Source organism: Cantharellus anzutake (genome assembly GCF_015039405.1).
Source record: "Cantharellus anzutake strain C23 chromosome Unknown EI90scaffold_22, whole genome shotgun sequence".
Taxonomy (NCBI): Eukaryota; Fungi; Basidiomycota; class Agaricomycetes; order Cantharellales; family Hydnaceae; genus Cantharellus; species Cantharellus anzutake.
The window spans coordinates 321181-392406 of record NW_024066972.1 but is presented as its reverse complement, the minus strand read 5'-3'; the positions used below and the strand labels follow the sequence as shown (position 1 = coordinate 392406).

At 51.8% G+C, this 71226-nt stretch overlaps 4 protein-coding genes and 2 non-coding genes across 6 annotated transcripts; 4 read left to right on the top strand and 2 right to left on the bottom strand.

Moving 5' to 3' along the window:
* The first annotated feature begins 22661 nt into the window (after positions 1-22661).
* On the top strand, positions 22662-22735 carry EI90DRAFT_t126. Its single transcript has one exon. It is a non-coding gene; the product is annotated as a tRNA-Thr (tRNA).
* A 3335-nt stretch (positions 22736-26070) lies between these two features.
* Positions 26071-27104, top strand: EI90DRAFT_3196733 (uncharacterized protein; the record flags this gene model as incomplete). The annotated part of the gene is made up of 2 exons (XM_039066409.1): positions 26071-26826; positions 26864-27104. Exons 1-2 carry the CDS (start codon positions 26231-26233, stop codon positions 27102-27104), a joined length of 837 nt encoding a protein of 278 aa, XP_038916308.1. The 5' UTR covers positions 26071-26230.
* Positions 27105-31146: 4042 nt separating this feature from the next.
* Positions 31147-32680, bottom strand: EI90DRAFT_3056977 (uncharacterized protein). The gene is made up of 2 exons (XM_039060264.1): positions 32123-32680; positions 31147-32061 (listed from the first exon to the last, which is right to left on the bottom strand). Exons 1-2 carry the CDS (start codon positions 32430-32432, stop codon positions 31157-31159), a joined length of 1215 nt encoding a protein of 404 aa, XP_038916307.1. The 5' UTR covers positions 32433-32680; the 3' UTR covers positions 31147-31156.
* A 17230-nt stretch (positions 32681-49910) lies between these two features.
* On the top strand, positions 49911-50414 carry EI90DRAFT_3123282 (uncharacterized protein; the record flags this gene model as incomplete). The annotated part of the gene is made up of 1 exon (XM_039063600.1): positions 49911-50414. One exon carries the CDS (start codon positions 49911-49913, stop codon positions 50412-50414), a length of 504 nt encoding a protein of 167 aa, XP_038916306.1.
* A 1212-nt stretch (positions 50415-51626) lies between these two features.
* On the bottom strand, positions 51627-53136 carry EI90DRAFT_3123281 (uncharacterized protein; the record flags this gene model as incomplete). The annotated part of the gene is made up of 3 exons (XM_039063599.1): positions 51627-51890; positions 52909-53003; positions 53070-53136. 3 exons carry the CDS (start codon positions 53134-53136, stop codon positions 51627-51629), a joined length of 426 nt encoding a protein of 141 aa, XP_038916305.1.
* Positions 53137-54698: 1562 nt separating this feature from the next.
* EI90DRAFT_t127 lies at positions 54699-54771 on the top strand. Its single transcript has one exon. It is a non-coding gene; the product is annotated as a tRNA-Thr (tRNA).
* The last annotated feature ends 16455 nt before the right edge of the window (positions 54772-71226 follow it).

Here is a 71226-nt window from a genome sequence, read left to right as displayed (position 1 = left end):
GCTGACATACCGGCCGAAAGGCACTCTGGAAACGAGGTCACCCACCCGCTGCCAGCCTCGTAACTGCAGATGCAAGAACGATGACCCGCTAGAGACTACCCACCCGGTCCCCCACATTATCCCACCACTACCCAGACACCTCACTGAATGCGTTAGGGAGACAAAGCCACCCGACTGCTGCCAACGAACTGGCCGAAAAGCACTCTGGAAATGGGGTCACCCACCCGCTGCCAGCCTCGTAACCGCAGACGCCCAAGATAACCTGGATGAGACCACCCACCCCCGCTTTCACTTGCGACTGAGAGTCGCACGTGCACGCAAGCGCATTTTTTGGATTCATGACAGAGACTGAGCATGAGAGGGAATGGATGCCGCTGGTGAGGGTGCCCAGGATCCCTGCTATGGCCGCTTAGGCATGCGGCATAGAGGGAGGGTTGTGTATCCCAGCCTGCTGTGACCGCTTGGGAATGCGGCACAGAGGGAGGGTGGTGCTCAGCCCACATCAAGTAACCCCATGGTCCATGCACCTGGACTCCCCAGTGCGCAAGATGCACTTGGAGGAGAGTTGTTTCTCACACGTGACCCCGCATGGCCCGGTATCGGGCCCGATTATTATCTTTACCGCACACCCACTACCCACCCCGAAATTTTTTTCCCTTTCCATACTTTCCCCATCCACCCCTGAAGAGAAGCCCAGTGTCCTAGGCAATGGACCACCATGTGCAGAGGAGGGGGGAGAGGGGGTTTTCGAGGTTTAGCCACTTCGGGGTGAAGTGGCATTAGAGGGAGGGTGGGGAGCGGGGTGTAGACCCTGCCGGATCCCCTGGGACTCTCCCACTATTGCCGCTACCTCGGCGCTACCACACCCCCGACCCCGCATACCCGGAGGTCAGAGTGCAGGCATGCAGACGATGGCCCAGAGGTCAAGTGCTGCACTACCACCCTCCATACCCGAAGCGGGTGCAGCCCCGAGGCCGGACGCGATCACGGGGACAACACGACTGCAGCTGGGGCATCATGGGATGAGGGATGCAGGCTGGAGGCCGCCGAGTCGCAAGCAGACAATGGAGGGTGCTGAGGGACTGTCAGGGTCGCGTCCAGGGTCGAGGCGGTCCGGGTGTAGCGTCCGGTGCTAAGGACCTCACGGGGGGTAGATCGGGCATGCGTACTGGCAGGCCCGATGTGGGACAGCGATCCCTGGCCACTTAGACTGAAGTGGGAATGTTGAGTTATTATTAAAAGGGGAACTATGCTACTTGCCTGAAGTGGGAATGTTGAGAAGAAGGTTACTTCTTCGGTTCCCACCCCAGGTGTGTTTATATACATGCGGCTTGGGTCACATGAGGTCTGCCACATCACCCCGCATACAGCTGCAGTCACCCAGGTGTCCCCGTGGGGGATCCCGAGGGTGTATGCTGCATGCGCGTGCACTAGGTTGCACCCTAGAGCCATCCGGGGTCGTCCGGGGCTAGGCATGTCGTGTGCACATTGCAGGTGGGTCAATAATACATGGATATAAGGGAAAGGTCGTCCGTGTGAAATAGAAATAGAAATAGAAATAGAAATAGAAGTGGGAGAGGGATAGAGGGGGAAGGGGTATGGAGGGGTGCAGGGTGGGAGAAGGGGTACCGGGTGAGGTGGGCCTGGGTGGAGGCGGGTCAAGTGGGTGTGCCCTGACAGGGACCCGAATTTTTTTCAGGCAAGTCTTAGGGGAGCACCACATATGCGGCGATGGACAACTAGTTTAATTTTTTTCACTTAACTTTTATTTTTTCGCCGCTTTTTTTAACTTAGAATAGTTTTACATTTCCACCACCACATCATTTCCCCGCTCCCACTCCCGCTCCCACCTCCACCTTTTTTGTTTTGTTCTAACCACTTGAGGGATGGGTTACCTGGGGACTAGGGCCACTTCAGGGCGAAGTTGGCTTAGAGGGAGGGTGATGTCAGGGCACACACCCTGACTAGCCCAGACCCGGACCCGCATGTGCGCTCTGCCCCGCATGCTCCGTGTGCCGCATGCTCCGGGCCCAGTTCCCACTCTTCATGTGACTTCCGGGTATCCCCGGAAGTTTTCGCCATATTGGGCCACTGTGGGAAAGTGAGAAGTTAACCTTCTTCTCACTTTCTTACCCACAGTAGGCAAGTGTACATTACTTGCCTTTATCTTATTCACTTTCTTACCCACAGTAGGTTATGCCTTAGGATAGGCTGTTTACACACAGGGCTGTGGGCTATAGAGAGAGGGGTCATGGGGTCCTGTCAGGGCACACCCGCCTGACACCGGGTCCACCCGGACCCACCCGGCCACACCACACCCACTCCCCGCTGTCTATCCCCCTCCCCCCTCCTTCCTCCCTCTCCTTCCCCTTTCTTTATCTCTTTCTTTATTTCTTTCTTTTCATCTTCCTCTTCCTGTTTATTTCTTTCTATCTACATGGACCACCTTCCTTTGTATCGATGTACTATTGACCCATCCGGCCCACACACCCCAGACGGCTTCCCGCTGTGCCCAGCACATGCGCATGCAGCGGACGCTCTTGGGATCCCCCACGGGGACACCCGGATGCCTGCGGCTGCCTCCGAGGATGACGTGGCACTCGTCATGTGACTCAAGCTGCATGTACATAAATGTACCTGAAGTGGGAACCGAAGAAGTAACCTTCTTCTCACATTCTCCACTTCAGGTAAGTAGTATAGTTTTCCCTTTTAATAACAATAACACATTCTCCACTTCAGTCTAAGTGGCCAGGGACTGCTGTCCCTTCCCGGACCCGCCAGCACGCATGCCCGGTTTGCACCCCATGAGGGCCCTTCTGCCGGACGGTACATCCGGACCCCTTCTACCCTGGACGCGTCCCTGACAGCGGAAGAAGGTTTCAACCTCATCTCCCCCGCCTCCCCATCTCCCCTGTCTCCCCAGCCATGGTGTCAGAAGAACAGTATGAAGAACTGCTGGCTCGCTTCCAAGAGCTCCAGGCCATTGTGGAGAGCCAGGCCCGCAACCACCCCCCACTCGCACCTGCACCTGCACCCGCCCCCGCGCCTGCCCCCGCACCCGCACCTGCACCCAGACCCAAACCACCTAAGGTCGCCCCCCCCACTCCATTCTCAGGAGCTAGCGAGGACCTCGACCGTTTTAAGGCCGAGTGCGGGATTTATTTCCACGTTCGCACGGCTGAGTTCCCCACCGCCCTCTCCCAGATCCTTTTTGTGTTGTCTTACATGAAAGGAGGACCCGCAGGGGCATGGGCCACGCAATGCACAATCACGCTGCTGACGGCTGGCTCCCCCCCCCTCACCATGGACGAGTTCAACACAGAACTCAATGCCATGTTCCAGGACCCGAACCGGGAGGCCACAGCCAGACAGAAGCTGGCAGCCATCCGCCAGGGAAGCGACTCCATGGACAAAGTGATCCAGGAGTTTGAGATATTGGGACCTGCCTCAAGGCTGGGTGACATAGGACTAGTTGACCGCTTCGAGCAGGCGATTAACTCCTGCCTCCGGGAGAGCATATACCGGCTCCGCCCCATGCCCACTACCTGGGCCGAGTGGAAACGCGAAGCCACGCTCCTGGACAACCAGTGGCGATGGTTCCAGGCCACTCAACCGCGCGCGTTCCCACCCAAACCCACGCTCCCGCCAACTCGACCATTGTTGATCACGACCCCACCACAGGCACAACCCACGCCTGGACCCCCACAACTTGCACCACTGCCTCCACCCTCCACCCCAGTAGCCCGCCCCACGACAGGGACAGGCCCCCAACCGATGGACCTCGACCGCTCGAGGACTGACCAGAGACGGTGCTACAACTGTAACACCCAAGGGCACATCCTACAAGACTGCCCGCACCCCAGAGTCTGCCGGGTGCGACGTCTCCACCCCGAGGATCTTCGGGCGCTGATGGAAGGGCTGAAGAGGCAGTTAACTGAAGAGCCAGAGACGGAAGGGACAGAGCCAGAGGCGGAGGCTCAGGGGGATTTTTAGGAAGGCAGCCGGTGAGGGATGTGTCCTGGGCGCCTGTAGAAGATAGCTCGTGTAAATACTGCAGCGCACGTGAGTCAACGCCAATGCCAAAGCTTCACCAAGTTATTGCCAAGAAGAGGAGAAAAAACGCATCCTCGACCCGTGAGAGTAAGAGAACCATAGAGACGGCACCCGAAGTGGCGGTATCCCCGCCAGCCATCTATGTCCTCTCCAAGCAATCCCCCAGATCCCTCAACCTTATGGTGAAACTAACCGCCCTGACCTCCCTCGCGTCAGTGTTGGTATCAGCCCTCCTAGATTCAGGAGCCACTGGGAACTTCGTAAGCCCTGAGTTCGTCCGGAAGCACAAGCTCGAGACAACCCCTCTCCCGCAACCCATTCCCATCCGTAACGTTGACGGAACCCCAAACGAGAATGGAGCCATAACCGAAGAGTTGGAAGCCCTCCTGACGTTTGGGTGACACACGGAGCGCGCCCGCTTCGTGGTTGCAAACCTGGGACGACAGTCCCTCATCATAGGGCACTCGTGGCTGCTACACCACAACCCAGAGGTAGACTGGGCTCGACAGAAAGTCGTCATGTCCTGCTGCCCGTCCGCCTGTAGACAGCCATGAACACGAAATGACCAGGACCCTGTACTAGAGCCGGGGGATGGGATCTACGCTGCAATCATCCCCCCCGGCTGGGGACACGACCTAAGGGCCACCACGACCCCCTCTCAGCGGATGGCCCAGGAGGCCCGTGACCCGGACGCAGAGCCTGCATCGTTCGAGACGCTGGTGCCAGAGCACTACCAGGACTTCCGGGATGTGTTCTCAAAAGAGGCCTTCGACCAGTTGCCCCCCCGGAAGCCCTGGGATCACGCTATAGACCTGGTACCAGACACCAAACTGCCCAGAGGGAAGACCTTCCCCCTCTCGCGCCCGGAGCAGAAAGAACTGGACGAGTTCCTGCGCGAGAACCTGCAGAACGGGCGGATATGACCGTCTAAGTCTCCGATGGGTGCACCAGTCTTCTTTGTCAAGAAGAAGGACGGATCACTGCACCTGGTACAGGACTACCAGAAGCTGAACGAGATCACCGTGAAGAACTCGTACCCACTCCCACTCATCTCGGACGTCCTTGCCCGCCTCCGGAATGCCAAATACTTCTCTGCCCTGGACTTGTGCTGGGGGTTTAACAACGTCCGGATCAAAGATGGGGACGAGTGGAAGGCAGCATTTGCGACCAACCGAGGGCTGTTTGAGCCTATGGTAATGTTCTTTGGGCTGTGTAACTCCCCCGCGACTTTCCAAACTATGATGAATGACATCCTTAGGGATTTCATCGACCGGGAAGTCGTGTTCTGCTACATGGACGACATTCTCATCTTCACGGCCACCTGGAGGAGCACTGGAAGGTCGTCCGAGAAGTCCTGGAGACGCTGCGAAAGAGGAGGCTCTTCCTGAAGCCAGAGAAATGCAAGTTTGAGCGGACCCGGATCGAATACCTCGGCCTCGTCATCTCGGAGGGTAGCGTTGCCATGGACCCCGTAAAGGTCCGTGGAGTCCTTGACTGGCCAACCCCAACCAAAGTGAAGGAAGTGCAGTCCTTCCTGGGGTTTGTAAACTTCTATCGCCGGTTCATCAAAGACTTCTCTGAGAAGGCACACCTGCTCCACAAGCTGACCCGAAAGGCCCAAACCTGGAACTGGGGCACGGACGAAGACGATGCTTTCCATGCCCTCAAAGAAGCTGTCACCACTGCCCCAGTTCTCTCCTTCCCCTCCGACTCTGGCCGCTTCAAACTCGAATGCGATGCCTCCAACTTCGCAACCGGTGCGGTCCTCTCCCAACTCCAACCTGACGGGGAGTTCCACCTGGTGGCATTCATGTCCTAGAGCTTTACGGACGTGGAACGTAACTACGAAGTGTATGACAAAGAGATGCTCGCGATCGTCCGAGCCCTTGAGGAATGGCGACACTTCTTAGAGGGTGCTGAAGAGAAGGTCGAGGTCTACACCGATCACCGCAACCTGGGGTACTTCCGGATGGCCCAGAGGCTAAATCGCCACCAGGCCCGATGGTCCCTATTCCTCTCCCGCTTCCACTTCACCCTCGTCCATCGCCCTGGGAAGCTCATGGGAAAACCGGACGCGCTCTCCCGCCGTGCTGACCACCCGAAAGGGAAAGACGACAACGAAGGGTTGACCCTCCTCCAACCAGCCTGGTTTGAAGCCTGTGCAACAGAGGGATTCTCGTTGGAAGGTGAGGAGGTAGGCATCTTAGATCGGATATGCAGGGCAAAAGACCAGGATGAGAGGGTAGTAAAAGCCATGTGAGAACTGGGAGAGGGGACGCTAAGGTCAGATGAATGGGAAAGGCAAGGCGAATTGGTCTTGTACCGGGGAAGGGTATATGTCCCAAAAGACCCCCAACTCCACCACGACCTAGTGAGGCTACACCACGATGCGCGGGCGACAGGGCACCTGGGGCGGTGGAAAACCCTGGAACTTGTCTCCCGCGACTACTGGTGGCCCCGGATGGCGGAGTATGTTGGGCAGTATGTACGTGGGTGCGACACCTGTAACCATGTCAAATCCTTCCCCTCACGAAAGGTTGGGAAGCTTACCCCAAACAAAGTCCCTACCTGTCGTTGGCAGGTAATTTCAGTGGATATGGTGGGAGAGCTCCCAGAGTCCAAGGGGTATAATGCCATCCTGGTGGTAGTGGACCGCCTGTCCAAACGTATCCACGCGGTCCCCACTGTGACGACCATAGACTCGGAGGGCATCGCGCGACTCTTCCTAGAGCACGTCTGGAAGCATCACGGGCTCCCTGAGGAGATCATCAGCGACAGAGGAAGCGCTTTCGTCTCCCGCTTCTCGAGAGAGCTCGTGGATCTCCTAGGCATAAAGTTAACCCCCTCAACGCCCTACCACCCCCAGACAGATGGACAGACCGAGCGGGTCAACCAAGAGATTGAAGCCTACCTCCGGGTGTTCGTCAACCATCGACAAGATGACTGGGCAGATTGGCTCCCACTAGCGGAATTTTCCTACAACAACCGCATCCACTCATCCACCCACCGAACCCCTTTCGAACTCGACACCGGCCAGCACCCCAGAATGGGGATGGAACCCACACGTACGTCCGAAGTGGAAGCCGCTGATGCGTTTTCGTCAAGGATGATGAAAATGCAGGAGGAGGCGAAAGCCGCACTGGAACACGCAGCGGACGAGATGGCCCGTTACTACGATCGAGACCGTGAGGCAGCCCCAGAATATCGAGAAGGTGACCAAGTCTGGCTCAGTGCCCAGAACTACACGACCGACCATCCAACCAAAAAGCTGGACCACAAATGGCTTGGCCCCTTTAAGATTGTCAAAGTCGTCTCCCCAGCCGCCGTCAAACTCCAACTCACCACACGACAGAAGGGAGTTCACCCGGTCGTGTCCATAATGAACATCAGGCCGCACCGCCCGGACGATATCGCAGAACGACCCACTGACCCCCGCCCAGGCCCGGAACTTGTAGATGGAGAAGAAGAGTACGAGGTCGAGAAGGTATTGAACTCCAAGTGGCTACGCCGGAAACTCTGGTATCTGGTAAAATTTGTTGGCTGGCCGAGCTCAGAGAACCAGTGGCTCCAGCGGGACCACTTAGCCCATGCCCCCGACCGGATCGAGGAATTCCACAGGACGCATCCCCTAGCCCCAGGGAGAGAGAGAACCACCTGACCGCTTCAAGGCGAAGCGGCTTAAGGAGGGGGTGATGTCAGGGCACACCTGCCTGACCCGGGTCCACCCGGACCCACCCGGCCACACCACACCCGCTCCCTGCTGTCCAACCCTCTCCCTCCTCCTTCCTCTGTCCTCCCCTTTTCCTTTCTCTCTTTCTCCCCCTTTCTTTATCTCACTCCTCCCATCTTCCTTTTCTTGTTTATTTCCTTCTATCTACACGGACCACCTTCCTTTGTATCAATGTACTATTGACCCATCCGGCCCACACACCCTGGACAGCTCCCCACTGTGCCCAGCACGCGCACATGCAGCGGACACTCTCGGGATCCCCCGTGGGGATACCCGGATGCCTGCAGCTGTCTCCGAGGGTGACGTGGCACTCGTCATGTGACTCAAGCCGCATGTACATAAATGTACCTGAAGTGGGAACCGAAGAAGTAACCTTCTTCTCACATTCTCCACTTCAGTCTAAGTGGCCAGGGACTGCTGTCCCTTCCCGGACCTGCCAGCATGCACGCCCGGTTTGCACCCCGCAAGGGCCCTTCTGCCGGGCGGTACATCCGGACCCCTTCTACCCCGGATGCGTCCCTGACAAGGAACTACGGTACTTACCTGAAGTGGGAGATTGAGAAGAAGGCTGCTTCTTCTGTTCCCACCCCAGGTGCTATTATATACATGCGGTTAAGGTCATGTGGAGGGAGCCACATCATCTCCGCACACAGCCACACCTCTCTGGGTGCCTCTGTGGGGGATCCCAGAGGTGTGCTGCTGTGTGGGTGTCAGGGACAGCTCCGAAAGTGGTGAGGTCCTGGCATGAGGGACTCGATGGGACAGATGTCGGCTATGCATAGCAGTGGTCCCGTTGCGGGGTGAGCATCCCCAACCACTTAGTCTGAAGTGGGAAGTTGAGAAGGCTGCTTCTTCTGTTCCCACCCCAGGCGCTATTATATACATGCAGCTAGGGTCACGTGGAGGAAGCCACATCATCTCCACGCACAGCTGCACCTCCCTGGGTGTCTCCGTGGGAGATCCCGGAGGTGGCCGCTCAGTAGGTGGGAGTGTGCACAGCATGTGCAGCGATCAGGGGAGTGGGGTTAGGTATGTAGTGGTACATGGAGAAAAGGGAAATTGACCGTAGAATAGAAAGGGGGAAAATGGGAAAGGAGGGGGTGCGGTGCGGGGTCAGGCAGGTGTGCCCTGACAGTGGGTGGAGATGCACATGGCAGGTATGGCGATTGGGGAGTGGCATTAGGTGTGTAGTTGTCATACTGTACTGGCACGACCAACAACCAGTAACATGTAACACTGGCCTGCCGGTCCAGTTCAAATGTAAAATTGTAACACGTAACACAAGGCAGCCGGTTGGCTGTCCAGTGTAACACAGATTCATGGATGTTGTGATGGCTGTGCTAATGATAATTCAAATATTCCTTTTTTGTATTGTATATACATTCAAAAACAGAAAACGGCCATTTGCCTCTCCAAATTACGTGCCCACTTCACTCACATTCCATGGCCAAGGTCCTGTGCAAGACTGGATGAAGGGAGCAATGCCGTATCACCAAGGCCCTCAGCCTCAGCTTCTTCAGCGCAGGTTGAAGCGACCCAAAGGCCACCATGATCCACTTCCAGATCAGGATTGGTCCATCTGTTGATGTGCTGGAATACTTCATCAATATCAACATCAACATCGTCTTCTGGAGTAGGTGTGAATTCCTCTTCATGTCCAGTAGGTTTGGGAATGTCGCTGCCATCAATCAGGCACTTCCGTGGTGCCATTATCGCCTTACCAAGCTCCGGGTCATGAGCTGGAAGGTCATTGAGAATCAAGCGAAGTGGGCAGCTGGATAAGCTAGCTTGTGATAGATTGAACTTGTTCAAGCAACATAGCTCAAAGGCCTGTGAATAGTTATTGCACTTGTAAATTAGATTCCAATTAACGCACCTTTTGGACCCGATCGGGCTGATTCATAACATGGAAAGAATGGACCAATGTCCCAGGGACATGATCCCTGAGTGCGCTGAGTCTCCTATTGAGTATCACATCGCATGAGTCGACCCCATTCCATAGTTGTGAAGACACTTCCTGAATGGTGGCGGTTTGCTGTGACTGCCTGACAGCATGCTTGAGTGGACGCTGAATACCAACGTCACAAGGTTGCCAGAGACCGGTACACCCTGCAGGGACAGACTCGAGTATGATCCAGGGGTAATTCTCATACATCCAACATCGGAATTCGAGGGATGTGTGAACGGACCATACATCAAGCTGCCACAAACACTCTTGGAGGGGGTCCAGTGCAAGCTGCTGCTTCGCAGAATTGAAATAGGGGGCTAGAATCTTGTTCACGAAAGATTTCATTGTTGCTATACTTGCCCAGTATGTGTCATTGCCAGAGCACTCAAAAACGAAGCCAGGGTCCATAGCTTCCTTATATCCTGGAGCACTGGCCGATGGAAAACTTGTAGATGTTTTCCCCCGGAAGATTGCTTGAAATGGTAGAAGTGTGCCACTAGCGGAGATGGCGACATTGAGGGTGAAGGCACATTTCTCTTCATAGCCAACAGTAGACACCTGACGTGAGCCTTTTGTTTCATAAGTTGATACAGAGCTCTGCTGGTAGACTATCTGCATCTGGTCTGAATTAACTCGGAGATTGCTAGGGATTACATATTTGCGGATGGAATGAGCCTGGCGAAGGAGTGAGGCATGGATTCTTGTGGCAGCATCAGGCAGGATCTTTTGTGAGGCATGTGTTGCTTGTCACAATGTCCAATTCATCTCGTGTTCAAGAAACTTGCGAACCCACTTTGTGCTCACCATAAAAACGCTCCCATCTTTCTTGATGATGGTTTGGAGTATTTGAGGTTCACTGTGCTGAATTTGGGTAATGATAATGCCTCGGATTTGATGGATGTCCAACACTGCACCCTGCCGGATGCTCAACAACATTGTTTTGATTCCTGCAACCACATCCAGATGAGAAGCCTGGGCTTCATTGGTAAGTGAAATATCTTCTGGAATAATGCCCTAACTCACCAAAATCCCTTTCCTTGTCACATTTCCTCCTGGAAAGTTCTGCTGTGCGACTTTGGCCAGTGTCTCAGCTGACCAACATGGTTGCAATCTGGTGTGATCAATCCATTTACCGACAACATCGGCACGCAGGGAGTGGAATAGCTGCCAACTTCTTGCCTGACAACCTTTCACTATGTCAGTGGTGCTCATCCTGTGGCTCACAGTGGCTGCCACCTCTGCAATGATTGTCCAAAAAATCGGTTGGAACCAATTTGTTGCTTTTGCAGGCTTGCCAACCTTGTTCCTGGGAGGCTGGGATGTGTTGACTTGGGGGTGAGTTGTCTTCTGTTGCTTTCGTTCCTTCATCCACTCCTGAATGGCACACTTGGGTCGTGACATCTCTGCAACAGGAAGAGGTGTTGCGATTGTGACCGGCTGGAGTGGTGCCATGATATCAGTAATGCTGGTGTAAGGGGTTGGTGTAGGTTCCAACCCCAGTTCTCCTCAATCCTCAGGTCATCAATAAAGTTGAGCTGTATGGAGCTTTAATTATCAACAATGGGGAGGAAAAGGAGTTCCCTTCCTTTTCCCAAATTCCCACGCTATTGTATATACATTGTTTATACATGTTTATTATGAGACACATATAGAATGAAGATAGGAATTAAGGGGTGGGGTTACCACTCCTTATGTTTGAATAGATCAACATCACTGCCGCTAGGAGCCAGATCACATCCTCTATCATCTTTGTCATTGGACAGTATTCTAGAAGCTCAGTAACGTTGTTGTCAATCTTGCTCAAATTTGTGGAGTGTCTCTTTCCTTGATGTTGCCGCTTCTTGTGCAAAAATTCGGAGTTCTTCTTGTTTCTCTGCCATCCTTTCAAACTGTATAGCTGATTGGTGATCATATTCCTCATGACTTATAGGGCCAAAGAAACGTAGCAAGCCATAGCCTTTGTCTTCTTCCTGGATGGTGAGATTCAAGTGCAACTTTTCTCCCCTGCACTTGTTCACATCAAACTTGAATTTTGACATTGTGGTCACTGTTAGAACGGGGCGGAAACGGACGACTCCGGAGTGGAATCGGAGACTTAGCGTGGAGGGACCTTGGCCTCAGCGACTCAAGCGGAGCGCTGTGCCATTGCTGTTTGTCCATTTGGTCCTTAATTTCACAGTAGGTGAGCAGGAAGTCTCTTGGGGGCATTTCAGGTCGATTTCGGACTGAAACCAGACGAGTATGTACAAGCGCCGATATATATAAGGAAGGGGCAAAAGCACAAGGAGAACAAAGGGTGACCGAATTGGGACGAAGACGTCCGAACGGGAACAAAGGGTTAGAGGGAGCGGAGCGGTACCGAAGGTCATAGGGCAAGACCTGTGATACAACCGGAAGGAGGTAGAGTGGGCGAGGCCCAGAGGGGCAGGAGGATGAGGGAAAGTGGGGGTGATGACTAACTGGCTAGAATAGAAAGAAGCAGTAGTCCAAATAGGGATGAGGGGGAATTGCGAGAAATACATTACAAACGGCGAGAGTGCCGGAGGCGGTCCGTGAAGCTCAGGGGTTGCGGAGCTTACGGAGGTTACGGAGGTGGGGTTGGAAGTCCGAGGAATATTGGCAATGGTGTTTACGTAGTATGAGGTCACCAATGCAATGGACTAAGACCGAGGTGGAGTCAAAGTCTGAGGTATGGACTATGACGGAGGCTCGGAGTAAGGTACGAACGGCGTCCGAGTGTGAAGTACGGAGCAGTGGTGGATGGTCGTAACTTGGCGGAAGGGTGGCGGAGGAGTGACGGAAGAAGGAGAGAGGGGACAGGTAAGGAAGAGTAGTCAGGTCCGAAGGTGGATATCGGAACGGACAGAGAAAGAGTAGGGGATGACGGGAGGGTGGAGGTGTGGTGAGGGGGGAGCGGAGTTGTAGGAAGGGTGGCGAGTAGGGCGATGTTCGGTCCGAGATGAGTATTGGAACAGACGGAGAAGGGGTCGGAGAGGTAAGAGGAGGGGTGTGTTGCCAAGACCGAAGGTGAGTATCGGAAAGGCAGCGGTAGGTTATGACTCCGGAGGTGAAGAGGGTGGAGGTCCGGAAGTCGGGTCGGGGTCGGGTATGCACGGATATGACAGTCACTGCTGCCACCTCAGGATCCATGGGATCCACTGGGATCGCTGTTGTGGTTTCAGGGGCTGCTTTGGGTGTTGACACTTGGGTGATTGTTGCCTGGTGGTGGGTTAATGTTAATGGCTTCAATCATCAAAGGTGTGTTTGGTACACACATTTGCCATGTGATGTTCAAGGATTGATTCTAGAAACCCAACCTGCAGGCCTATCACACTGTCATTGTCGTCCATGCAGAGTGAGTATTCTTCAGGGAGAAGATGATGCATCAGGGCATTCAAAGCAAAGAAGCTGCATGATGAAGAATCCTTTTGGTGTGCTGTTGGAAGCCACACAGCCTGAAAGGGAGTTGAATGCTGATTTGATTCTAAATAGGAAGCATCTAGCCACCATTGAAGGATTTTGGGGGCCTCCTTTGCAGTGTGGGAGAAATTAATGTCCTCCATCCAGTGGTATAGAGAATCAGCAAGGTAAATTGTTGACTCTATAGATGAAATAAGGAACCCAATCCAGTGATTACCATTAACAAGCATAATTCCACCGAACTGGGATATGGAGCCTGATATGAGCTTGGACCCCAACTGGCGGAGGGCCAAGTAGGTGTGGTCATTTCTGTATCTTTCCAAACCATTCTTGCCCATTAGTCTAACACATTTGGATAGGTACTGAATATGAAGTGGGCTCAAAAGACATGCCCTCACATTTCCGCTCTCTAAGTTGTTGTGCAGAAGTTCAAGATGGAGGGTCACATCAGTTGTTGTAAGGCAGGATATAGAGAGGTGACACATCAAGCCCCCAATAATACTTGACACTGACTTTGAGAACCCTTGAACCCTAGTATTCCAGTGGCATGAAAGGAGTCTTTTTTGAGTTTCCATGATTACATGCCGCTGAGTTGGGTGGTGGTTTGCCATCTCTTTAACTTGCACTTGTGACTCCTTCCATGCCTGCTGTAGATTGTGTAGGCAGAATAGGGTTTCCCAAATTTGTAGGGTGTTGATGGGAATGTAGTGTGAACTGATACTGACTGAACAGGCTAGGTTGTCAAGGTCGGAGTCATATTGGGCAATGAGCTTCTTTATGGAGGAATGGGATGGAGGACACATGGTGCAGAGGTCACTCCCAGATAACTCGTTGCTGGAGGGTGGATGCTGCTAAGATTTGCAGCCAATGCATGAAGACTTGTTTGGAGGATGGGAAGCTTAAACTGGAGAAATTGGGTGATGGGCATGGCTTCCTTTGGGAAATGAGGGTGCTTGGGATACTATTGTATGAGACAATCTCCTCTGTGTATAATGTAATGTGCTGTGCAAGTGCAAAGCCATCCATAGGTGACGAACAGGTGCTTGGAAATTTGCAAGTGGGCACAGACTGAAAATTTTTTTCATTTGAATTTCATAATGCATTGCAAATGATGTGCCTTCCATTATCAGCACTAATATATAATATTAGCAATATGACAAATATACTTATTTGGGGGTGAATCACATGTGAATCCGGTCGGGTGTAACATGTAACACTGGGTTGCCGGTTGGTGGTTTTCCAAAACTTTTTCCCATGCCTCCACATGACCTGGTTGTTGGTCATGCCAGTACAGTATCCATACAATCCTGACCTCCGCTCCAGGCTCCCAGAACTCCAAGACTGACTCCGGAGCCCTACTTCCCTTCCATCACCTTCTTCTTGCCAACTCCCAAGAGGTTATCCCACCTCCGGCTCCAACACCACCTTCGGTCCGACTCCGGAACATTCCGGGTCCAACCACAACCTCGACACCCTCCAGATGAGCATGCAACACCTATGCTCCCAACTCTGGACCTCCGCTCTGGAATCCCGTTCACATCTCCGTCTCTGGAACCTCTGGTTTTAGCTCCGACCTTGGACTTTGACCCCACCTCTGCTTATACCCATTGTGTTAGCTCATTCCATTTAATTACATTTGCCAATATTCTGGAGTTTAACTTCCGAGTTCAGACTTTCCAGACTTACTTCAGACCTTGCAACTATTGCATTGTCCCATTCAATTCCGCTATACTCCCTCATTCCTATTTGGGCTGCTGCTTCCTTTCTATTCAGTCAGCTGGCCATTCCCCACTCCCATCCTCCTTCCTTCCTCCTTGGGCCTTGGGCCTTCACTCCTCCTTTGGGAAACACCATTGAGTCAAACCCTTGACCCTCAGTGTTGTTCCTCCTTCCAGTTCCCTTTGTCTGCTTTCAGAGTACCCTTGCTCCTTTTGATTCCGGACCCCTCCTTATATACAATGTACATAGTAACTTGTAACCTCAGTCTGAAATTGACTTGATTTCCCCCCAAGAGACTTCCCCTCTGCTAGATCCAAAATTAGGGACCCCTAGGACAACCAGCAATGGCGCAGTGCTCTGCATGAGTTGCTGAGGCCAAGGTCCTTCCACACTAAGTCTCTGACTCCACTCCAGAGTCATCCAAATCTGCCCAATCTAACAGTAGTGATACATAGAGAAAAGGGAAGTCAACCATAGAACAGAAATAGAGAGAAGGAAGGAAGAGGAAAGGAGGAGGGAATGGGGGGTGATAGCGGGGGGAGTGGAGTAGGGAAGGGTGGCGCAGGATGCAGTGTGGGGTCAGGCAGGGTATGCCCTGACATCACCCCCCCTAAGCCGCTTTGCCTTGAAGTGGCCAGGCAGTTCTCTCTTTCTCTCCCTGGGGCATGGGGGTGCATTTGATGGAACTCCTCAACTAAGTCAGAGGTGTGGGTCAGGTGGTCACACATGAGCCATTGGTTTTCCGAGTGCAGCCAGCCTGTATACTTTACCAGGTACCGGAGTTTTCGGCGTAGCCACTTAGAGTCCAGGATTTTCTCAACCTTGTACTCCTCTTCTCCATCTATGAGGTCTGGGCCTGGGTGGGGGTCAGTGGGGCATTCTGTGATTTCATCAGGGCAGTGTGGTCTGATGTTTGTCATGGATACAACTGGGTGGATCCCTCTTTGTCGGGCAGTGAGCTGGAGTTTGACAGTGGTGGGGGAAACTGTTAGAACTGGGCAAGGGTGGATGATTCTGGAGGGGAACCGGAGACTTAGCAAGGAGGGACCTTGGCCTCAGCGACTCATGCAGAGCGCTGTGCCATGCTGTTTGTCCATTTGGTCCTTAATTTCAGAAGCAGTGAGCAGGAAGTCTCTAGGGGGCAGTTGTGGTTGATTTTAGACTGAGGGCCTAAAACAAGTATGTACAAGTGTCTGTATATAGTGGAGAGATGAAAGCACAAGGAAATCAAAAGGGGTCCAAATCGGAACAAAGGCGTCCGAATGGAGACAAAGGGGTGACAGAAATGGAGCAGTACTGAAGGTCATGGGTTAGACTCTGTGGTACATCTGAAAGGAGATAGGGAGGGTGAAGCCCAGAGGGGCAGGAGGATGAGGTGAAGTGGGGATGATGACTAACTGGCTAAAATGGAAGGAAGCAGTGGTCCAAATAAGGATGAGGGGAGATTGCTGTCACGACCCGGCATTCCCTGGGGTCAGACGACCTCCTCCCCGACCTTCTCCCACACCCGAACACTCCCCACACACTCTGCTCACCACCCATCGCTGTCTAACCACTTCCTGCCACCTCTCCAGGACCCCTCTCCTAATTGTCGTTGAATGACCTAGCAGTGCAGAGCGCTGCAACTTTTTGTCCCATGTTTCGCCACACCTTGTTATCTCGCGGCAAAGGTCACGTTTGACCTTCGCTATCTTAAACACGTGCTTCTTGTTTGTCTTCCTTCTTCTTTTCTCCACCTGCAATCTCCATGAGATCTGGCGACTTATTCCCTATTCAGTTCCCTAGCGCTTATATACAGCTTGTAACTAATGCTTGTACTGTAGTGCGAAATCAACTAGGACTTCTCCCTAAGCTTACATCTGTTCCCCATAAGACCTCCGCCTTCTGAAGTATCAGGACCACATCGAGAACGAGGCACAACGCTCCTCCTCGAGTTGTTGAAGCTGAAATCCTGGCTCACTCACCTAAGTAGCCTCGGCCTCGAGATCAGTGAGGTTATTCCTTGCTGAAGCTCGGTCGTGTGTAGGACACCTGCATCACTAGCAGGCAATGTTCAGTCACCTACGGCTACCTTTGGTGAAGCTTCGCACATGTCAGGGCCCGGCCTCGGACTCGGAGGCTCCCTGACCTCAACCCCCATCTGGCCTGTCCTCACACTATGTGGGGCATGAGATGTATAGTAAAAGAAAGGGAATATATACACTTGCCTATGCGGGGCATGAGATGAGAAGAAGGGTAAAGGTCTCATCTCCCCGCATGGTTGCTATATAAAGGAATGGGTCACATGCCCACAACTATACAGCTCTTAGAGTTGTGTAGTGTGACCCGGAGGGAACATCCAGGTGGCAGTGCCAAGCGTGGGAACGTTCTGGGCGAGTTGCTCGCCCAGAACTGTGGCTGTGACCTGTGGGAACATTCTGGGTGAGCTGCTCGCTCAGAAAGTTCCCGCGCTATCCCGTGCGCGCATGTACACAACACACAAAGGCAACAACAAGGCAACAGTCAAAAGAATAAAAGGGGGTAAAGTAGGTGGGGAGTCCGGGGCACCCTAAGGCAGGGTGCTGAACCCTGACAGCACGGTTCTGACAGTATTTTGAACTCCCTATCGCTCTTGACACCCTTACGATGTCATGATGTATGACTCGCTCACAGGTCAGGAACACTGTGGCAGGACCTTCTACGACACCTTATAGAGACTACAGCTCTAGTACGCCATTTGAAAGAGGTAGGACAGAGGAGAGACAATTTGAGAGTTTTACAGCAGGTGATGAGTACTACCCACGCTCCTCAACCCCGAAGAGGTGATGCCAAGACGCTGGCAAAAGCGACTCTGACAATGACTTTGAGGATGGTAACAAGGGTGAGGAGACAGCTCAAGCTCCACCACCGCCGGTGACAGAGAGAAGGACATCAGGTGCTGCAGCTGAAGCAGCCGCTGCGGCTACCCAAGACAATGGTGAGGATGACATCAAGGAGATCAATCCCAAGGAAGTAGAGCCGAAGGATAAAGTTAACTTCATGCTCACCAGAGCAATCTCGGAACTAACCCGTACCACCTGCAGCATCTGCCTGATCATTCCTAAACCTCCAGCACCAGCACCACCTCCTCTGCCTCCATGCCATGAACCCCCCCATAAAAAGGTCCATGAACCCGACCAGTTCGACGGATCAGACCCTAAAAAACTCCACACGTTCTTCGTTCAATGCAAAGTAAATTTCAAAACTCGAGCCTACACCTTCCCCAACGAATCTGACAAGGTGTTGTATGCGGTGTCATACCTAAAGGGGCCGGCCCTCGACCTCCTCTGCAGTCATCGCCTAGGTCGAGAACCACAATGGATGAATGACTGGGCCCTCCTACAAGATACCTCAGACATATGAAATGAAGGACTAACTGAGACATAACGGAGGCACAGTGCTCCCTCCAAGTTGCTGAGGCCACATCCTTCTTAGAGCCTCTTGTAACACCCAGCAGACTTGGGCTTCCTGGAGAAGCTCCAGTTCACTACTGGAGCTCTTGGAACCCCTCTAGTTGAGCCCTGTCTGCACTCGGACTCTCACCTCCGGGGTTTTTGACAGCCAACACTTGTCCCACCAAGTCCCTCATGCCGGGACTTTGCCACTTTCGGAGCTGTCTGTCAGGGCACACACCCTGACTAGCCCGGACCCGGACCCGCGTCCGGACCCACTTCCACCTGCTGCGCTTCCCACATGCGCGCACGCTCCGCACGCTGCATGCTCCGGGCCCGGTTCCTACCCCTTCATGTGACTTCCAGGTATCCCCGGAAGTTTTCCTGATATGGTGGCCACTGTGGGAAGATGAGAAGTTAGCTTCCTTCTCATCTTCTTACCCACAGTAGGGTGTGCCCTGGATAGGGCTGGTTACACCAGTAGGCTGTGGACCATAGGGGAGGGTCATGGGGACCCAGGAGTCGTCCCCTGACACTGTCCCTGACATGCAGCTCACAAGAGCTGCAAGAAGTGTTTGATCCCCTTTAAGGGATCATATCTCATGGTTTTGAATAGTTTCATGGCAGGGACTGCTGCTGATCTCTTCACATATGTATGTCAACATCAGCTTCATCAGAAGCTGCAGAAAAGTGGGTGGAGAACCCATTTCAAAACCTTGCTTCACATCATGGAGCATGATTTGTTTTGGGTCCCCATCAGCCAAAGTGTCAACATGGAGCTCATTATACCCCACACCCTTCCAGCCATTTCCTGAGATTCAGGAGGTAAGCTCAATGAGCCAGTTCTTGAATTTCTCAAGATCATTTTCCCCAGCCCATTGAGTGGTCAGGAACAGAACTGTGTTCTTCTTCAACAGTTCCAGTCTTACATCAGCAGGAAGAGGAGTGAGAATCCTCAATGTGACTAGGTTCATAGTTTATGAACTAGATCACTCATAAACCCTTCAGGGTTGGGAGAGCTTGGAGTTGGGTCCTGTCAGGGATGGCTCAAGGGAGGTGGAGGTAGCAGCGTAATGCTCGGCGCTAGCAGCCCAGACAACAGCAGGGCAGTGAGACTGTACAGCGGGCAGCCCTCACTCAGGCTTATGGCTTCTTAGGCTGAAGCGGGAGATGTATTGTTATTAGAATGAAAAGCTAGACTAAACTAAGGTACTTGCCTGAAGTGGGAAATGAGAAGAAGGTTGCTTCTTTGGTCCTGCTTCAGCTTAGTGTCATGACCGACAAATCCCGGGGCTCCATCAGCAGCGAACCAATGCTGATAGGCAAATCCGCCGACCTGAAACCCATCCTAACCCCATGTCTGGCCCCCTGCCTTACTGTGTGAGACTTGGCCAGTAATCAGAACCTAGACCCTGCCGGTATTCCGACCTTACCTCCAGTTCCTGAGCCCTTGGCACTCCCGGCATTCAGTCATGCCTGCCTTGTCTCCATCTGAACCACACTCATTGCTTCCCGCTATGTGGTCACAGCCATGCCCCGCTTCCATGCATTCCACACCCTCTGCCCATCTCTGCACCCTCTGGCCACTTCTGGTTGCCCTTGACACCTCTGGTCAGGTCAACACTCCCACTCCCCTCTGTACCTCTGTTGGCCTTCATGCTGTCCTTGTGTGACAGTGCTGGCAGATCAACCTCTGTTCGCGGACTTGTGTCGGCACCGCACCGACCCCGCTTATTTGCGGACTTGTATCGGCACCGCGTGCTGACCTCCGCTTTTCCTCTGGCCATTTGTCACTTGGCAGCTTATCATTCATTCCTTGCTGAGTGCCATTTATTGTTTGCTTCCCTGCCAATATTGGCATTTGATCCCCTCTTTATTGGCACTAGGTTATTGATCTCATTCAGTTATTCATCAATAACCCTTGCCACTTATTGTTTATTGATCTGTTCCTCGTTTCCAGTTCCCGGGCTCTTGTCCTTATTTAGTTTGACAATCCCCGCTTATCTCCGCGCCGGACCGCGCCGGACTGACCGGCCTTTCTATATTCCCTCTTGCCTATTTATATACCTTGTAAATACTTTTGGGGACCTCAGTCTGAAATCAACTAGAGTACCCCCCTGTCTGGTCTGAGTCTCTCCTTCTGCAAGGGGGCTTCCCCCCTCTGAGTCCGTGCTCATGGAGTCCACGCTCCTCCTACAGGTCCGCTCCGCCTGCAAGTCTTGTTTGAAGTCCGCTGTAAATGTGAGTCCGTAAATAAGGGATCTCCCCCAAACGTCAAGCTCAGGGCACAGCGCTCCACTTGAGTCGCTGAGGCCGTGATCCCATTCTGCTAACTCTGAACAGCGCTTCCGGACGCGCCGCATAATTCCGCCTGCATATCCACGCGCACGCTCCAACAGACCTCTGCATCACCTCCGACCCGACTCAGACAGAAACCCATTCCATCTTCAGTCCGTCTTCTGACAGTCTGCCCGACTCTGACAATATTCCAGACTCTGACAGTACTTCCGACTCTGACAATAATCCCGTCTCTGACACTTAGTTTATATACATGTGAGAACAGGTCATGTGGAGGTGCCACATTGGCCCTGGGTGGAGCCAGGTTATTGCGGGTGGCTCCATGGTCGATCCCAAGTGTCAGAGAAGGGAAATACAAGTAGGAATGCATGGCATGTCTGGCGTCAGGGTGCCCATGTGGGGTGCTCAGCATCAGATGCATCCATGCTACAGGTGTAGGAGAAAAAGAGAGGTTGTCCATATAAAGATAGAGAAGAAGGGAAGAAAGAGAGAAAGAAAGAAAGGGTGCAAGAGAAGAAAAGGAGAAGGAGAAGGCAGCAGTGCAGTGCAGCACAGCATGCCCTGACAGGTCCTAGAGTAGGACCTAAGCATAGATTCTACATACCCAGCAGGCCCCATTGTGGTGCCTGGATCATTGGGTACAGACACTCTGGGAATCCCAGAGTCAAACTCCCTTTTTATTGGAGCAGTGGGAGGTGTTCCTGCAGTAGCGTCTGAAAGGATGTGAACCACTGGTGGGGGGGGGGGGGGGGAGAATTAAGATTCCCCAGCAATAACAGATGTAGATTTTGGGGCAGCCGCCTAACAGTGTCCCCATTTATGGCCCATATATTAGTGGGACAGGGATTAGGGTCCACCATATTTGTGAGGGGTGATAGCCCTTCATTGAATCGACAATATGTATCTAATCATCATGCCACTTCTCATGTGTGGGTACCTTTCCAAGGTACATGAACTCTGCATCCACATCCAACCGAGTTCTCACTGGGGGCTCACTGTTACAAAAATGGGGCCGGAAGCGCCCATTTTCGTCTGTTCTGGCGTAGGAATAGGGAAGGGGGTTGGACATAATGGTTTACAGGTGGTTTCACAGATGGTTTGACATGTGGTGTAAAAGATGTTAGCACAGCGGGTTTTTGGTTAATTATTGATTAATGATTGGTTAAACTTAATTACTATACAAATCATGTGATACAGAACCCATAAGAGTCTAAAATGGGAAATTCCCATTTCCATAACACTCACAAGGCAAATAGGTGTTTTTGCCTCCTCTTTAATTCACCAATTGGATTAACCATGATGGTTGACCCAGTGCCTCTATGCCTAGACTTGGGTGCTTTAATGATACCCTTGTTTCCTGTTAGAGACCTGAGTGAGATGAGGGAGTTGTCTCTGTGGCAGAGGGCTTTGGCCTCAGCAACTCAGGCCAGGAGTGCTGTGCCAAGTTACACATCCATGCCCTAATTTACTTACTGGAAATGGGAACTAAAAAGGGGGATCAACTCTAGTCGATTTTATCAATAGGGTGTAACCTATCTACAAGTCATGTATATATAGTTACAGCGAGGGTGGGCCTGTGAATAGCAGGACCAAGCAGAGCAGAGCTAATGGGGATAGATGTTAGCTGACTGAATATTACTGACAAGTCGGGTTGCGGGTTTAGCAGAATGATGGGTTATAACCCATAAGCAGAAAGGAGGGATAGGCCTGAAGGTAGACTTGCAGGGCAAGCAAGTGAATTTCCCAGTGGAGGTGGGGATGCACTAGCAGATGTTGGAGCTGTCCAGAGAGCTTTGGGGCTCCGTACTTAGGGAGGCATAGGTAATATATTGAATTGGAGAGGTGGTGACCATCGGGGGGGTTGGAGGTGATTGCAGAAACCGGAGGCTCCGAGGTTAGTGGTGGAGGAGCGGAGGTAATCCAGAAGGATCAGAGGTAGTGGAAGATGATGGCCATGGATGGATATGACATTTTCATCATCTGACAAATCCAAGCTGATTGTGATAGGAGGCTCTCGAGAGCCTTTTACAGTCCTAAGGTCATTCAATTTTAGAACTGTTGAAATAACCACCCCAGCCTAACAGGGCATATGGTGTAATGGCAGTGCATGCTGAGTTCGTGATCCAGAAGACTGGAGTTTGATTCCCAGTATGTCCAACTTTTAGGTTTCCCTAAAAGACCATGTGCAAATTCCAACAAGAACAGCCCCTCTGACCACCTCCTCTAGGATGGCAGTTAGGTTCACTTCATCCCCAATACCGGGAATGGGCTGTTTACTCTGAAAGGGGCCTTGGGGTTCAGTTCCCCATTTGACCCACTTGTCATATCTGTACATACCCGATCCCAATCCGACTTCTGGACCCTCTGCTTCACCACCTCCAGATTCCTACCTTATCTCTGTCCGCTCCGATATCCACCTTCAGACCAAACTGTCAGGGACAGCTCCGAAAGCGGCGAGGTCCCGGCGTGAGGGACTCGATGGGACAGATGTCGGCTATGCGTAGCGGCGGTCCCGTTGCAGGGTGAGCGTCCCCGACCACTTAGTCTGAAGTGGGAAGTTGAGAAGAAGGCTGCTTCTTCTGTTCCCACCCCAGGTGCTATTATATACATGCGGCTGAGGTCACATGGGAGGAGCCACGTCATCCCCACACACAGCCACACTCCCCTGGGTATCTCCGTGGGAGATCCCGGAGGTGTGCCGCTCTGTGAGCAGGAATGCACACAGCGGGCGCGGCGATCGGGGGAGTGGGGTTAAGTGTGTAGTAATACATAGAGAAGGGGAAGTTGACCATGGAATGGAAATAGAAAGAAAGAAGGAAAGGGGAAAGAAGAAACAGGGAGTGATAGCGGGGGAGCAGAGTAGGGCGGCGTGGCGCGGGGTCAGGTGGGGTGTGCCCTGACACAAACATCACTCCTCCTATCACTCCTCACGTTACCTCCTTCCCTTCCATTGTAATGGGTCTATCACCACTAGACTCGAGACAGAAGAGAGGGGGAGGGTTGGAGTGGTAGCATGCACAGGTTCGTTCACTTGGAGTGGATTCTGCTACTCCTCACTGTCTAGCTAACTATACAGCTGGTCACGGTATCATGGAAGAGTCCAAAAATGACAAATAAGGAAAGAACCATAAGAAAGGGAAACATTGGGCTCTGGTGACTAGAAATGGAATCAGAAAAATCAGGAAAAATAAGAAATATGCAGGAGAGAACATTGGCTAAGGGTGGTAGAATCGCAGGATTTGGCTTGTTTATGGTACACCAGCAAATCCCTGTTACACCATCCCTCTCCTACCCTATCACCATCCACTCCGATATCCACCTTTGGACCTGATATCACTCCTCTTATTCCTCCTCTTACTCCACTCCTAACTCTTCTCCTTCCACCCCTCTTCCACCAAACCTCCACCAAGTTACAACCTTCCACCATGTCAGGGCCCGGCCCTCATTCCGCGACGGGCCCAGGGGGATCCTCCTAGTCGCTGGGGTATCTAGTCCCAGTCCGAGATCTTCGAACTCACTGAGGGGGCTAGCCCCAGCCTTCACAGGAAATGAGTTGCTGTGCATTTAGGGAGAAGGTAGTTACACTTGCCTTCACAGGAAATGAGTTGAGAAGAAGGGTAACCTTCTCAACCTCCTGTGAAGCCGCTACAAATGGGAGTCGGGAACTATACAGTTTTCGGCTCTTTGCCGACTTTCCATAATTGGCACCCCCCCCATGGGAAGATTCTGGGCAAGCTGCTCGCCCAGAACGTTCCCATGGGTCTGCATGCATGCGGGATTGTGGAACAGTGAAGGGAAAAATTGGAGAAAATGGGGGAAGGGTACCTGAGGGTGTGTGGGGTCAGGGGCTGTGCCCTGACACACCACCATCCCATACCTCGTACTTGGACACCGCCCATACCTTCGCTCTGAGACTCCATCATGGTCCTGACCTCGGACTTTGACCCCACCTCGGCTTAAGTCCATTGCATTGGTGACCTCATTCTACATAAACACCATTGCCAATATTCCTTGGACTTTCAACCCTGCCTCCACAACCTCCATAAGCTCTGCAACCTCCAAGCTTTATGGACCATACTTGGCACTTTTGCCACTTGTAATGTATCTTTTGCACTTTCCCCTCATCCCTATTTGGACTACTGCTTCCTTTCATTTTAGCCAGTTAGTCATCAACCCCACTTCACCTCATCCTCCTGCCCCTTTGGGCTTCACCCTCCCTATGTCAGGGCACACCCACCTGACCCGGGTCCACCTGACCCGGGTCCACCTGACCCGGGTCCACCTGGACCCACCCAGCCACACCTCATCTGCTCCCCACTGTCCATCCCTCTCCTTCCTCCCTCCTCCCTCTTTCCCTCTTCCTTTTCTTCTCCTTTCTTTATTTCATTCCTCTCATCTTCCTCTTCCTGTTTATTCCTTCTATCCACATGGACCACTTTCCTTTGTATCAATGTACTATTGACCCATCCGGCCCACACACCCCAGACAGCTCCCCGCTGTGCCCAGCACGTGCGCATGCAGCGGACACTCTTGGGATCCCCCACAGGGACACCTGGATGGCTGTGGCTGTCTCCAAGGATGACGTGGCACCTGTCATGTGACTCAAGCCGCATGTACATAAATGTACCTGAAGTGGGAACTGAAGAAGTAACCTTCTTCTCACATTCTCCACTTCAGTCTGAGTGGCCAGGGACTGCTGTCCCTTTCCAGACCTGCCAGTATGCATGCCTGGTTTGCACCCCACAAGGGCCCTTCTGCTGAGCGATACATCCGGACCCCCTCTACCCTGGATGCATCCCTGACACCCTACCTCCTTTTGGATGTACCACAGAGTCTAACCTATGACCTTTGGTACTGCTCCACTTCCATCATCCCTTTGTCTCCATTTGGACACCTTTGTTCTGATTTGGACCCCCTTTGATTTCCTTGTGCTTTTGTCTCTTGTCAGGGACATGTCCAGGGTGGAGGGGGCCCGGATGTAGCACCTGGCAGAGGGACCCTCTTGGGGTGCGAAGTGGGCATGCATATTGGCATGCCCGATGCAGGACAGCAGTCCCTGGCCACTTATACTGAAGTGGAAAAGGTGAATTATTATTGAAAGGGGAAAACTACACTAACTTACCTGAAGTGGAAAAGGTGAGAAGAAGGTTACTTCTTCTGTTCCCACTTCAGGTACATTTATGTACATGTGGCTTGAGTCACATGACAGGTGCCACATCATCCTCAGAGACAGCTGCAGCCATCTGGGTGTCCCTGCGGGGGATCTGTCAGGGCTCGGTCCTCGATCAGGGACAGCCTGGCCTCAGGCCAAGGTGTGTGCAATGTTCTGGGTGCCTGGGTGCTAGGCTGTAAGGAGTGGTAACCCCACCCTTCATTCATTATCTTATTGTATATTTGTCTCGATTTAAACATGTATAAACAATGTATATACAATAACGTGGGAATTTGGGAAAAGGAACACTCCTTTTCCTCCCCATCGTTGATAATTAAAGCTCAACTTTATTGACGACCTGAGGATTGAGGAGAACTGGGGTTGGAACCTACACCAACCCCTTACACTTTTTTGAGCTTAATAGGCTTTATTCCCACACCCGCGCACGCATATTCGCGCGCACGGGTTATTCAACACCACCCACAACTTGCCTTCTAGACATGGAGCCTAGAAGGGTAACAAGTTTTCCCCCAGCTCTGCAAAGAGCTGACTCTATGCACGAAAGTGCATATGGTTCCATGACCAACTCCAATGCTGGTGACGCCAGCATTGGTCAACCCAATCTTGACCAGATTGGTGTTTCCACCGTGTCTCTAGGGCCTGTTGATCCCCCAGACACGTCTAAAACGTCTCCAGAGCTGACATTGGCTGATTTCTATCAGCTGCTCAAGTCGGACTTGGTCCAGATGGAGACCCGGCTGTCCGAGTCTCAGGACAGGATCGAGCGCAGATTGACTGCGGTCGAAGAACGACAAAATCGTCGTTTGCGCCGGTCCCAAAACGTGCCGGTTCCTTTGGAGCTGTCCCAGCCCAATCCCATTCTCCCTCAACCAGTCCCATGCCAGGTTGAGAGCAGTCCGGCGCCTGCGGACTGCAAACTCGCAGAAGCGTGTAGCGCTTCTGCGAGTCCTGAGCCGTTACCGGCTCACACTGTCATTACCGGGTCTGGAACCGTCCCAGACCCGATCCAATGCCATCCTCAACCGGTTTTAGACCAGGTTGAGAACAGTCCAGCACCTGTGGAGCGCTTCAGCGAGTCCTGAGCCGTTACTGGCTCATGCCATCATTCCCAGGTCTGGAACCGTCCCAGACCCGACCCGATCCTCTCTCCCACCCGTTGGGCCCCCTTTCCCAGAGCCCCGGAGGGAGTTTGAGTTCCTGGAGAACTCGGCGCTTGCCGTTCTGGCAAGCGCGATCTTCCTTAAGCCCAGTAGAAATACTGGGCTACACCACTTGAGATCGGCTGATACAGCCGATCAGCTGCCTTCATATCTGAAGGGAGATCGCGACTCGAAGGACAGGATCAAATCCTGATCCTTTCTCCCCGATTGCGCAGACTGGGACAGTCTGCGCTACTTTCGCTGCTATTGACTAGCAGCGTTCCCTCATTCTGAGAGGCTCCATAGCCTCTCAGACTCTCCTAGACACTCCCTGCTAGCCTGGCGCTAGCGGACCAACTTCTCAGCTTGTGCTGGGAAGTTTTCCTTAACCCGCTGGCGCGTGGATCGCGCCAGATTCTTCCATACCCGATTGTGTCGGGTTCCTCATTTCCCAAGGCTGCGATACAGCCTTGATTCGACCCCTCTAACCGCTCCAAATCGCGGTTAGTACACAGGTCCACAGCCCTTAGTGACTGTGAACAACTGCGCGATAAAAAATCGCGCCAACGCTTTAGTGGGCCCCACTGCCCACTTCCCTCTATTTCCTCTCATACTGAGAGGTTAGGGATGGTCTATACGACCACCTCCAAACTGGTTTAGACCAGATCGACGGCACCTCAGCGTCTGCTGAGTGCCAGCTCACCAAAGCGCTTCGCGCTTTGGCGACTTCTGGGCCAGTTGAACAAACTGGCCATATCTTCTTATTTCATCTAGAAAGGATACAGACAGTCTATACGACCGTCTATACGCTGGATACCAGCCAGAACAAGGGCACCTCAGTCCCTGCTGACTGCCAGCTTAAAGAAGCGCTCCGCGCTTCAACCATTTTTGGACAGTCTGATAAACTGTCCATTTCCCTCTCACTCACACTCATTCTGGGTGTGTAGAAACGGTCTATAAGACCGTCTCCTTACTGGTTATCCCCAGTATTTCGGCTCTTCAGCTGTTGCTGAGAGCTGACATCTAGAAGCGCAACCCGCTTCATCGTTTTTTGGGTTTGCATCACATATGCGCCCCCTACTACTACTCCTCTCTTGCTGAGGAGTTAGAGACGGCTGAATAAGCTGTCTCCCTGTTATATTTAAGTGCCACTATGCACTTACTGAGCACTGGGCCATATAAGCGCGCTTGCGCTTCTGGCCCAACTCCATTTTTACCCATCTTTATGGGTAATAACTTGATTTCCCCTCCCTAACAATCGTTTAGGGAGGAGAGGCCTTCATTGGCCAGGGGTTTATTGACCCCAAACACTCCCTAACAGTTGTTTAGGGAGGAGTGGCCATAAATGGCCTAGGGTTTCACGACCCTATGTTTTTATTTTTTACTTTTATTGTTAAAATTCCTGTAAATCAGGAATTTGAAGGCCTAATCGCCTTCACAAGTGGAGGTCTAACCACCTCTACATTTTTATCTTAAAAATTTTAATTTTTTGATTTGTTCCTGTTAAACCAGGAACTTCTGGAGCTGTCACACCAACAGCTCAGTGGAGGCTTAACAGCCTCTACATTACTCTTATTCCTTGGACCATCAAACCAATGGTTCTGTAAAGGCCTAACAGCCTTTACTTTATTTTAACTTCTTGATCTGTCAAACAACAGATCTGTGGAGGGTTAACAGCCTCTACCTTACTATGTATTGTTTCTTGATCTGTTGAAATGACAGATCTGTAGAGGCCTAACAGCCTCTACCTTAATTTTATTCTATGAACTGTCAAAATAACAGTTCTGTTAAGGCCTAACAGCCTTTACATTAAATCTTTAACTTTGTAAATTTTTTTAATGTTAATTTTAAAACTGTCATCCCAACAGTCTTGTGAAGGTTAATGACCTTTATATTTCACATTCTTTTATATTTTTCAAAATTTAGAATCTCAATTTGTAAAGGTTGAACCACCTTTACTATTCACTTTCATTTTTTTTTTCCCTTCTTCCCATTGTTATCCCTCTTGTGTGTGATATTAATATCACAAGGGAGGAGAGTGTAAGGAGTGGTAACCCCACCCTTCATTCATTATCTTATTGTATATTTGTCTCAATTTAAACATGTATAAACAATGTATATACAATAATGTGGGAATTTGGGAAAAGGAACAGAACTCCTTTTCTGTCAGGGCACACACCTTGACTAGCCCGGACCCGGACCCGCATCCGGACCCGCTTCCACCTGCCATGCTTCCTGTTAGAACGGGGCTGATACAGAGGACTCCGGAGTGGAATCGGAGACTTAGCATGGAGGGACCTTGGCCTCAGCAACTCAAGCGGAGTGCTGTGCCATTGCTGTTTGTCCATTTGGTCCTTAATTTCACAGTAGGTGAGCAGGAAGTCTCTAGGGGGCATTTCAGGTCGATTTCGGACTGAACCAAAACGAGTATGTACAAGTGCCGATATATATAATGAGGGGGCAAAAGCACAAGGAAACAAAGGGAAGAAGGAGCGGAGCGGTACCGAAGGTCATAAGGCAGGACCTGTGATACATCCGAAAGGAGGTAGGGAGGGCAAGGCCCAGAGGGGCAGGAGGATGAGGAGAAGTGGGGGTGATGACTAACTGGCTAGAATGGGAAGAAGCAGTAGTCCAAATAGGGATGAGGGGTAAACGTGAGAGATACATTACAGGTGGCGAAAGTGCCAAAGGCGATCTGCGAAGCTCGGGGGTTGCGGAGCTTATGGAGGTTATGGAGGCGGGGTTGAAAGTCCGAGGGATATTGGCAATGGTGTTTACGTAGTATGAGGTCACCAATGCAATGGACTAAGACCGAGGTGGAGTCAAAGTCCGAGGTAGGGACTATGACGGAGGCTCGGAGCAAAGGTACGAGCAGTGTCCGAGTACGAAGTACGGGACAGCGGTGGAAGGTTGTAACTTGGCAGAAGGGTGGCAGAGGAGTACCAGAGGGAGGAGAGAGGGGAAAGGTAAGGGGGAAGGAGTGGCGGAAAGGAGGGTTGTCAGGTCCAAAGGTGAGTATCGGAGCAGACGGGGGAAGCGTAGGAGGATGATGGGAGGGTGGAGGTGTTGTGAAGGGGGAGCGGAGTAGGAGGAGGAGGAGTAGTAGGAGGGTGGCGAGAGGGGCAGTGTTCGGTCCGAGGTGAGTATCGGAGCGGACGGAGATAGGGTCGGAGAGGTAAGGAGGAGTAGAGGTGGCGTGGGGGGTAGAAGGAGGTGTGTTGCCAGGACCGAAGGTGAGTATCGGAACGGCAGCGGTAGGTTATGACTCTGGAGGTGAAGAGGGTGGAGGTCCGGAAGTCGGGTCGGGGTCGGGTATGCATGGATATGACACTTCCCACATGCACACATGCTCCGTGCGCCACATGCTACCCTTCTGATGAACCCTTAGGAGTTGTTCCATGCAATCTCGGTGTCATACAAGGCCCCACCCTGTCAGGGACCGACCCGGGGTTGAGAGCGCCCGGGTGTATCGCCCAAGGCTGAGGGTCTGGTAGGTATGACGCGGGCATGCGTAACAACGGGCCCAAAGCAGACAAGGGTCCCTGGCCACTGAGACTAAAGTGGGAAATGTGTTATTGTTATTATCAAGGGAAGTATAAGCTACTTGCCTAAAGTGGGAAATGTGAGAAGAAGGTTGCTTCTCAGTTCCCACTTAGGCTGTGTTTATATACATGTGGTTGAAGGCCACGTGGGAAGCGCCACATCATCTGAGCACACAGCCACCTCCATCCGGGTACCTCTGTAAGAGGTCCTAGGAGCATCCGGTATGCAGGGGGTCGTCCGGTGTGTCCGGGTTTGGGCGTGTTACACTGCAGCTGGGTCAATGGTACATTGATACAAAGGAAGTCATCCATGTGATAAGAAAGGAATAAAGAGGAGAGAGAATAGAAAAGAAGGAGAAGAAGAAAGGGAAGGGAAAAAAGGGGAAGAGGGGGGAGGTTGGGAGGAGTGGATGGTGGGGCACCAGGTTAGGTGGGGCCGGGTCAGGCGGGTGTGCCCTGACACACCCCTATGGCCCTGCCAGTTGTGCCAACCGTGGCAAATTTCAGGTACAAAAAGGGGAAGAATGTGTGGGAATGGTGTGGGGAAAGAAATGGTGTTTAATGCTGGGAGAGGTGAAAATCAAATGGATTGTGAGAGTCTTTTAATTTATCCCTACGTAACTTGTGATCTGATGGTTTTTAATCTGGTGCATCTAGGTCATACTCAAATGTAAACAATGGTAATAAAACATACAAATTGGAATATGAAGCACAGTATATACATCTATCCAAGATGTGGGAGAAATGAGGTCCAAGATGGGGTCTGGTAAAGATCAGGGGGGGGCAAACACAGAGTGGTGATGGTAAGAACAAGCAAGATAATCTGGGCAATGACGTAAGAGGCTTCCATGAGAAACCCACATACTCTGGCTACATTAGAGCAAAAATCAACAGCCTGGCAACAAGTTATACAAAAGAAAAAATTTCCAAGAGCAGAACGATAAGTATCATCTGCAGGGAGGAGAGTGATCCATTGTGTCGACATGTGCAAGGCATAAGGAATAGGGCACGCCACAATAATTATCACTGAAACCCACCATAGAATGGTCTCCCTGGGTGTTGGAAAGGGAAATGACCATGCCAAGCAATGGATCCCCCCGAAGGTGATGCCCATGGCTACACTAGCCCAAACAGGGCCATATCCAACGATCTCCGCTAGAGTGAGATTCTGAACTGCCCCCTTCTCCACACTGGGCTCTGGCTGATCGGCATCGATGTCCCTGAAACTCGGAGGTTCGAAACAGCTGGAATCTTTCGTCACATGGATCGGGAGTTGGATGAGAGTAGGTTTATGCCACCACAACACATAATCGATGACACTTAGTGTTGCATACGCCAATGTCATTGTCTCAAGTTGCGAACTATGCAAACCGCCCGCCCATCGTCCGATATAATGAATGATAAACCACAGTAGTTGCAGGATAACGATAAATTTCGCAAACCAGTCTCCTTTGCTTCTGTCAAGAATTTCTTCCTTTGCTACTGCGACCTTACCAGCACTCTCAATTATGCCTGGGTATTGTTTGAGGACATCCAGAGGGTTTTCGTTCCTTTTGGGAATCACTGCTCCTATGGATGGGTCGAAGAAGCCACACATGATGACAAAGAATGAATGCATATCCGTCCATCCTTGTGAAGAGTAGAGATCAGATTCTTGTCTTGTGTATTTCTGCTCAAATTCAGGGCACACCTTCGATCATTCTGCAGCCTTTTGACACTCTCTGAGCATCCAAGAGATCTCCCAACGCTCCCCCCAGAAGGACCTCCAGTGCAACCAGTGAAAGAATCATCAAGGGGCCATGGGACGATCCAGGATGTTTGAACAGGGAATAATTAGGCTTTGGTATATCTGGGTGTACGGCCGTCCAAATGCATGCAATAATCGTGAGGAGACAGGTATAGACGATATTCCACATAGTTTGACAATTGCGTAGGTCATTGCAAGCATTAGATATATTTGGCACTGAGAGACTCATGGTGTTATGAGGGAGGATAGGCATTGCATAAACACCATAGGCAAGAATGGGTACAGGCCAAATTTTATAGGTTGAGTATAAGCTTTATACTGCCCCTATGTTTAATGATGTGTTAGCCATGCAACTCCCTCGAGGCAAACTGGTATTTGATTCTAGAGATTCCAAATTACATATTCACAGATCTTTGATGGATCTGCCAAACTCAATGTGAGGTGCCTAGCTGATGATCAAATGGGCGTCAGACTTAATCTTAGCTGCCGTGACTGGGCTCAGTGGATTCAATTAATGCAGTGTCTCCGGAAATGGACTTTCCTATATCGGCAATGTGATAGGTTCCTATGCAGTCGCATGCATCATCACACACCCGGTGTTGTCCTGTGAGGGGTAAAACAGGGGAATGTGTGGTCAAAACAGGAAATTGGCACAGCCATTAGGGGGTTTCACGGTAGGCAAGATTGGTCTAAACAGGTGTCTAAACTGAAATCCTAAACTGACCCACAATTGATCAAAACTTGTCAGTTTTGCCAGTTTAGCTGTTGAGGCTCACATGCCCCAAATGGTCCAAACTGACCCAAGATTCAACTTAAGACTGGCTTCTAGATTCGGATATATTTGTAAACTCCGCCAGCATGCTACTGTACAGTTCCTTTTCCAATACAGTTATCCATCCCCAGTTCCCGTCCTACCATTTGTCCATCAGACCCAGTCACAGACATGCCACCAAGGGACCATGTTGGAGGAGCAAGCCATGACAATGTACCGGTATGCACTTCATGCCCATATCTTTAGTAGATATCATACCCCTTTCTACCTTTGTCTTAATGCTACAGTGTTTCACACATAGTTGTGCACAACATATCCTTTCACATTCCATTTTCCATTACTTATGTCTGATGTCTTGTTATTAGTTCAACTGCTTATATCGCTGTACAGTTACACGTTATGATCATTTTTCCTGTTATCCAAGTGTCCCCACTGAGTGCTACATAATGACAGGCCATAAGTGTAAGCATAAGGATCCCCTACCTGAGGACCAAAACATTGTACAATTGGGGGGCACTATGCCATACATAATAATCAAAGTGAAAAAGCGAAACACAAGGGACAACATGAAGTTAGTTGTGGGCAATCACTTGCATGGCATAGACACACCATGTCAGCAATTGAGTGCCTAGTGGGCCTTCGTGTCAGAGACCGGATTCGAGATGAGGGAGTGTCTCCATAACGGAGGGCTTTGGCCTCAGCGACTTCTGCCAGGAGCGCTGTGCCTAGTGACACGTCCGTGCCCTAACTTACTGACTGGCGATCAGAACCTAAGGGGGGTAACTCTAGTTGATTTTATTACTGGGGTGTAACCTATGTACAAGTGGGATATATATATGGTTACAGCGAAGACGGGACCGCAATTGGCGGAGCCGAACGGAGCGGAGCTAACGGGGTTAAACATTAGCCGACTGAATATTACTGACGAGTCAGGTCGCAGGGTTAGCGGAAAGGCAGGCGATAACCCAGAAACGGAAAGGAGGGAGGGATATGGGCTCTGCAGGGCAGGCGAGTGTATTGCCCAGCGGAGGCGGGAGTGTGCTAGCGGACGTTGGAGCTGTCCGGAAGTCTTCAGGGCTCCGTACTTAGGGAGGCGTATGTAATAAATTGAAATGAGGGGGTGGTGACCATTGAGGGGTACCGAGAGGATTTCGGAATACGGGAGCTCCGAGGTTAGTGAAGAAGGAGCGGAGTTAGTCCGGGGGGAACGGAGGGACCGGAAGTCGATGGCCGGGGATGGATGTGACACTTCAGTCCCATGGGACTGCAGATCCTAACAGGATGATGGGTTCACCAATTCCCATATTTGATGTTGCTGTTGATACTGGACATGAAGACAGCCAGCCAACAGACGAGGACAGCACCACTGAGGAGGATCACCTGACTTATCAACGGACATAAGGAATGTGACAGGAATCAAGTTTAGACTTCAGTTTAGACCCCTTCACTGTGAACGCTTTTGGTTTGGTCTAAACTGTGACTAAAGTCTGCCTCAAAACTCGGACCAATCTTATCCAATCTAGACTCAGTCTGGTCGTTCAGTTTCGACCAATCTGGCCTACCGTGAAACCCCCTATTAATCCCATGGTGTTTGCGCCCATTCGGGTATTAGATGCTATGCAGCAGCGTTGTTTCTCGCCGTTTGAGCGTTAAAGAGTATGGTGCAATGACAGTAAATTACACTGATGTAAAAAAATTTATATACATGCATCAATCACCATAGGATGCTGACTGACATTTGGCTTGATCCCTGGCTCTCAGCATTGTGGAGCACCACCCAGGTGTGCTGCTGGATACTGCAAGCAAGTTAAACGGGGTATTGATGTCATATCCGTGCATACCCGATCCTGACCCGACTTCCGGACCTCCTCCTTCCCCACCTCCGGAGTCTTACCCTACCGCTGCCCATTCCGATATTCACCTTCGGTCCTGGAAACACACCTCCTTTTACCTCCCATGCCACCTCTACTCCTCCTTCCCTCTCCTCCCCTATCTCCATCCGCTCCGATACTCACCTCGGACCGAACACTGCCCCTCCCGCCACCCCCCTACTACTCCTCCTCCTACTCCGCCCCTCCTTCACAACACCTCCACCCTTCCGTCACCCTCCTATGCTTCCCCTGTCCACTCCGATACTCACCTTCGGACCTGACAACTCTCCTTTCCACCACTCCTTCTCTCTTACCTTTCTCCTCTCTCCTCCCTCTGGTACTCTTCTGCCGACCCCCCACCAAGTTACGACCTTCCACCACTGTCCCGTACTTCGTACTCGGGCACTGCTCGTACCTTTGCTCCGAGCCTCCATCATAGTCCCTACCTCGGACTTTGACTCCACCTCAGTCTCAGTCCATTGCATTGGTGACCTCATACTACGTAAATGTCAGGGCACACCCGCCTGACCTGGTACCCTGCTGGTCTACCCTTCCTTACCTCCTCCCCCTTTCCCTTCTTTCCCCCTCATCCTTCCCTCCTCAGTTTCCCCTTATCTTACTTCTTCTTTATTCTCTCTTTATTCCACATGGACGACTTTCTCTGTATCAATGTACCATTGACCCATCTGCAGCGCGCCCACCATGTACCCGGCCCGGGCACCTCGGGTGACTTCCCGCTGTGTCCAGCACGCACGCCTGCACCGGATGCCCTCAGGATCTCCCACGGAGACACCCGGATGGTTACGGCTGTGTGCGAGGGTGACGTGGCACCCGTCATGTGATCCAAGCCGCATGTATATAAACGAACCTGAAGTGGGAACCGAAGAAGTAGCCTTCTTCTCAACTTTCCACTTCAGGTAAGTAGTACAATATCTCTCCTTTAATGACAATAACAACTTTCCACTTCAGTCTAAGTGGCCAGGGACCACTGTCCCGCATCGGGCCTGTCACGCCCGATCCGCCCCCCGCCAGGCTCTCGGTCCCGGACGCTACACCCGGACCCCCTCGACCCCGGATGAGTCCCTGACAGTAAACACCATTGCCAATATTCCTCGGACTTTCAACCCTGCCTCCGTAACCTCCTGTCAGGGCACACCCGCCTGACCCGGGTCCACCCGGACCCACCTGGCCACACCACACCCGCTCCCCGCTGTCTATCCCCCTCCCCCCTCCTTCCTCCCTCTCCTTCCCCTTTCTTTATTTCTTTCTTTTCATCTTCCTCTTCCTGTTTATTTCTTTCTATCTACACGGACCACCTTCCTTTGCATTGATGTACTATTGACCCGTCCGGCCCACACACCCCGGATGGCTTCCCGCTGTGCCCAGCACGTGCGCATGCAGCGGACACTCTCAGGATCCCCCATGGGGACACCCGGATGCCTACGGCTGCCTCTGAGGATGACGTGGCACTCGTCATGTGACTCAAGCTGCATGTACATAAATGTACCTGAAGTGGGAACCGAAGAAGTAACCTTCTTCTCACATTCTCCACTTCAGGTAAGTAGTATAGTTTTCCCCTTTAATAATAATAACACATTCTCCACTTCAGACTGAGTGGCCAGGGACCACTGTCCCGGATCGGGCCCGCCAGTATGCACGCCCGCTCCACACCCCGTGACGGCTTCAGTGCCGGACATTACCCCCGGGCCCTCTCGACCCCGGACGCGTCCCTGACACCTCCGTAAGCTCTGCAACTGTCACGACCCAACATATCCGACACTTCCCTCTATGCGTCCTAGTGCCACTTGGCCCATCCCTCCCGCTATCATCATCATCCGTCCACCCATCCGTCCACCCGTCACCCTCATCCGCACTTCCTCCCTTGCGTGCGTACCTTCCAACCTAGGTTGCCCGCTTCATTGTTGTCTGCCCCCAGCCGGACGGCTTGCTAGATGGCCGGATGGCCTTTTCTCTTTTGTCCACTTGCGGACTATTGTTCTTCCTATTGTTCCTTGCTTGCCTTTTGTTGACCAAGTTTGCCGATATTGATTATTTGTTCCTTTCTTCATTCATTAATATCGCGCTTGATCCACCACTCCTTCTGGGCCACTCTCATTTAGTTACTTGTGTTTATAACACATGTAGGTTACACCGGATGTACCTTAGTTCGTATATCGACTTGGATTCCCCCTCTAAACTCTTATCCTCATCGTAAGGCTTCTGTCTGAAATTGGGACACCAACGTAAGAACGAAGCGCAGTGCTCCACCCGAGTCGCTGAAGCTAAAAGTCCCGCCCCTCCGACCTTACGAGCCCGGATGACTTCGCGCGCCTTGCGGGTCACCCGGATACGCTTCTGGCATGTTCCTGACAGTATATATGAACTCAAATCGCTCTTACGTTCTTTCCTTGCTCTATCATTGTTTCACTGAACTATGTCTAGAGCTTATCAAACCCGTTCACAGACGCGCACCGAACCTGGTTCTTCTAGGCTTCCAGGTCTCAGGACGCTTGAAGAACTTTTGTGCAGACACGATCTAGACCCTTCTGAACGTCTGCCATTCCAAAGCTTTATGGCTGACCGTGACGACCCTACTTCCTCCTCCACTCCTGCACCCTCCCGTCAATTCCATCGTTCCATATTCCAAGACCATGACGAGGCGGCTGCTGTCGAGAGAGATGTCAATCCGGACAGCCAAGCTGATGACTATGACCCCGAAGCTTCTCGTAACCCTACTCCACGTCCTGATCCCGCTAATCCCCTAGACCCGCCAGACACCCCACCCAACCGTGGTAACGGTGGTGGTGACGGTGACGGTGGTGGTGGTGATGACGGTGGTGACGATCTGCCTGAGGATCAGCTGCCAGATGACCCGGGTAGCTGTGTGTTGGCCCAGTTGACGGACGCTATTGCCGCCCTGGCCCGCTCAACCACTGCCGCTCGTCAACCTCCAGACCCCAGCCGTAGGACGAAGCTTCGTGAGCCTGACCAATTTGATGGTACTGACCCTCAGAAACTCCGCACTTTCCTTGTTCAGTGCGAACTCAACTTCCAGAACCGCCCCCAAGCATTTGTTAACGAGCGTATGAAAGTCATCTATGCTACGTCCTTCCTCAAGGGGATCGCTCTGAGTTGGTTTGAGCCTGAACTTCTTCACGGTAACCCGCGTCGCCGTCCACGTTGGATGGACGACTATGAACTTTTCGTCCGAGAACTCGAAGAGAACTTCGGCCCGCACGACCCCTTTGGTGATGCTGAGCATCGTCTGAGTACTGTCAGGGTTCAGCACCCTGCCTTAGGGTGCCCCGGACTCCCCACCTACTTTACCCCCTTTTATTCTTTGACTGTTGCCTTGTTGTTGCCTTTGTGTGTTGTGTACACACGCGCACGGGATAGCGCGGGAACTTTCTGAGCGAGCAGCTTGCCCAGAATGTTCCCACGGGTCACAGCCACAGTTCTGGGCGAGCAACTCGCCCAGAACGTTCCCACGCTTACTGGGCACTGCCACCTGGATGTTCCCTCCGGGTCACACTACACAACTCTAGGAGCTGTATAGTTGTGGGCATGTGACCCATTCCTTTATATAGCAACCATGCGGGGAGATGAGACCTTTACCCTTCTTCTCATCTCATGCCCCGCATAGTGTGAGGACAGGTTAGATGGGGGTTGAGGTCAGGGAGCCACCGAGTCCGAGGCCGGGCCCTGACAAGTACTCTGACTATGTCGGATAATCACAGGATCGCCAAGTACGTCGTCGAGTTTAATCACAATGCTTCACAGTTACCCGGATACGGTGAGGTTGCCTTGAGGCACCATTTCTATAATGGGTTGCCGGATAGGATCAAGGACGAGATCACTCGTTATGGTAAGCCACGCTTGTTGCACGACATGCGCTCTCTTGCCCAAGATATCGATGGACAATATTGGGAGCGCAAGGGCGAGTTGTCGCACCGTCCGAGAGATCGAGCTACCTCACCCGACTCCTCCAAGCAGAACGCGAAATCAGGCAAGAACCCGAAGTACTCTAAGTCCTCCAACCCTCCTGACTCCACGTCCGACCCCTCCACTTCCACTGATCGCTCTACCAAGGACCCTAAAAAGTCTAAGGGAAAGCAACCCGACTCTGACCTGTCCTCGAAGCTTGACAAGAGTGGCAAGCTCACCAAAGAAGAATGCCAGCGTCGCTTCGAGAACAACCTCTGCCTCTTCTGTGGGCGCTCTGGGCATGTGGCCAAAGAGTGTCCTAAGTCTGTCAGGGACAGCTCCGAAAGCGGTGAGGTCCCGGCGCGAGGGACTCGATGGGACAGGTGTTGGCTATACATAGCGGCGGTCCCATCGCAGGGTGAGCGTCCCCGACCACTGAAGTGGGAAGTTGAGTTATCATTAAAGGGGAAAGCTATGGTACTTACCTGAAGTGGGAAGTTGAGAAGAAGGCTGCTTCTTCTGTTCCCACTCCAGGCGCTATTATATACAGGCGGTCAGGGTCACGTGGGAGAAGCCACGTCATCTCCGCACACAGCCACGCCCCCCCGGGTGTCTCCGCGGGAGATCCCGGAGGTGGCCGCTCAGTAGGTGGGAGAGTGTGCGCGGCGCGTGCGGCGATCGGGGGAGCGGGGTTAGGTACATAGTGGTACATGGAGAAAAGGGAAATCGACCGTAGAATAGAAATAGAGAGAGAAGGGGAAAGTGAGAAAGGAGGGACGGGGGGTGATAGCGAGGAAAGCGGGGTAGGCGCGGGGTGCGGCGCAGGGTCGGGCAGGTGTGCCCTGACAAAGTCCTCCTCTCGTGCAGCCAAAGCTAGAGCAGCCCAGGCTGAGGATGTTGCGGATTCTGTGGTGGATTCGGACGAGGAAAAAAACTAGATAGTGACCCTCCGGGCCCCGTATGACCAGTTGGTCACGCTGACCCTCCTCATACATCTAGAGTCCTGTGCTTGAACGCGTCTGGACTATCCGCTCTCCATTCTCTTTCTGTTCTGATCTCTTTTTCTCCTTGTTCTGCTGATGGTCGATTTCCAACTTCAAGGGAGTGCGCTCCCGGCTCTGATCTATTTTCTGCTTCAAGGGAGAATGCTCCCGGCTCTGCTCTGTCTTCTTCTTCCGGGGGGTCTGAACCCCGTAAAAATATGTCTTTTCCTTCTTCTCTTCTGTCTGGAAACTTTTCCGCTCTTATTGACTCAGGATCTTCTGACACCTTTGTAGATACATCCTTCGTCAATAAACATCACATCTCCACGTACCCTGTCGCGCCTCTGCAACTCCGACTATTTGACGGCTCCATGAACTCCATGATCACCCAAGCCGTCAATCTGCCCATCCGATTCACCACTGGTGAGGTTACTCCAACGACATGTTATGTCACATCGTTGGATGGCTCTTGTGCTATCGTCCTAGGACATGACTGGCTCACCCGACACAATCCGTTGATTGACTGGGTCTCGAGCAGTATAACTTTCCGGACATCTGTGCAATCCAGTCCGACCACCCTGAGCTCTCCTCCCGTAGTTGTGGACCCAGTCCCAACGCAAGGGAATCCGACCTCCGACCCACAGTGTGCATCCGTCCATCAGGCAATCACCATCGAGATTGTCAGTCCGGCTGTGTTCACCCAGACTGCCCGACTCGATGGGTCCGTCACTTTCTGCCTGGAAAATCTGTCCACTTTAGCAGAGTTGTGCTCGACATCCACCTCTTCTGACCCCATCGACATCTCAACTGTTCCTAAGGCTTATCACGAGTTTGCGGATGTCTTCAGTAAGAGTAAAGCCAATACTCTCGCACCGCACCGTGAATATGACCTGAAGATCGAGTTGGAGGAAGGCCCATGGATATCGAGTTCCACGGGCGACCGGGGACAGGGAGTTGTTTCAGCAAGCCATAGGGCTTGTGACGAGGGACCTTGGCACGGGCGCAGGCAGTACAGGACGAGATGTAGTCCTTAACAAATGAACGGATACCCGGCCAAGTGTACTCTCAATGGACCAGATCCAACGTGCGGTTCTGACCAAAGTGTCCGGAGAGTGGATGGTCATGCTTGTATCTCAAGATCCTGAGATGAAGATCGTTTGCGTCCGGTACATAGATACGCTTATTGAGCCTTAACAGGCTGTCCGCGTCTAGGGACCAACGAGAGTCTGCAGGGATAGGACCAGAGAGATATTCAGCAACAGAGGAGTCGGATGGCAGGGCGGTAATGATGTCCTTGTGGATAGCTTCGACGTCAACCATAGAGCTGGCCCGAAGGACTGGAGTGGCTAGGCAAGTGGCTCGTAGGGAGGCCGAGAGCTGTTCAGTGGTGAAGACAGGGCGAAAATTCTGCGGATTGACGTGGGCGTAGTCCCTATCCCCTTCTTTGGGGTAGACGTCCCAGCGTCTAGTCAACGCATCAGGTTTCGCGCCAAGTCTTCCCGGACGAAAACGGACAACCATATTAAACTGTGAGAGAAACTCTGACCAGCGTGCCTGCCTGCGGGTCAAGAGTTTGGTAGTGGTGAAATATTCCAAGTTCTTGTGATCCGTGACAACGTCAATAGGAGTGCCAGAGCCTTCAAGATAGTGTCGCCAAGAGCGGAAAGCTTCAAAGATAGCTAGGAGCTCCTTATCATGGGTATCGTAGTTGAGTTCGGGCACTGTCAGCGTTCTCGAGCGAAAAGCAACCGGGCGAATCTCATCATCCTCACAACGGATGGAGAGAATACCTGAGATTGCATAGTCGGACGCGTCAGTTTCAACTATTAGTGGACGATCGGGTACCCAGTGAGTAAGGATGGGGGCGGATGTGAAAGCTTCTTTGAGACGAAGGAAGGCGGAACGACACTCATCAGAGAAGGACCAAGCCACATTTTTACGGGTGAGTCTGGTCAGCGGAAGAACTATACTGGAATAATCATGGATGAAATGGCGATAGAAGTTTGCAAATCCCAAGAAGGACTGGATGTCCTTGACCTTACGGGGCTTGGGCCAATCCTGAATGGATTGAATCTTTTCGGGCAACATGGACAAACCAGTCGGCGAAAGGATGTAGCCCAAATACTCCATAGTGTCAGTTGAGAATTCGCACTTCTGCGGATTGGCAAATAACCCATGCTTGCGTAGCCTACTCAGGACTTCCCGGACGTGATCCTCATGCTGAGTCTCATCTTCCAAATAGACCAGGATGTCGTCCAAGTAGACTACCACGCAAGTGTCAAGAAGATCAGCAAAGATGGTATTAACGAAGCGCTGAAAGGCTGCAGGTGCGTTGGTCAAACCGAATGGCATGACAAGCCACTCGTAGGATCTGTAGTGCGTGCGGAAGGAAGTCTTCCACTCATCGCCCGCTGCTATCCGCACCAAATGGTATGCATGGCGGAGGTCGAGCTTGGTGTAGATCTTCGCACGGCTAGGAACGTCTAGGAGATCAGAGATATGCGGCAGCGGATACCTATCTTTCTTTGTGATCTTGTTGAGGCCCCTGAAGTCCACACAAAGACGTAGAGAACCGTCTTTCTTGCAGATGAAGAGCACTGGCGCAGCGTGGGTTGAAGACGAAGGACGGATGAAACTGGACGCCAAGTGCTCGTCAAGGAATGTACAGAGAGCCTCAAGCTCAGACTGGGAAAGGGAATATAGGGTGCCAAGGGGAGGATGGGAACTTCATTGAACAGCTTCCCCCATCCTCTGGCTTCACGGCCATCCTGGTAGTCGTTGACCGTCTTTCTAAGCAATGTGTCTTTATTCCTATGCACGATACCATTGATGCACCCGGCCTCGCTAAGCTGTTTCTCCTCCATGTATTCTCGAAACACGGCGTACCCTCCCACATCACTTCGGATCGAGGATCCGAGTTCGTATCCCATTTCTTCCGCTCTCTAGGTAAGGCTCTTGACATCCGCCTTCACTTCACTTCGGGTTATCACCCAGAAGGGGATGGTCAGACCGAGTGGATGAACCAGACGTTAGAACAGTATCTTCGGGTGTATTGCAACTACCAGCAGGACAATTGGGCTGAGTTATTGCCCTTAGCTGAGTTCGCGTACAACAATGCCCCTAATGCTACTACTGGCGTCTCTCCGTTCTTTGCCAACAAGGGATACCATCCGACCCTCTCTGTCCATCCGGAACGAGATTTGACTTCAGTACGCGCCCAAGAGTACTCGGTTGATCTCGATTCCTTACATCAGTTCCTATGTGAAGAAATGTCCTCAGCGCAACGGCGTTATCAGGGCCCTGCGGATGCTAGACGTTCACCTGCACCCAACTTTGAGGTTGGTACTATGGTCTTTGTTAAGGCTAAGTATTTTAGATCCACCCGACCCTCGAAGAAACTCTCAGAAAAGAACCTCGGGCCCTTTGAGATCATCGCCGCGCCAGGAACCCACTCCCACACCATCTGCCTTCCTGAGACTATGAGAGCCATGCACCCGGTCTTTCATGTGTCCCAACTCAAACCGGCCGTCCCCAACACCATCCCCAACCGTGTACAACCTCCGCCTCCGCCCGTTGAGATTGACGGTGAACCTGAGTATGAGATTGCTGAAATACTAGATTCAAAGTTGGATCGTAGGCGTCGTAACTGTACCTGGTACATTGGCTCGGGTATGATGGGACGGACGAGGAGACTTCTTGGTTGCCAGCCACGGAGCTTGGCCATGCCTCTGACTTGGTTTCTGACTTCCACGCGCTTTATCCTGACAAGCCGGGTCCTCACTTGTCTTAGAGTGCTCACGTGTCAACTGGCCATGTTTTGACTAGGGTATGGCATGGTGGAGGTATATACAAAAATGAAAAAAAAAAAAAGAGAGAACTTCAGGGCGACGCGCCCACACCATGGGAAGTATACATGGGTGGGTCACCCGCTCCCCCACCCTCCGACTTATCCTTCTTCCTCAACCTCTCCTCCCGCGTAATCTTGGCGACCTTGCTGGGCAACTGCCTCACAGCGTCAGTCAGCTCCTTGAGGGCATCAACGATCGCCTCACCCCACCTCTCCACATCACCCCCATCCTCGTCCCAATCATCCTCTTCGTCCTCCATATCATCTCCCCCATCTTCAGACGTGTGTACTGGCGCCTTGGGTGAGATCACCCACGGTTTCTTTTGCTGTGAGGGCGTCATGGTCCCCACTCGAATCGTGACCAGATCGCACTTGGCCCTGGCTCGCGTGCAGTTCGTGCACGCCTGGTACCTGCCCCACTCGCAAACCAGCTGGGACTTGATGCAACGACCACAAGGGGGCTTTTCCCTTGCGGACTGTGGTGGGTCGACTGAGGCCTTGCGCTAAAAAAAACAAAAAACAAAAGAAAAATACTTGTGTTAGCCTCAGGGATCGCGTGGCAGTAAGTGTTTGTAAGATACTGGCTACTCACCTTGCCTTTGGACGACCCAGCCGCCCGCGCCTGTTGGCGCTTCGCCTCTGCCTCCCGCTCCCCGGCCTCCTCTTCCTCACGTCTTTTCTTCTCTTCAGCCGCCCGCCTAGCTGCCTCGGCCGCCTTTTTGACCGCCTTGCGCCTCACCCGCTCATTCAGCTTCGCCTGCATCATGGCAGGCTCGTCATCCGTCACCTCCTGGATGTCCTTCTCCTCCCAGGATGCGATGTTGTGGAGGTCAAGAGTTTTGGACATGAAGGGTGGGTTATTGAGTAGAGCTGTTGAGTAATGACTGGACTTAGTCAAATTGATGGAGCGAATGTTTGATTTCACATGCGGATTCAAATTCGGAATTGGCTGAACGATTCCCATGTGCACCAATTGGGCCTCCAGGGGCGTCGGCCCTAAGAAGGGGATACTGTCATGACCCGACATATCCGACACTTCCCTCTACGCGTCCTAGTGCCACTTGGCCCGTCCCTCCCGCTATCATCATCATCCGTCCACCCATCCGTCCACCATCAGCAAACCTGGATGCGGAGGCCTGAGAGCTCATAGAGCTCATAGAGCTCTCAGAGCTTCAGTACTTTGAAATTGCAGGTCCCCTTCTCTGAGAGCTCCAAAAAGTAGTCAAAGCTCTGAGAGCTCATAGAGCTATATTTGCACACAGGGGACTATTATCTATATGAGCTCCCTGAGTGTTTAATTTACCTGATATCAAAATTAAAATTTAAAAGCATTGACTATGGCATCATGTGACTAGCCATAGCCAAGTCCCTACCATACAAGGGACTGAACAAACTCAGCTTCACTTTCAGCACCAATGCGGCACCAGACACCAAGGGTATGTAGCCCAATCAATATATAGACCAAATGTAGGGATATAAATGCAGTTAATCTGAAATTACTTAGGGGGGGAAATGGGGGGGGAAATGAGGGGAAAATTGAGGGGGGGGAATGGGGGGGAATTGGGGGGGAATTGGGAGGGGGAATGAGGGAAAAATTAAAGGGGAAATGGGGGGAAAATGAGGGGGGAAATGGGGAAATTTGGAGGGGGGGATGAGGGGGGAAATGAGGGGGAAAATGAGGGGAAAATGGAGGGGGGGAATGGGGTGACATTTGGAGGGGGAAATGAGGAGGGAATTGGGGGGAATGAGGGAGGAAATGAGGGAGGAAATTGAGGGGGAAGTGGGGGGAAAATGGAGGGGGGGAATGGGGTGAAATTTGGAGGGGGGAATGAGGGGGGAATGAGGGGGAAAATGGGGGAGGAAATGGAGGGGGAAATGGGGGGGAATGAGGGGAAATTTGGAGGGGAGGATGGGGGGGAATGGGGGGAAAATTGAGGAGGGAATTGAGGGGAAAATTGAGGGGGGAATGGGGGGGAATGAGGGGGAAATTGGGAAGGAATGGGGGGGGGGGGAATGAGGGGAAATTTGGAGGGGGGAATGGGGGAGAAATGGGGGGAAATTGAGGTGGGAATTGGGGGGGGAATGAGGGGAAAATCGAAGGGGGGGATGGGGGGGAAATTGAGGGGGGGGATGAAGGGGAAAATGGGAGGAAAATGAGGGGGAACTGGGGGGTTTCTAAAAACTTGAAAAAAGTCAGGGAAAATTAAGGAAAATTCAGAAAATGGGGACTTTCTAAAAAAGGAGAATGTCCAAAAAATCAGGGGGAAAATCAGAAATTTTGGGATAAGTTAGGGAGAGATATTTCAGGAAATTAGGAATAATTGGAAAAAAAATTAATTCACTTTTTTGATAATTCAATGTGCATTGGAAAGTGCCAAAGTGGGGCAATGTAGCAATGTATGTTTCAGTGTTAGAAAAGTCTCCCACCATGTTTTGGTGAGTGTCAGGGCACAGCCCCTCACTATTCCACAATCCCGCATGCATGCAGACCCATGGGAAAGTTCTGGGTAAGTTACTCACCCAGAAACCATCACAGCCACAACTGTGGGAACTTTCTGGGTGAGCAGCTCGTTCCCACGGGGGGGTGCCATTTATGGGGAGTCAACAAAGAGCTGAAAACTGTATAGTTCCTGGCTCCCATTTGTAGAGGAGGTTGAGAAGGTTTAGCCCCCTCAGTGAGTTTGAGGATCTCGGACTGGGACTAGATACCCCAGCGACTAGGAGGATCCCCCTGGGCCCGTCACAGAACAAGGGCTGGGCCCTGACAGTGAGCCAAATAACCATGGCTTTTTGACCATGGGAAATTTGGTGTCAAAGGCTTGGATGATATCTGAAGAATACATCAGCTTTTTGTTTGCTTTATTTTCAATTTACTTCATTTGGAACACTTTGTTAAAACTGATTTATACCCTACATAACATGCATGGTTACATTGCCACACTTTGGTGCTTTCCAATTCACATAGAATCATCAAAATTGGTTGAGTTTTGAGCAAGAAATGAGATGAAAGATAAAGTGCAAATTTTTGAATTTCAGAGTTTTCCTCAAATTTTGTAAATAGCAATAAAAAATAAGGTGCTGATTTTAGTAAACACAAAGGGTATATGAGCTCTATGAGCCCACTGAGTTCATAGAGTTCATAGAGCTCATAGAGCTTTCAGAGCAATGACAATGGCCATTTTACACACATATATATCCATATTATCTTTGCACTACTGGTGCCAAAATAACTAAGCAGATTTCATGGAGATATGAAGACCATCCATGATTTAAAAACAAAAAGCTCTATGAGCTCTATGAGCTCAGTGAGCTCATAGAGCTCATAGAGTGTTTCAAGTAATGATGCTGGCCATGGAATATGCATTTCCAAAAATGTATATACATATTATCTTTGCACTTCTGCATCCTTAGGAGAATAAAATCATTCAAACATTTAATTTTCTCCACCCAATGTGTAGAGGGTGCACAGCAAAAAGACTCAATTTGCTCACAGAGCTCTGAGAGCTCTGAGAGCTCCAAGAGCTCCCTACCAAGTTTGCTGATGACCCATCACCCTCATCCGCACTTCCTCCCTCGCGTGCGTACCTTCCAACCTAGGTTGCCCGCTTCATTGTTGTCCGCCCCCAGCCGGACGGCTTGCTAGATGGCCGGATGGCCTTTTCTCTTTTGTCCGCCTGCGGACTATTGTTCTTCCTATTGTTCCTTGCTTGCCTTTTGTTGACCAAGTTTGCCAATATTGATTATTTGTTCCTTTCTTCATTCATTAATATCGCGCTTGATCCACCACTCCTTCCGGGCCACTCTCATTTAGTTACTTGTGTTTATAACGCATGTAGGTTACACCGGATGTACCTTAGTTCATATATCGACTTGGATTCCCCCTCTAAACTCTTATCCTCATCGTAAGGCTTCTGTCTGAAATTGGGACACCAACGTAAGAACGAAGTGCAGCGCTCCACCCGAGTCGCTGAAGCTAAAAGTCCCGCCCCTCCGACCTTACGAGCCCAGACGACTTCGCACGCCTCGCAGGTCACCTGGATACGCTTCTGGCACGTTCCTGACAGCAACCTCCGAGCTTTGCGGATCGCCTTCGGCACTTTTGCCGCTTGTAATGTATCTCTCGCGTTTTCCCCTCATCCCTATTTGGACTGCTGCTTCTTCCCATTTTAGCCAGTTAGTCATCATCCCCACTTCTCCTCATCCTCCTGCCCCTCTGGGCCTCGCCCTCCCTACCTCCTTTTGGACGTATCACAGGTCCTGCCTTGTGACCTTCGGTACCGCTCCGCTTCTGTCTACCCTTTGTTCCCGTTTGGACATCTTCGTTCTGATTCGGATCCCCTTTGTTTCCTTGTGCTTTGCCCCCTCCATTATATATATATCGGTGCTTGTACATACTTGTTTTGGGCTCAGTCCGAAATCGACCTGAAATGCCCCCTAGAGACTTCCTGCTCGCCTACTGTGAAATTCAGGACCAAATGGACAAACAGCAATGGCACAGCGCTCCGCTTGAGTTGCTGAGGCCAAGGTCCCTCCACGCTAAGTCTCCAATTCCACTCCAGAGTCGTCTGCTTCCGCCCATTTTTTAACAATTGAGTGGGAAATCGGCACTTGGTTGGTTCCGGACAGGGGTTGGTATGAACATGACAGGGGACAATCAAAATTAAAAACATTCGTTCGATTTGTGTGTTAGCTTCAAGGTACCCAATTAGGCTACAGAACATCAGTTGAACGGGGTATAAACATGCTAAAACAATGCAGATATGACTTTTCTTCAAACTTATGTCACACAGCCATAGCACATGCATTAATAATTCCGATGCATGTCTGTCATGAGTATTCCCCAGGCACTACCATCCTTTCATTAGGGGTTTTGGTTGAGATGGTCAGCTGTAGTGTGCTGACAATATTATGGCTGACTTTGAGGTGAACAGCATCATGCTGTCTCACAGTTGTGCTTGACTCAAGATGAGCACCAGGTGGTTAATGCAATGCATCAACATTATTGATCAATAGGGTTCAACGATATTCAATGGCTATGGGGCATTGAATGGGAGTTTATTTAAAGTACAATGCATAGTCGTATTCTGGTTAGAGGCCCCAAATGGCAGGGGTTTTGTGGGTGGGAACTGGCACCTTCAACTGGAAGCCCATTTGGGAAACTCAGAATGAATTCTCATAGGTACAAGACTGTGTTGGACACAGAAGCATGTAGTACAGGTTGAGGGTGTCAAACGATGGACATCATTCATGATAATGGGGGAGCAGCTTTAACTAAGCGCCCATGTTGGGGGACATGTATACCCCATTATTGAATGGGTTCTCATGGTGATGAGGGTGGTTAAGCAAATCAACATTTAGTGCCTCCCTGATTGCGTGCATTGGAACTTGCATCACGTCGTAGGAGCAGAAACAATTGATCCCACCTTTGATCAATTTCCCAGGAACTGCCAGAGAAAAACTTGAGCAGCAGGGGAACCCTGGCTGGAATGCAACTTACAAATTCCCATGGGGGCACTGGATGGAAAGGCAAACTGCAACGAGGAAGTGTGAGAAGCACATCATGCAATTCGAGAATTAAACACCACAGATATATGCATGTCTTGAACACGTGCCAGCATAGAAGCAGGATTCACTCCACTCCGTATCAGTCTCCTGAACTAGTCGAGAGAGGTGGTCAGCCAGTACTGCTAGGGAATCCCTGTCAGTGGATGTCACCTCATAGCTTTTGAATCACCAAGCCCAGCGAATCCCTACTCAGTCCTGGAACTTGAACAAGCATTTTTGAATCCTAGCCATAAGGTAACTCCTGCATGCCTTACATAAGCAACTGAGAACTGCAGCCTCTCACCACCCCCTGCTGTGCCATGTGACACCATCTCGAAAAGAGGGGGTAAATGTCTAGCGAGATCACAAAATCCACACCCAAGCCTCCCCACCCCAAGCCGCCCCCCCATACTCCCCCCACTGATCTCCTAACAATGGACGATCACTTGATGTCTGACCCAGGAGGTAAAACAGGTCGTCAGAAACTGGCAAACCAGGTCAGCACCCGGCTTCAGGCTAAGTTGACCTACCACACGAACTCAGGCACACCGCAGCAGCCACACCAGAAAGCCGTGCACAGGAATAAACTGTCCACTATCAGGGGCAGACTGGCACTCCTCCCATGGAGGAACACGACCCCTGGAAAGAAGCAACGGATCACACAACCTGAACATGGAGTGAGGACCACCTGGAAGCCCAATCACCAAACGAGGCCCTGAACATAACTAGCATCCCATCATTCAGGCCCCCCTCTCCCGATGAGGTAGCACACCATGAAACCACGAAGGTCATGACAATCTCAACGCCCCCGCACCCACACATCGAGGGCCAACAGTCTGAGGTAGAGGAAATGGAAGAGGAAGAACCACAGAAAGATGAACCTGAAAACGATGAAAACTGGAATGGCTTAGAAGAAGCCAGCTGGTACATGGCCAAAATCATGAACCTAATAGCTGGCATAGCGAACAAAGAATTATGGCAAGACTTTCTCCCGATGTACATGCACTGGTACCTTAGCCTACCCAGATCCGAATTCACACCCTTAGGGGATGCGATCATGGTAGGAAAAGGAACAGAGGAATGCCTAGCGGAGGCTGAAGCTAACATCACCAATCTATCCTCATCAAATGCATATCTAACTGATAGAATAAGGACTTTAGAAAAAGAGCTACTATCCTATAAAGTGTCAAACACAACCAGTAGGGACCCAGAGACCGTGGCAGCACCCATGGCGTCCCCACAGAAGACATGGGCCAACATGGCGAAAACCCCCCTGAAACCAACACAGAGTTGAGCAACCAGTCAACTGGACAAAGGAATCAGAACCCAACACCCGGACACGCCTGGCAAAACAGACCACAGCTCCACAGCAAACCCCCACAGCCTGATCATCTGCATCAACCCCCCGGTTCCGCATGACCAACAACCGAATGGCATTGAAATCTGGAAGAAGATCAACGACATGCTAGAACGGAAGAACCTTCCACATTACCTCAGGGTGATGGCGTTAGGATATTCCATGGCTGGCAACATTAAAATCACCACAGCACCAACCTGCAAAGCCTCCGACTTGATGGAATACGGCCAGGAGATAGCGGCCCTGATCATGTCAAATGAAGTCCTATCCATACTCCCCAACATGGAGCACTACCACATCAAAATTAACGAAATCCCCACCCACTGTGGGAACAATGAACCAATGACGCTAAGCATGATCCAGAGCAAATTATGCATGTACATCCCCCCATACAACGACATGAGAGTATGGCGCTCTCCAAAATGGCTGGGATCAGAAGATACTACATGTGCTAAGAACTTCGCTTCTATTGTCATCGACCTTGCTAACAAAGCAGACAGAGAGGCTATGCTTAGCCTGAAATCAGTATATTTGTTTAACTACAGATGCACAATCACACCATATGAGGACCGTGTTGGAATGGGCGGATTTGGATGACTCCAGAGTGGAATCAGAGACTTAGCGTGGAAGGACCTTGGCCTCAGCGACTCAGGCGGAGTGCTGTGCCATTGCTGGTTGTCCTAGGGGTCCGTAATTTCGGATCTAGCAGAGGGGAAGTCTCTTGGGGGAATTCAAGTCGATTTCAGACTGAGGTTACAAGTTACTATGTACATTGTATATAAGGAGGGGTCCGGAATCAAAAGGAGCAAGGGTACTCCAAAAGCAGACAAAGGGAGCTGGAAGGAGGAACAACACCAAGGGTCAAGTGTTTGACTCAATGGTGTTTCCCAAAGGAGGAGTGAAGGGCCAAGGCCCAAGGAGGAAGGAAGGAGGAAGGGAGTGGGGAATGGCCAGCTGACTGAATAGAAAGGAAGCAGCAGCCCAAATAGGAATGAGGGAGAATAGCAGAATTGAATGGAGCAATGCAACAGTTGCAAGGTCTGATGTAAGTCCGGAAAGTCCGAACTTGGAAGTTAAACTCTGGAATATTGGCAAACATAATTAAATGGAATGAGCTAACCAATACAATGGGTATAAGCGGAGGTGGGGTCACAGTCCGAGGTCGGAGCTAAGACCGGAGGTTCCAGAGATGGAGATGCAACCGGGATTCCGGAGCGGAGGTCCGGAGTCAGGAGCATAGGTGTTGCGTGCTCGTCTGGAAGGTGTCGAGGATGAGGTTGGACCCGGAATGTTCCGGAGTCGGACCAAAGGTGGTGTTGGAGCTGGAGGTGGGATAACCTCTTGGAAGTCAGCAAGGAGGAGGTGGCAGAAGGGAAGTAGGACTCTGGAAGTCAGTTTCAGAGTTCTGGGAGCCTGGAGCGGAGGTCAGGATTGTACAGATATGACAGACTGGCCCCAAATCTATGCATGCAGTAAATGTGGAATGTTGTCGCACTGCACAGAAACCTGTCACCAACCCAGATGCCTCAAATGCGGTGCAAAAGACCACACCACAAATGACCATCCAGAGAACACATGTCTGAAATGTGTGAACTGCAAAGAGCAACATGCAAGCTCATTCAAGGAATGCAAGGCCAGACTGTTAAAGAAATGGGTTATGGGTAATCCATTTCTTTCCGTCCTTATAGACGACTTGGAATCGTCGACCTCATGTATGTAGGGTGGCCTAGTTGTGTAATGAGTATTGTCCGATAGCCTTGGAGCTTTTGACAGAAAGCTGGGACCTCATGGTGAATGGGAGTCTGCTACGATGGATACTTGGTGCTCGTTATGTGAGCATACTGTGTGTGGGTGTATAGGGTCACAGGCAAAGGGGATATCCAGAACTGGACCAGTCGAGGACAAAGGGCTAGTGGGTACTTGGCGCTCGAGGGAGTGTACTGGTAGCGAGTGATATAACAGCTCCTTGAGGGAGCTTCCTGAGATCTGGTTGATGGGTACTTGGCACCCAGATGGGCGTACTGGCAACGAGTGAGATTCCAGCTCCTTGAGGGAACTACTTGAGGCTGGGTTGACAGATACTTGGCACCCAGATGGGCGTACCGGCAACAGGGTATGAGACCGTTCGTTTGGCGAACGGTCTGTATTCGTGTCAACAGGTACTTGGTGCTCATATGAGTGTACTGGTGACAGAGGGGTTAGTCGATCATAGGTCGAACAACATGTGGTGGGATCGATGGCTACTTGGCGCTCGCGAGAGCGTACTGTGAGGTCTTAGGGTTGCTCAGCACACAAGGCCATAAGTGATACAAGATGGTGTATTTTACGGTGGTGTGTAAGCGGTTACCCAGAGGTTCCCGCTTGTCCACGTGACTATATGTATCTAGTTTACATGTGACTCGGGGTTCGGGGCTATTGCCCTGACACGTACCGACGATGAGGGGAATGGGCTTGTATCGAATACCACTCCATCCATAGAGTTAACCAGATGCTCACCATAAGGTGAGACAGATGTGAGCCCAGTACCTGGGCGAGCGACGTGAGTCATAACAGAAGGCATTCGTGCATACCTGAGTTGAGTCACACACGAACTCGATGATCCATGGCCAGAGTCGTCATCCTCAGTAGGGATGACCCATATAGATGGTGACCGAGACATATACAATCTTACACAGACGTTACAGTGTTAGCACAAGGAGGTTTACAATTGTTGCACAGAAGGTGAGGGTGTGTTATTCGTTTTCGTTCCATCTTTTTCGGCTGTAGCCATACATGAATGTGATGCTAACTATTGAATAAGAAATGATCACGAGAAATCTCGCGAAATAGAATAAATAATCCGGCCAGCACCAAAACCCAATAAGGGAAAGCTTAGTGCGGAGTGAGTGTGTAAGAAGGGGGGAAGTGGGGAGAATGTAAGGAAGAGATGGGAGGATGTGGAGGAGGACCCGCTGTGGTTGACGTTCAGTCGACACGGTCGCGAGAGACTCCATTCCTATAACACAGATGTAGCTGCATGGGCCTACCTGCAGCAATGCCGACTCTCCAGCATCCCAACGCAGCAAATGCAGCAAACTCAGCCCTTGACAACCTGGAACAGATCAGGAACAAATGGAACACGGCTCTGCCAACCTCTGAACCATCAGACCCCCTAGAGCACATAGGCCTCTTGGCAAGCGACATATTGAACATCCTTGACAAGGAGAATCTGGAGGACCAGAGAACCACAACAGCAAGACTTATCCAGGAAAAAACCAGGATGAAACCGCTGCACTGCACCCCCACAAGGCCAACTCAGGAACAAGCGCCTCTCACACCATTCACTTCAGTGTCCCAGATGGACATAGAGATGGGCCAACATCATATTCCCAATGCCTAGACAACAAAAACTAATGTCAACCCTATCGATCTGCAGCATCAACGTTAATAGATCCAATTCCACCACACAAGCAGCAATGCAGATGGTGACCAGCAGAAAGAATCCAGTGTTTGACATACTACTAATCCAGGAACTGTGGTGGGAGAAACTGAACAACTCCTTCATCTCAGTTGCCCTAAAGGGGTGGCAAGCCGTACTCCCCATGCTCCCGGTCCCCGAAGGCAATAGACCTAGGGTGATGGCATACTACTGCCTCAATGCCCAGATAGAACTCACCCTCAGAAATGACCTGGCAAAGGATCTGGATTTCATGATAATGGACATCTGAAGGACAGGCTCCAGCCAACTGCCAACCAAACTGATTAATATATACAACCAGAAAGTACTAGGTGAGCTGCAAAACAGGGAGTTCACTGTTGACAGGCTCGCGAACACCCACCTAGATGCTGACACCCCAACAGTCATAACCGGTGACTGGAACATACGCCATCCAAATTGGGATGATCACATCACTTCCCCATGTGCTCGCACAGCAGAAACCCTACAATGGCTGGAACGGAACACCTTCTCCCTAGTCAATGAACCCTTTATTCCCACAAGGGAAGACCACATGGGCCACACATCAGTCATAGACCCAATGCAGCAGCTGAAGGTGCAAGCGTAGTGACAAATCACCTCATCGACACAAACATAGGTTGTCTATCAGACCACCATGCCCAGACCTTCCTACTAGGCCCCTCGGGAAACAGTCAAAAACCCGTGTGACACCAGACTCAACTGGAAACATGCAGATGCAGATAATTTTAAAGATGCCTTTGTTAGAAACCACCTCTGCCTAATGTGGGAATTTAGTGTAATGGTAACACACTCTTGGTACCTATGCAGGGTTCTGCGGTTCGACTCCCAGAATGTCCATATTTTAGCATTTAGGTTCCCAAGACCACGTGTACAAATTCCAACAGCCTTAAGGGCTGAAATACAAGCCTCATGCGCAGAACTAACATCCCTAACCCACAACACCTTGAATAGCATGATCCTAACAGTGATGCCTGGAGAATTAAACCAGGTGACCAATCTCATACAAGGCCTCCTGGAAAGAGCAGCCACCAAGTCGGTACCCACACATAAGCTGAGTAAGGCCTCCAAACCATGGTGGAACGAGGACCTCTCCAAGGCTTACCACGATCTACACTCAACCCATGAGACCCTGAGAGACTGGATGCATGACTTCCACCAGCCATCCATCTTCCTAGCAGATTGCATTAAAGAGATCAGTAAAGAGATCCGACAGAAAATAAGAAAAGCCAAACAGGACTACTACCATCAACTCACTGAGGAGGCAGATGCATGGAATGTATGGAACTTCAGGAAATGGACGAAGTGCCAATGCACCTACATCTTGCCACCCATCCACCAGACTAATGGCCTCCCACTGGCCAGTACACATGAAGAAAAATGCAATGTTCTACATTCCCATCTCTTCCCACCCCCCCTGACACACTCAAACCCCCCACCCATATCGCTAGAACCCCGGAACACAGACATGGAATATGTCAGTGTCACAAAGAACGAAGTAAAGAACACCATTTTCACAGCAGCTCAACTCAATGTGCCTGGGATATCCGGACTCATGGGCAGAGCATGGAGATGGGCCTGGGACGTGATGGATGAACAAATCTTCCACCTCATAAGACTCTGTGTGGACTCTGGCTACCACCCTCTGAAATGGCACACATTGATAGCGGTTGCCCTACAGAAACCGAATCGAGACTACTCCCTCCTGCGCTCTTACTGACTAATCCAGCTACTGGAAGTATTAGGGAAAGCGCTCGAGAAAATACAGGCCCGCAGACTAGCATACATTGCAGCTAAGTACCACCTCTTCCCCACCACACAGTATGGGGGCCTACTGGGTGTCAGAGACCAGGTTTGAGACAAAAGGAGTGTCTCCGTGGTGGAGGGCTTCGGCCTCAGTGACTTATGCCAGGAGCGCTGTGCCAAGTAACACGTCTGTGCCCTAACTTACTGAACTGGCAACCAGAACTGAAGGGGGCAAACTCTAGTCGATTTTATCACTGAGGTGTAACCTATGTACAAGTTGAGTATATATATAGTTACAATGAGGGCGGGTCCGCAAATGGCGGAGCTGAGCGGAGCGGAGCTAACAGGATTAGACATTAGCTGATTGAATATTACCGACAAGTTGGGTTACGGGGTTAACCAAATGGTAGACAATAACCCAGAAACAGAAAGGAGGGATAGGCCCGAAGATGGGCTTGCAGGGCAAGTGAGTATATTGCCCCGCAGAGGCGGGAGTGCACTAGCAGACATTGGAGCTGTCTGGAAGCCTTCGGGGCTCCATACTTAGGGAGGCATAGGTAATAAATTGAAAAGAGGGGGTGGTGACCATCAAGAGGTACCGAGGCGATTGCAGAATATGGGAGCTCCGAGGTTAGTGAAGAAGGAGCGGAGGTAGACCGGAGGGATTGGAGGGAGTGGAAGTCGATGGCTGGGGATGGATATGACAGGGCAGGTCAGCGCAAGATGCACTGATGTCTATCATACATGACATAGAAGCAGCATGGAACCACAAAAGAGTAGTCTCCATGTTAACCTTCGACATAACTGGCTTCTTCAACAACATTCCCCACCCACACCTTATCGATACACTCAGGAGGATGAGTATACCACTCCCCATCGTGAAATGGGTCCTCAGTTTCCTACAGGAACGTAAAGGAGCAATTTGTCTAGATGGGAAATGTGGCCAACTCAAGCCCATCTCAACAGGGGTGCCCCAAGGATCCTGCATCTCGCCCATCCTGGCAGCGTACTTCACAGCTCCTCTCAGGCCATCGACCTACCCAGTCCGCTTCACCTTGGTTTGAATCAACCTGGACAATTCCTTTGTCAACCCATAGATGGATCTTGTCTCTTAGATCTGGGACACCTACTGACTCGCCCATTATCGATCCATTGATCGAGGGTTTAAGAGCAGTTACCTAGTCTGTACTCTGAACATCCCAGTCTATTTCCGCGATATATCACCTCAGTTTGCCTTTCGGACTTTGTCCATCGGCAGACACTTCACCTGATTCTCCATTGCACTCCCCACCGCCTGGCATTCCATCAGTAATGCTGAGCACTCTACTCCAGGATAGCGAGCCATGCTCCGCTTCCAACCCATCTGGCCCCATCTTCCTTCGGACCTCATCCCATTGGTTGATACTATGTCCTCCTCTCTTCTGATGACGTTTCTATGCCACCCTGGCTGGCTTGACTTGTGGTTCTGATGTCTCATGGCACAACTTGTCTCTCCTATGTGCTCTGTTGAGTGATAGTCTTGAGCTTACCTTGTCCGGACCTCCTCGCCCACAACCCAACTCATCCACCTCCACTTACTCTTCCATTAACCTTCGGACCTCACACCACTGGTTGACACACACCTTCCCTCATCAATTCCAAAGATGTTCTTACATCGCCTTTGTCAAATGGACCTTGTCTAATGTCTAGGACACACTGTGTTAGAACAGGGCTGATACAGACGACTCCGGAGTGGAATCGGAGACTTAGCATGGAAGGACCTCGGCCTCAGTGACTCAGGCGGAGCACTGTGCCATTGCTGGTTGTCCTGGGGGTCCCTAATTTCGGATCTAGGAGAGGGAAAGTCACTAGGGGGCATTTCAGGTCGATTTCGGACTGAGGTTACAAGTTACTATGTACATTGTATATAAGGAGGGGTCCAGAATCAAAAGGAGCAAGGGTACTCCGAAAGGAGACAAAGGGAGCTGAAAGAAGGAACAACACCGAGGGTCAAGGGTTTGACTCAATGGTGTTTCCCAAAGGAGGAGTGAAGGGCCAAGGCCCAAGGAGGAAGGAGGGAGGATGGGAGTGGGGAATGGCTAGCTGACTGAATAGAAAGGAAGCAGCAGCCCAAATAGGAATGAGGGAGAATAGTGGAATTGAATGGAGCAATGCAATAGTTGCAAGGTCCGACATAAGTCCAGTCCAAACTCAGAAGTTAAACTCCAGAATATTGGCAAAGGCAATTAAATGGAATGAGCTAACCAATACAATGGGTATAAGCGGAGGTGGGGTCAAAGTCCGAGGTTGGAGCTAAGACCGGAGGTTCCTCTCAGGGATGCGTCCGGGGTAGAGGAGGCCCGGGTAAGACGCCCGACACTAGAAGCCTCACGGGGTGTGGGGCGGGCGTGCGTACTGGCAGGCCCAGCTCAGGAGGCAGTCCCTGGCCACTTAGACTGAAGTGGAAAAGGGTGTTATTATTATTAAAAGGGAATACTATGTTACTTACCTGAAGTGGAAAAGGGTGAGAAGAAGGCTACTTCTTCGGTTCCCACTTCAGGTATGTTTATATACATGCGGCTTGGGTCACATGACGGGTGCCACGTCATCCTCGCATACAGCCGTAGTCACCCAGGTGTCCCCATGGGGGATCCCGAGGGTGTCCGCTGTGAACACACGAGCTGGACATAGCGGGGGTCGCCTGAGGCACCCGGGCTGGGCATGTCGTGAGCACACTGCGGGTGGGTCAATGGTACATTGATGCAAGGAAAGGTCGTCCGTGTAGAATAAAGAGAAAATAAAGAGAAGGTGAAATAAGTAAAGAGAGAGTGGAATGGAGAAAGAAAGAAAGAAGAAGGGGGAGGAGGTAGGGGAGGACTGGGTGGCGGGGTACCGGGTGAAGTGGGGCCGGGTGGGGCCGGGTCAGGCGGGTGTGCCCTGACATCACCCCCTCCTTAAGCCGCTTCGCCTCGAAGCGGCCAGGTGGTTCTCCCTCTCTCCTCCCGGGGCCTGGGGGTGCGTCCTGTGGAATTCCTCGATCCGGTTGGGGGCGTGGACTAAGTGGTCCCGCTGGAGCCATTGGTTCTCTGAGTTTGGCCAGCCAGCAAACTTCACTAGATACCAGAGTTTCCGGCGTAGCCACTTAGAGTCTAGTACTTTCTCGACTTCATATTCTTCATCTCCATCTACGAGCTCTGGGCCCGGGCATGGGTCGGTGGGTCGTTCCCTGATGTCCTCCGGGTGGTATGGTCTGACGTTTGTCATGGATACGACTGGGTGGACTCCTTTCTGTCGTGCGGTAAGTTGAAGTTTGATGGCAGCTGGGGAGACGACTTTGACGATCTTGAAGGGGCCAAGCCATTTGTGGTCCAACTTTTTGGTCGGGCGGTTGGTCGTGTAGTTTTGCGCGTTGAGCCAGACTTGGTCACCTTCTTGATACTTTGGGGCCGTCTCGCGATCTCGGTCGTAGTAGCGGGCCATTTCGTCCGCTGTGTGTTCCAGCGCTGCTTTCGCCTCCTCCTGCATTTTCATCATCCTTGACGAGAATGCATCAGCGGCTTCCACCTCAGACGTGTGTGTGGGTTCTGTCCCCATCCTGGGGTGTTGGCCAGTGTCGAGTTCGAAAGGGGTTCGGTGGGTGGAGGAGTGGATGCGGTTATTATAAGAGAATTCCGCTAAGGGGAGCCAATCCGCCCAGTCATCTTGGCGATGGTTGACGAACACCCGGAGGTAGGCCTTGATCTCCTGATTGACCCGCTCCGTCTGTCCATCTGTCTGGGGGTGGTAGGGCGCAGAGGGGGTGAGCTTGACACCTAGGAGGTCCGCGAGCTCTTTTGAGAAGCGGGAGACGAAGGCGCTCCCTCTGTCGCTGAGGATCTCCTCAGGGAGCCCGTGGTGCCTCCAGACGTGCTCTAGGAAGAGCCGTGCGATACCCTCCGAGTCCACAGTTGTCACAGTGGGGACCGCGTGGATGCGTTTGGATAGGCGGTCCACCACTATGAGGATGGCATTGTATCCCTTTGACTCTGGGAGCTCCCCTACCATGTCCACTGAGATCACCTGCCAACGATGGGTGGGGACTTTGTTTGGGGTGAGCTTCCCGACTTTTCGTGAGGGGAACGACTTGACGCGGTTGCAGGTATCACACCCGCGTACATATTGCCCGACATACTCTGCCATCCGGGGCCACCAGTAGTCACGGGAGACGAGTTCCAAGGTTTTCCATCGCCCTGGATGCCCCGTCGCCTGTGCGTCGTGGTGTAGCCGTACCAGATTGTGACGGAGTTGGGGGTCTTTTGGAACGTACACTCTCCCCCGGTATAGGACTAGGTCTCCCTGCTCCTCCCACTCGTCCGATCTTAGTGTCCCTTCCCTCAGCTCTCGTATAGCTTTTACCACCCTCTCATCGTGGTCTTTTGCCCCGCGTATTCTCTCTAGGATGCCTGCTTCCTCTCCTTCTACTGAGACTGCCTCCGTCGCGTGAGCTTCAAACCAGGCTGGTTGGAGGAGGGTCAGCCCTTCGTTGTCGTCCTTCCCTTGGTGGTCGGCTCGACGGGAGAGTGCGTCCGGCTTCCCCATGAGTTTCCCTGGGCAGTGGACGAGGGTGAAGTAGAAGCGGGAGAGGAAGAGGGTCCACCAGGCCTGGCGCCGGTTTAACCTCTGGGCCGTCCGGAAGTAACTCAGGTTACGGTGGTCAGTGTAAATTTCGACCTTCTCCCCAGCACCTTCTAAGAAGTGTCGCCACTCTTCCAGGGCTCGGACGATTGCGAGCATCTCCTTGTCGTATATCTTGTAGTTACACTCCACGTCCGTGAAGCTCTTGGACATGAATGCTACCGGGTGGAACTCCCCATCCGCCTGGAGTTGGGAGAGGACTGCACCGGTTGCGAAGTTAGAGGCGTCACACTCAAGCCTGAAGCGGCCAGTGTCTGTAGGGAAGGAGAGGACGGGGGCGGTGGTGACGGCTTCTTTGAGGGCGCGGAAGGCATAGTCCTCGTCCGGGCCCCAGTTTCAGGTTTGGGTCTTCCGGGTTAGCGTGTGGAGGGGCCGTGCTTTCTCGGAGAAGTCTTTGATGAAGCGACGGTAAAAGTTCACGAACCCCAGGAAGGACTGCACTTCCTTCACCTTGGTTGGGGTCGGCCAGTCAAGGACTCCACGGATCTTCATGGGGTCCATCGCGACGCTGCCCTCTGAGATGACCAGGCCCAGGTAGTCGATCTGTGTCCGTTCAAATTTACACTTCTCCGGCTTCAGGAAGAGCTTTCTCTTCCGTAGCGTCTCTAGGACTTCTCGGACTACCCTCCGGTGCTCCTCTAGGGTGGCTGTGAAGATGAGAATGTCGTCCATGTAACAAATGACGACCTCCCGATCGATGAAATCCCGAAGGATGTCATTCATCATGGTCTGGAAGGTCGTGGGTGAGTTACATAGGCCGAAGAACATCACCATGGGCTCGAACAGCCCTCGATTGGTTGCGAATGCTGCTTTCCACTCATCGCCATCCTTAATCCGGACGTTGTTAAACCCCCATCGTAAGTCCAGAGCTGAAAAGTACTTGGCGTTGCGGAGGCAGGCGAGAACGTCTGAGATGAGTGGAAGCGGGTACGAGTTCTTTACCGTGATCTCGTTCAATTTCCGGTAGTCCTGGACTAGGCGTAGCGACCCGTCCTTCTTGACGAAGAAGACTGGAGCCCCCATCGGGGACTTGGAGGGTCGTATGCGCCCGTTCTGCAAGTTCTCGCGCAGGAACTCGTCCAACTCTTTCTGCTCTGGCCGTGAGAGGGGAAAAGTCTTCCCCCTGGGTAGTTTGGCGTCCGGGACTAAGTCTATAGCGTGGTCCCAGGGCTTCCGGGGGGGTAGCTGGTCAAAGGCTTCTTTCGAGAACACGTCCCGGAAGTTCTGGTAGTGCTCTGGCACCAATGCTTCAAACGGCACGGGTTCTGCTCCCGGGTCATGGGCTTCCTGGGCCATCCGCTGGGAGGGTGTCGTAGTCGCTCTCAAGTCATGCCCCCACCCTGGGGGGATGATCGCGGCATAGATCCCGTCCCCGGGTTCTAGGGCAAGGTCCGGGTCGCTTCATGCCTGTAGCAGCTTGCAGGAGGATGGGCAGCAGGACATGGTGACTTTCTGTCGTGCCCAATCCACCTCCGGGTTGTGGTGCAACAGCCATGAATGTCCTATGATGAGGGACTGTCGCCCGAGGTTTGCAACCGCGAACTGGGCTCGCTCTGTGTGTCGTCCGAATGTCAGGAGGGCCTCCAGTTCCTCAGTTATGGCTCCATTCTCGTTGGGGGTCCCGTCGACGTTGCGGACCGGGATGGGCTGAGGGAGCCGGGTGGTCTCGAGGTTGTGCTTCCAGATGAACTCGGGGCTTACGAAGTTCCCGGTGGCTCCTGAGTCCAGGAGCGCTGACACGGATACAGAAGCGAGGGAGGTCAGGGCGGTCAGCTTCACGGTGAGGCTGAGCGACCTGGGGGATTGTTTAGAGAGGACGTAGATGGCGGGTGGGGACACCGCTACCTCAGGTGTTACCCCTGGGGTTCTTTCACTCTCTTGTGCTGGAGATGCGCTTTTTCTCCTTTTCTTTGCGATAACTCGGTGAAGCTTTGGCATTGCTGGCTTACGCGCTCTGTGGTATTTACATGAGTTATGCTCTACGGGCGCCCGGGATGCATCCCTCACCGGCCGCCTTCCTGAAAATCCTCCTGAGGCCCTGCCTCTGGCTCTTCCCCCTCTCCCTCTGGTTCCTCAGTCAGCTGCCTCTTCAACCCCTCCATCAGTGCTCGAAGGTCTTCTGGGTGGAGGCGTCGGACTCGGTGGACCTTAGGTTGCGGGCAGTCTTGTGCGATATGCCCTGGGGCGTTACAGTTGTAACACAGCCCGTTCCTCCTGTGGTCAGTCCTTGAGCGGTCGAGGTCCATGGGTTGGGGGCCCGTCCCTGTAGGGGGGCGGGCTGCAGGAGTTGGGGGCGGGGCTGCGGGCCCAGGTCGTGGGGCTGTGGGTGTGGGACGTGCATGAGGGGGTTTGTAGTTGGCGGGGGTCGCGTCAGGGTAAACGGAGGCCTGGGCGGGGGCGCGCGCGGTTGTGTCGCCTGGAAGCGTCGCCACTGGTTGTCCAGGAGGGTGGCTTCATGTTTCCACTCGGCCCAGGTGGTAGGCATGGGGCGGAGGTGATATATACTTTCGCGGAGCCGGGCGTTGATTGCTTGCTCAAAACGGTCGACAAGCCCAACGTCGCCCAGCCACGAGGTGGGTCCCAGTATCTCGAACTCCTGGATGACTTTGTCCACGGAGTCACTCCCCTGTCAGATGCTTGCCAACTTCTGCTGGGCAGTGGCTTCCCGGTTGGGGTCCTGGAACATGGCATCGAGTTCCGTGTTGAACTCGTCCATGGTGAGGGTGGGAGAGTTTGCCGTTAACAGCGCGATGGTACGCTGGGTCGCCCATGCTCCTGCGGTCCCCCCCTTCATGTAGGACAACACGAAGAGGATCTGAGAGAGGGGGGTGGGGAACTCGGCCGCGCGGACGTGGAAATAGATGCCACATTCGGCCTTGAAACGGTCAAGGTCCTCGCTGGCTCCTGAGAAGGCAGTGGGGGGGGCAACCTTAGGCCCCTTGGGTCTGGGCGCGGATGGGGGTGCAGGGGCGGGTGTAGGTGCCGGCATGGGGGCGGGTGCCGGCTGGTTCAAGACCTGGTTTTCGATGATGGCCTGTAGTTCTTGGAACCGGGCCAGCAGGTCGTCGTACTGCTCTTCGGTTACCATGGCAGGGGAGGGAGGAGGGATAGGGGAGACAAGGTTGAAGCCTTCTTCTGCTGTCAGGGACGCGTCCGGGGTAGAGGAGGCCCGGGTAAGACGCCCGACACTAGAAGCCTCACGGGGTGTGGGGCGGGCATGCGTACTGGCGGGCCCGGCTCAGGAGGCAGTCCCTGGCCACTTAGACTGAAGTGGAAAAGGGTGTTATTATTATTAAAAGGGAATACTATGTTACTTACCTGAAGTGGAAAAGGGTGAGAAGAAGGCTACTTCTTCGGTTCCCACTTCAGGTATGTTTATATACATGCGGCTTGGGTCACATGACAGGTGCCACGTCATCCTCGCATACAGCCGTAGTCACCCGGGTGTCCCCATGGGGGATCCCGAGGGTGTCCACTGTGAACGCGCGAGCTGGACATAGCAGGGGTCACCCGAGGCGCCCGGGCTGGGCGTGTCGTGAGCACGCTGCGGGTGGGTCAATGGTACATTGATGCAAGGAAAGGTCGTCCGTGTAGAATAAAGAGAAAATAAAGAGAAGGTGAAATAAGTAAAGAGAGAGTGGAATGGAGAAAGAAAGAAAGAAGAAGGGGGAGGAGGTAGGGGAGGACTGGGTGGCGGGGTACCGGGTGAAGTGGGGCCAGGTGGGGCCGGGTCAGGCGGGTGTGCCCTGACAGTTCCGGGGACAGAGATGTGAATGGGATTCCGGAGCGGAGGTCCGGAGTCGGGAGCATAGGTGTTGCATGCTCATCTGGAAGGTATCGGGGTTGAGGTCAGACCCGGAATGTTCCGGAGTCGGACTGAAGGTGGTGTCGGAGCTGGAGGTGGGATAACCTCTTGGGAGTCGGCAAGGAGAAGGTGATGGAAGGGAAGTAGAGCTCCGGAGTCAGTTTTGGAGTTCCGGGAGCCCAGAGCGGAGGTCAGGATTGTATGGATATGACACTTTGTATCATCACATGGACCTTTGGTCCCTCCCACACACTTTGTGAGTCGCCCATCCAGCCTCCTTTGTGTCACCCCTGGATTCCTCCACTCCTTGAGGATCTCCCAACCCACCAAAGCTTGGCCTTGGAACAGACCTTGCTCGGGATTTTCCGCCACGACCTCCGGACTTGCCACTCTTAGGAAGTTATGGTTAGGAAGGTTGAAGTTTCTTTCTCAGACAAGAGATGAATCGCATCTACTTGGCTGTGCTTCTTCCCTTCCTTCTCTGAGCTTACCCTCTTGCTCTAACTCCATTCCTACTTCTGATCAAGTCTCCTCCATGTCCAGATCCGACTCTGCTTCTCCGAGTCTCCAACAATCGCCTTCAGTTCCTTGTCAAGTTCTTCCGGACTTTGACTCCACCTGCCTCCGGACCCTTCCGGACCTCTCTTCTCCCCCATCTCTCGTTGGTTGAACACCCTCCCCAATCTTTCTGAGTTGATTGATGAAAGCTTGCTAACACCTGGCAGCCTTCATCTCACTCCCATGTTCTCCCACTCCCTCTGTCACTATTGTAGTCGGAATATTCAGCCCCCGATTCTAAGGCCTTCAAGGGTTCAGGCCTAAGAAGGGGATACTGTCATATCCATACAATCCCGACCTCCACTCCGGGCTCCTGGGACTCCGAACCTGACTTTCGGAGTCCTACTTCCCTTCCATCACCTTCTCCTTGCCGACTTCCAAGAGGTTATCCCACCTCCGGCTCTGACACCACCTTCAGTCCGACTCCGGAACATTCCAGGTCCGACCTCAACCTCGACACCTTCCAGACAAGCATGCAACACCTATGCTCCCAACTCCGGACCTCCACTCCGGAATCCCGTTCACATCTCTGTTTCTGGAACCTCCAGTCTTAGCTCCGACCTCGGACTTTGACCCCACCTCTGCTTATACCCAGTGTATTGGTTAGCTCATTCCATTTAATTGCCTTTGCCAATATTCCGGAGTTGAACTTCCAAGTTCCAGACTTACATCGGACCTTGCAACTATTGCATTGCTCCATTCAATTCCACTATTCTCCCTCATTCCTATTTGGGCTGCTGCTTCCTTTCTATTCAGTCAGTCAGCCATTCCCCACTCCCATCCTCCTTCCTTCCTCCTTGGGCCTTGGCCCTTCACTCCTCCTTTGGGAAACACCATTGAGTCAAACCCTTGACCCTCGGTGTTGTTCCTCCTTCCAGCTCCCTTTGTCTGCTTTCAGAGTACCCTTGCTCCTTTTGATTCCGGACCCCTCCTTATATACAATGTACATAGTAACTTGTAACCTCAGTCCAAAATTGACTTGATTCAGACTTTCCCTCTGCTAGATCCGAAATTAGGGACCCCCAGGACAACCAGCAATGGCACAGCACTCCACCTGAGTTGCTGAGGCCAAGGTCCTTCCACGCTAAGTCTCCGATTCCACTCTAGAGTCATCTGAATCCACCCAATCTAACAGGCAGAGTAGAAGGCCAGAGGATAAATGGGAATGAGAAATGGGTAAGGGGAAGTTAGCTGACTGAATTGAAAGAAGACATCAGTCATAATATAAGTAGAAGATGACTAATTAAAGATGACAAGAGTGGGGTCACCAGGGGATGCAGGTAGCTGTCAGAGACCAGATTTGAGACGAGGGAGTGTCTCCATGGTGGAGGGCTTCGGCTTCAGCGACTTATGCCAGGAGCGCTGTGCCAAGTAACACATCCGTGCCCTAACTTACTGAACTGGCAACCAGAACTGAAGGGGGTAAACTCTAGTCGATTTTATTACTGAGGTGTAACCTATGTACAAGTTGAGTATATATATAGTTACAACAAGGGCAGGTCCGCAAATGGCGGAGCTGAGTGGAGCGGAGCTAACGGGATTAGACATTAGCCGATTGAATATTACTGATGAGTTGGGTTACAGGGTGTCAGGGCACACCCGCCTGACCTGCCTCCACCCGGGTCCACCTCACCCGGTTCCCCTTCTCCCACCCTGCACCCCTCCTTCATACCCCTTCCCCCTCTATCCCTCTCCTATTTCCATTTCTATTTCTATTTCTATTTCTACTTCACACGGACGACCTTCCCTTATATCCATGTATTATTGACCCACCTGCGACGCGCTGAAGGAGCGGAGCTGGATCACCTTATGTAACCAGTTTCCTACGTCCAATAACGATATTAGAGTTTGTGCTGATTTGCGTACTGACCGTGTTTTGGTTGCCAAATATATGATTGTTCACTGTCTAAACAACAATAAACACCCCCCAACGATCTCACCTGACGTATAGATCGTCTATGGATAAAATTCTATATTGACTTTACTATGATTTCTAGTCAATATTACACCTATATTTACCACTTTTCAGTAGGACGTGATTTTCCTGATAATTTACTGAAGGAAAACTGCTAATAAAATAATTCCGCAATAAATGTTACTCAATACAGGAGTGACCAAACTGCTCTTTCTATCGCTTAGAGTGCGTGCTAGTTATCTAGCAGGTTCAGGATCGCTCACTTTTCTCCTGTGGTGTGATAACCAAAAATTGCTGAGAGATTATTCAATTAAGAAGTCCCTCCACCAAATTCTCACTAATTCTCACTATGACACTTTTGTTCAGCTGTGTCTAACTGACCCTAACTCACGCTTAGAGTGACGTGTTAGTTTTATATTAGCTAACAACTAATATTTGCTTTTATCTTTTGGAGCAAATGAACCAACCACTGGTGAGGAGAATTAAACTTTTATTTCTACCTGAGGTTTGAGAGGGGGCAGAAGCGGCGGCCTTTTATGCTTTTCAGAGGCCTCTCTACTCCCACGCCTCGCACTAGTTACATGTGCTACATTTGTATTATAGATAGTTCTAGAATGATATAGGGGCTTGGGCTGTGTAAGCTTAATAATGGACTTAGGACATGACTCAGCAATAAGTAATTCATTTCTTTGTCTTTTGGGCCGATCTTAGCGGGATCTTGTAGCGCTGAAGCTATGCTCTACACCGCCTTAATTACGAACGGTTATCTTTAGAAATGACTCGGCTATAAAGGAACTTTCTAGACTGTTCTCTAATTGACCCCTTTTTGTGAAGCCGCATCATTACTAATGTTCTAGAGCCTTCCCAATTAATTAACTGATCCGCGGACTTCTGAATCACTTCATGCTTATGATCCGAGATCCAGATCATCAATCATTCCTTTGTTCCGATCTATTTGAGCTTAAAATCAAAAAGTTTTGATGAATCATGGGAAAATATACAAGATCCGGTTTTTTAGCATTTTCTCCTCTTCTGATGCGATCAAAAACTGTCCGCCTGCGCCGGGGAATACTCTATCATATGGTATTCGGTCCGCCAGACTTCCGGGCGCCAATATATTTCCCTTGAGTCACATTACTTTTTGTAAGAATTAGCAAATAAATATATATGAATTATAAGGTGTTTCGCCGTTTGAGCGATATCTCCGTCAGTTTTGAAGTTTTTAGAATGAAACAGAACCGTGGATAAAGTTAAGAAACAGTTCTTTCAGATGGTAAAAAGATTACAGTCAAAAGTTTACTGGTTCCCGAGATATTTACATTTCTTTCCCAATGTTCCTTCTTGTTCTGCCGTCTATGTGCTATTTTCTTGTTGTAGGGTTATATTCTTTGAATATTACACTTATGCCAAGTTCTAGGCATGATTGTAGTAGATTAAATCTCATACTACATGGGTGTAGATAATTTATAATGATCTAATGTCTGTCCAGTCTCATAAAGATCATGAGATCTGTTAAACATCTGAACTTGTCACCTGTTCGTTGACTATTCTGATAGATCATTGTTTTATTCTTTGAATATTATTTCTCCTACAGCGCACACGACATGCCTGGCCCCGGACGACCCCGGACGGCTCTAGGGCGCAACCTAGTGCACGCGCGTGCAGCGTACACCCTCGGGATCCCCCACGGGGACACCTGGGTGACTGCAGCTGTATGTGGGGTGATGTGGCAGACCTCATGTGACCCAAGCCGCATGTATATAAATACACCTGGGGTGGGAACCGAAGAAGTAACCTTCTTCTCAACATTCCCACTTCAGGTAAGTAGCATAGTTCCCCTTTTAATAATAACTCAACATTCCCACTTCAGTCTAAGTGGCCAGGGATCGCCGTCCCATATCAGGGCTGCCAGTACGCATGCCCGATCCACCCCCTGTGAGGTCCTCAGCACCGGACGCTATGCCTGGACCGCCTCGACCCCGGATGCGACCCTGACACAGGGTTAACGGAATGGTAGGTGATAACCCAGAAACGGAAAGGAGGGATAGGCCCGAAGATGGGCTTGCAGGGCAAGCGAGTGTATTGCCCAGCGGAGGCAGGAGTGTGCTAGCGGACGTCGGAGCTGTCCGGAAGCCTTCGGGGCTCCGTACTTAGGGAGGCGTAGGTAATAAATTGAAAAGAGGGGGTGGTGACCATCGAGAGGTACCAAGGCGATTGCGGAATACGGGAACTCCGAGGTTAGTGAAGGAGTGGAGGTAGACCGGAGGGATCAGAGGGAGTGGAAGTCGATGGCCGGGGATGGATATGACAGTAGCTCTGAAGCCGGAGTTACATATCTGTAAGGGATATAGGCCGCATACTCGCGGCCTACCTTATTCATTCTTCTGTCAGGGGACGGCTCCCGGGTCCCCATGACCCTCCCCTATGGTCCACAGCCTGTAGTGTAACCAGCCCTGTCCAGGGCACAACTCTACTGTGGGTAAGGAGATGAGAAGGAAGCTAACTTCTCATCTTCCCACAGTGGCCACCATATCAGGAAAACTTCCGGGGATACCCGGAAGTCACATGAAGGCAGGATCCGGGGCCGGACCATGCGGCGCATGGAGCATGCAGTGCGGGAATGTGCGCGGGAAGCGTAGCGGGTCCGGACGCGGGTCCGGGTCCGGGCTAGTCAGGGTGTGTGCCCTGACATCTTCATTCTTTATTTATCACGTTGGGTTTGTACCCGATGCAACACTTCTATTCCCAAACCCTTCATTTCTACCATGTGTCAGGGCACATCCGTGTCAGGGCACAGCCCTTGACCCCACTCACCCTCAGACACCCTCACCCTTTCCCTAACCACCCTCTCTCCACATTTCCCCATTCCCCTTATCCTTCCCCCCACTGTTTCACATAATGATGCGTGTGCGTGAACCCGTCATGGAAAGTCGGTGTAACAGGTCTATCCAACTAGACTTGCAACAGGAAAGAGGGGGGATAAGGATCTCACTGAGGGTCAGGTCTGAAGTAGGGTATATTGGTCCAGTCGAGTCTGGTGCTGATACTCTCTACCAAACTGTACAGCGGGTCACGGAAGAGTCCGATAGACAAAATAGGAAAGAATATCACATGACAATAAGAGGAAACATCGGTCTCTAGACATCGGAAATGGAATCAGAAAAATTAGGAAAAATAGGAAATGTGTGTAAAGGGTGTGAGGGGGTATAGGCTACATGTGATAGATGCGAGGTGCTTGCTGAGGGTGGTAGAATCGCAGGATTTGGCTCGTTTAGGGTACACCGGCAAATCCCCGTTATATCGGCAGCAAGCGGGAACTGTATAGTTCCTAGGGTCCTTTTGTGTCGGCCTCACAGGGGGCTGAGAAGCTTACCCTTCTTCTCAGCTCATTCCCTGTGAAGGCTGAGGCCAGTCCCCTCAGCGACTTCGAGGAGTTAGCACCTGGGGAGAGTACCCCAGCTTCCACACCCGGCCTCGCCCTCCAGCCACTCCCAGCTGGGGTCCGGATCCTGACAATCCGCCTGACCCGGCCCCACCCGGCCCCACTTCACCCGGTACCCCACCACCCAGTCTTCCCTTACCTCCTCCCCCCTTCCTCTTTCTTTCTTTCTCCATTCCATTCCCTCTTCATTTATTTCACTTTCTCTTTATTTTCTCTTTATTCTACATGGACGACCTTTCCTTGTATCAATGTACCATTGACCCACCCGGAGCGTGCTCACGACACACCCAGCCTGGGCGACCCCTGCTATGTCCAGCTCGTGTGTTCACAGCGGACGCCCTCGGGATCCCCCATGGGGACACCCAGGTGACTACGGCTGTATGCGAGGATGATGTGGCACCTGTCATGTGACCCAAGCCGCATGTATATAAACATACCTGAAGTGGGAACTGAAGAAGTAGCCTTCTTCTCACCCTTTTCCACTTCAGGTAAGTAACATAGTATTCCCTTTTAATAATAATAACACCCTTTTCCACTTCAGTCTGAGTGGCCAGGGACTGTTGTCAGGGATGCGTCCGGGGTCGAGAGGGCCCGGGGGTAATGTCCAGCACTGAAGCCGTCACAGGGTGTGGAGCGGGCGTGCGTACTGGCGGGCCCGATCCGGGACAGTGGTCCCTGGCCACTCAGTCTGAAGTGGAGAATGTGTTATTATTATTAAAGGGGAAAACTATACTACTTACCTGAAGTGGAGAATGTGAGAAGAAGGTTACTTCTTCAGTTCCCACTTCAGGTACATTTATGTACATGCGGCTTGAGTCACGTGACGAGTGCCACGTCATCCTCGGAGGCAGCCGCAGGCATCCGGGTGTCCCCGTGGGGGATCCCGAGAGCGTCCGCTGCATGCGCGCGTGCTGGGCACAGTGGGAAGCCATCTGGGGTGTGTGGGCCGGATGGGTCAATAGTACATTGATACAAAGGAAGGTGGTCCGTGTAGATAGAAAGAAATAAACAGGAAGAGGGAGGTGAAAAGAAAGAAATAAAGAAAGAGATAAAGAAAGGGGAAGGAGAGGGAGGAAGGAGGGGGAGGGGGATAGACAGCGGGGAGCAGGTGTGGTGTGGCCGGGTGGGTCTGGGTGGACCCGGGTCAGGTGGGTGTGCCCTGACAACTGTCTCCTG

What these genes read in the sequence shown, in the direction of transcription:
- EI90DRAFT_3056977 (XM_039060264.1), bottom strand. Translation starts at nt 32,432, where the DNA reads ATGCCTATCCTCCCTCATAACACCATGAGTCTCTCAGTGCCAAATATA. An exon ending in AGGCTGCAGAATGATCGAAG is followed by an intron (nt 32,062 to 32,122) that starts GTGTGCCCTGAA and finishes ACTCTTCACAAG; the next exon opens with GATGGACGGATATGCATTCA.